Source organism: Dendropsophus ebraccatus, chromosome 3, assembly GCF_027789765.1.
Source record: "Dendropsophus ebraccatus isolate aDenEbr1 chromosome 3, aDenEbr1.pat, whole genome shotgun sequence".
NCBI classification, from domain to species: domain Eukaryota; kingdom Metazoa; phylum Chordata; class Amphibia; order Anura; family Hylidae; genus Dendropsophus; species Dendropsophus ebraccatus.
The window spans coordinates 196,106,778-196,178,866 of NC_091456.1; the positions used below are offsets into that span (position 1 = coordinate 196,106,778).

At 45.5% G+C, this 72,089-nt stretch overlaps 3 protein-coding genes across 4 annotated transcripts; 1 reads left to right on the forward strand and 2 right to left on the reverse strand.

The window, feature by feature from the left end:
* Positions 1-5,017: 5,017 nt before the first annotated feature.
* LOC138786662 (zinc finger protein 84-like) lies at positions 5,018-29,246 on the reverse strand. Its single transcript, XM_069963639.1, has 13 exons — positions 28,787-29,246; positions 28,581-28,715; positions 27,846-28,004; positions 27,477-27,754; positions 27,300-27,375; positions 26,399-26,519; positions 25,314-26,007; positions 23,034-23,178; positions 7,542-7,772; positions 7,325-7,448; positions 7,171-7,238; positions 6,798-7,074; positions 5,018-6,387 (listed from the first exon to the last, which is right to left on the reverse strand). Exons 2-13 carry the CDS (start codon positions 28,656-28,658, stop codon positions 5,045-5,047), a joined length of 3,594 nt encoding a protein of 1,197 aa, XP_069819740.1. The 5' UTR covers positions 28,659-28,715; positions 28,787-29,246; the 3' UTR covers positions 5,018-5,044.
* An 8,623-nt stretch (positions 29,247-37,869) lies between these two features.
* LOC138786807 (zinc finger protein 572-like) lies at positions 37,870-44,435 on the reverse strand. 2 transcript variants are annotated; one of them, XM_069963870.1, is made up of 6 exons: positions 44,392-44,435; positions 43,354-43,484; positions 41,167-41,491; positions 40,505-40,680; positions 39,639-39,747; positions 37,870-38,907 (listed from the first exon to the last, which is right to left on the reverse strand). In XM_069963870.1, exons 3-6 carry the CDS (start codon positions 41,249-41,251, stop codon positions 38,393-38,395), a joined length of 885 nt encoding a protein of 294 aa, XP_069819971.1. In that variant the 5' UTR covers positions 41,252-41,491; positions 43,354-43,484; positions 44,392-44,435; the 3' UTR covers positions 37,870-38,392. The 2 variants fall into 2 exon arrangements, with proteins under 2 accessions (XP_069819971.1, XP_069819970.1); XM_069963869.1 differs by having other exon boundaries at positions 39,627-39,747.
* A 12,803-nt stretch (positions 44,436-57,238) lies between these two features.
* Positions 57,239-59,858, forward strand: LOC138786792 (oocyte zinc finger protein XlCOF6-like). Its single transcript, XM_069963847.1, has one exon. The coding sequence runs from the start codon at positions 57,525-57,527 to the stop codon at positions 58,593-58,595; it is 1,071 nt and encodes a 356-aa protein (XP_069819948.1). The 5' UTR covers positions 57,239-57,524; the 3' UTR covers positions 58,596-59,858.
* Positions 59,859-72,089: the final 12,231 nt, after the last annotated feature.

Consider the following 72,089-nt stretch of genomic DNA (forward strand, 5'->3'; position numbering starts at 1 on the left):
GAAGTCCTAGCTATTAACTTATCGGAGTCTTTATTAGATCACTTAAAGTCTAATTATAAATATAACTGGAAATATCATTCCCTTAAATGTCTGGGGATACAGATCACTAATTCCTGTTCTTCATTATACACCCATAATTTCCCTAAGCTCTTCTCTCATATAGGGACCCTAATGGACAAGTGGCATGCGCTTCCCCTGTCCCTTCTGGAGAGAATAGCGGAGGTCAAGATGACTTACCGATTCAGGCCCCTCTCAGTGCGCTTAAATCCATACAAGCTGCTATCCTCCGCTTTATTTGGGCTCGTAGGCGGCATAGAGTGGCTAAAACTATCCTACAGGCTCCCAAATGTTGGGGGGGGGTCTTGTCCTTCCTGACGTGCCTTGTTATTACTGGGCTGCGCATCTACTCCATATCCCGGCCTGGTCAGCACTGTGAGCCTATTCGAAGTGGATGATAATTGAGAAGCTTTGGATTGCTCATACTCACCCTAATCTCTTATTGTGGTCCACCTCTGACACTGCCCTTCAGGGCCCTTTCCTGGGTCCTATCGCCAACACTAGACAGATCTGGAACACTTGTATGCGTAAATTTCCCCTAAACTTGGATTGCTCCCCAATGAAATTGTATCTATTCCATCCTAAATTGCCAGACAGTCTCACAAGTGGAATGACGAAACATTGGTATGCTAATCAGGGGCGTAGCTAGCCCCCTATAGCAAAAAATTTTAAGGGGCCTCCCTCCCCAAACACAACACAAGGCGCTGCGTATAAGTGTGTATATATATATATATATATATATATATATATGCTTTACTGCTGGTGTACTGATAACCCCTGACCTCTGCACGCTTTTCTTTCCTTCTTTATTGCTCAGCTGGAGAAAAGAGGTCAGGGGTTATCAGAGCAGTGAAACAGAGATCTCTGTCTTCTGCTTGTTAATCCTTTTTTGTGTTGCAGCATGTAAGTAAATATTGGGTCACCTACACACTGCAATACATAAGTGGTTAAGCAGAAGGAGACACGCTCTTACCTTCTCCCCCGGGCCCCCCTCCTGCAAGGGCCCCATAGCCACTGCCTACCCTGCCTCTATGGTAGCTACGCCCATGATGCTAATGAGCTGTTCCACTTTGCGGATATTGTGAATCTGTCTGACCGAAAACTGCGGTAATTTTCGAGTTTAGCCTCTGATTTTCGTCTCCCTCCAACAACACAGTATCAACACCTTCAGATTAAACACTTTATGATATCACTGTTCTCCTCTTCTCTGGTATCACTTCCAATGGAGTTTGAGAGACTCTGTAAAGCCAGGGTGTCCACTAAAGGCCTTATCTCAGATATATATATATATATAATATATATATATAGAGAGAGAGAGAGAATTATCAAACAGCCTTTACCGGACTCCGAAGTAAGGTACCCTTACATGGATAAATGGGAAGGTCTCTTTGGGAGACGGTTACCTCAAAGTATCTAGAAGATAATTTAGGTCAGAGCCGCTAAGACTTCCATTTGTGTAATGTATAAGGAGAACCAATATAAAATAATGCTGTTCTGGTATTATACTCTGGAGATTCTGCATGCTATGTATCCAACAATCCCAAATCTATGTTGGAGGTGCCAGCGGACCTAAGGTTCCCTCCCGCATATTTATTGGACTTACCGGCTTATTGTTCCATATTGGCACTTAGTTAAGGGCTTACTCAAAGAGATCTCAGGCTTAGACATCCCACTAGACCCAGTCTTTTATCTTTTTAATGTGGCTCCACTTAAGATAGGACGCATTGCCTTAAAGTTAATGCGTCACCTTCTCACGGCTGCTAGATGCTTAATAGCTAAATATTGGAAACGAACAACAATAGAAGATTTATACGCTCCTTGATGTGAGAAACATGGAGCAATTAAAAGCCATGCTCGATAACAAAATGGAACACTTTAAAGAGGTCTGGCGCCTGTGTGATGTCTATTGGGAAGAGAGGAATGCTGACCGTCCTTCACCTCTTTCACAACGTCAGTCCTGAACACTACATTGTTTCCCCTTTCTCCGTGCCTGTCCCCCGTGTGTCTTGTCTGGTCTTGGTTCATCACCCCCTTCTATATCTACTTGTTTTTTGAGGCATGATACTTTGTTCTTGAATGCTGGAACTATGTTATCTACTGGTCTCTTTGCTTCTTTGCCTATAAATCTATGGTGTTGTTAGGGTCAGTATGGCAAAGGCAGTCTGACAAGACACGGACAGTGAGCCCTGAGCTGACCCCACCCACTGACCCTGCCTTCTTGCCTCGGACGGCCCTAAACGGCCGGACAACCACGGAGTCGGTCCCTACACTGAGTAGGTGCGACACACAAATACAAGACAGACAAACACAATGAAGAATAGTCCACAATCCGGGTCACAACAGTCGGGCAGCAAAAGTACAAAATCAAGATCCAAAAGCGTAGTCAGAAAACAGGCAATATGGTCAGGGGCAGGCAGCAAGCCAGGGAGGTCAGAGATACAAAGCAAAGTCAATAACCAGCAATGATATCCCAGACTGAGGTTAGTTATATAGGAGGCCAGGGTTCTGATCCAGAACGTAATTGGACCATCCCCCTGATCTCTACAGACACCTGAGAACAAAAAGATCCACTGGCAGGAAGACCTGTCAGTCACAGCAGAACCAAAACACCAATTAACCATAACATGGCCAGACAGAACTCAGCAGGTGCAGTCGGGTGTGTCTCCAAAAGTGAGCAAATAAACCAGTGTTCACACACTGCAAAACAAAACACAGAAACAGAATGCAAAAAAATCAGCGCCTTCTCGGCCGCACAGCATGAGCAGAGGGGCGCATAACGCTCCGCAAAGATACCATCCTGACAGGTGTATTACAATCTTCCCTCATTCGCGGCTGTGTTCTGCTACTGTTTTACAATTATTCTGCGTTTTTTATGGTCTGTTTTCCTTTATTGAAAATTCTTTAATAAAAATACAATTGTTAAAAAAAAAAAAAAGCAGCGGCTGAGAAGCCAATTACAGAGCTAACGAAACGATTCGCTTTGTTATAACTCTATGTTCAGTCATCTCTAAATGGCGCCTTTTAATCTACATTAAAATGTATGATGGAACCCCAAAAATATTAATTATGGAGTGAAAATGGAAAAAAATGTGATTTTGTAACTTATGGGGGTTCCCGTGTCTCCGTAATGCCCTATACAGTAAAGCTGACATATCTTTATTCTATATGTCAGTCCAAAGACAACAATATGCATGTTTACATAGTAATAGTAAAACATTAGAGAAACTATCTACTTTTTGTAAAGGACGGACCATGATGGTAGTGAAGGAGTACAGGAGCCTGGAACTAGATACTCTTCTTCTGCAGGACGGGAGCTGCTCCTCCCATGTGCTGGTGTGAGCAGAGGGACCTTGTGTGCCCTGCAGGATTATAATCCATGACGGTGTAGTGTGTTACTAACACTAATCTATGAGACAGTGGTCCCAACTTTCTTCTGGTCAGTGACCAGGCCCTCCTGTGTAGGGCTGATTCCTGACCTTTATCATAATCTTCCTTGCCCCTCAAGGTGAGATCTTGCATGGACCTACACACAGAGGAAGACTGAGTCCTATTGTGTTTCTTCCATTCCCTAATAATTGCACCAACAGTTGTTGCTTTCTCACCAAGCTGCTTGCCTATTGTCCTGCAGCCCATCCCAGCCTTGTGCAGGTCTACAGTTTTGTTCCCTGGTGTCCTTAGGCAGCTCTTTGGTCTTTAAATATGCAAAAGAACACTGCAGAGACACCATCACATGTCTCGACGTCAGTGAACTAGCCAGACCTTCCTTCCGGGAAGGAACAACCAAGCCAAAGGCGTTCTCCAGTCAAGGAAACCACCTCAGCAAGGTATCCATCCACAGACAGCTGTTTGTGGATGGATACCTTGCTGAGGTGGTTTCCTTGACTGGAGAAAGCCTTTGGCTTGGTTGTTCCTTCCCGGAGGGAAGGTCTGGCTAGTTCGCTGACGTTAAGACATGTGATGGTGTCTCTGCAGTGTTCTTTTGCATATTTGATTTCCCAGGAGGCAATGTTCTAGAATACACTGACGTTGAGAATAATGTCTCTTGAATAAAGATGTAATACAGATAGTTTGGAGACACTGACTGAGATTCCTTGTAGTAAGCGGGGTACTTCACTGCCACATGCAGGTATACTGTTTATAAGACTTGGAACTTAATAAATCACTGTGGTTAGTAATAGTGGATTGCCTGCAGGGAAGCGAGAGAAATGGGTCCTATCCAGACAGTCAGATCCTCAGCTGTAGGGGCTTAGTAGAAGAAGTACCTGCAACTACGGGTATGAACTTCTGCCTATTGCTCTCCATGGGCACAGAGTGATACAGATCCAGGAACGCAGGCCCCACCTAGTGATTAAAGCTAGCCATGGGATAGCACTTGCAGCAGAATTTTTGGCTTTAGTTACTCTTAAATAACTGCTGTCAGGAGGAAAAGAAGCCACCCACTGTGGATAGGGTTCAAGTTTTCCTTGGCTAACAGCAGCGTTACTAACTGGACATGGCTAGGATAAAAGACAATTGAGGAAAAGGAATAATCTCTGACATAAAGTCTCAATACGTGGGTTGTGGCCCCTAGGAGAGGCCCTGGAAGTTACTGCAGCAGAAACACACTTCACTAATCGGCGACTCTGACAACTCTCTGGAACTAATCTTCCCCAACTAGCAACACCGCACCATAAATTACTGTCAGGCTCTATCCAATTGGGCATGGCACCTAAGGATATACAAAACTCTAGGCTAGGGACAAATGTGAGGTACTCAGATCTGGGATTGGCAATAACGACCTACACATGCCATAAACAACAGTGGAACACCTGCTCCAGGGCACTGTGTGTGTGTGTGTGTGTGTGTGTGTGTATATATATATATATATATATATATATATATATATATATATATATGCAAACATAATATATTACTTTATATAGGATTATGCTCTATGTGAACATTTTGACATACAAATGGCTTCTCCCATGTGTGAGGTTTTTGATGTTTAATAAGATCTGCTTTCCGAGTAAAAACATTTTCCTTCATCTAAACATAAAAATGGCTTTTCCGCTGTGTGAGTCTTTTGATGTTTAACAAGATGCGATTTCTGAGTAAAACATTTCCCACATTCTGTACATGAAAATGGCTTTTCCGCTGTGTGAGTCTTTTGATGTTTAGTAAGATGTGATTTCTGAGTAAAACATTTCCCACATTCTGTACATGAAAATGGCCTTTCCCCTGTGTGTATTATCTGATGTTGAACAAGATTTGATTTCATACTAAAACATTTCCCACACTCTGAACACAGAAATGGCTTCTCTCCTGTGTGAGATCTTTGATGTTTAACAAGATTGGATTTCTTAGTAAAACTTCTTTCACATTCTTTACATGAAAATGGCTTCTCTCCTGAGTGTGTTCTTTGATGATTAACAAGATATGATTTATGAGTAAAAGATTTCTTACATTCTGAACATGAAAATGGCTTTTCTCCTGTGTGAGTTCTCTGATGTAGAGAAAGATTCAATTTCCGAGTAAAACATTTACTACATTCTTGGCATGAAAATGTATTTTCTGTAGGAATTCTCAGGTGCTTAGCAAGAACTGATTTCACAGGAAAACATTTTACAAAGTCTGAACTTGACTTCTGTCCAGTGAGAGTTCTTTCATGTTCAACAAGATATGTTTTCCAAGTAAGACCTTTCCCATATTCTGGACATGAAAATAACTTCTCACCCATGTGAATTTTTTTATGTTCACCCAGACTTGATTTCTGAGTAAAACATTTTCCGTCATCTGGACATAAAGTTGGTTTTTCCGCTATGTGAGTCTTTTGATGTTTAACAAGATGTGACTTCTGAGTAAAACATTTTCCACATTCTGTACATGAAAATGGCTTTTCCCCTGTGTGTATTATCTGATGTTGAACGAGATTTGATTTCATACTAAAACATTTCCCACACTCTGAACACAGAAATGGCTTCTCTCCTGTGTGAGTTCTTTGATGTTTAACAAGATTGGATTTCTTAGTAAAACTTCTTTCACATTCTGTACATGAAAATGGCTTCTCCCCTGTGTGAGTTCTTTGATGATCAACAAGATGTTTTTTCCAAGTAAAACCTTTTCCATATTGTGGACATAAAAATGACTTCTCACTATTTTTTTGCTTGGCAGTGTGCAGTGAATGAGGCAGGACTTGTATAACAGGATATGATGCCAGATGTTTGCTGTGAGGGGCTGGGGGTATATCTGGGGTAATAGAATGTTCCTCATATGTATCTTGTGTGATCTGACCATCTGCTGTAATATCTGGAGATATCTGATGTCCCTCTGATCTCCGGGGACACTCACCTGCCAAGAAGAATCAGATTTTGTTAATACTCTTAAAAATATGTCATATATTATAGTAAGTTTATTTTTGGTAAGATACTGAAGTTTAACACTATAAGTGAATAAGATATCATGGAACATTCCCACCTTCCTACCGCAGTGTCCCACTGTGTATATCTGCAGTACAGCACATCGGTTGTCGGACATTGCTTCCCTGCGATCTCAGGACTAAGATGATTTACTGTTTTATACCCTTATTGTAGGATGAGAGTAAGGAGCCCATACACCTGCATGTCACATATTCTAGAAGGTGGAAGACTGACAGGACACAGAGCTGATAATATTCCCCACAGAATAGTTACAGCCGGTGACTGAGGAGAATGTGTGACTGTTCTCTGCATTTACTGGTCACTACTCATCTGGGCGGTTACCTGTAGTGATGTCCTCCTTATACTGCTCATCACTGCTCACATCTGGCTCTTCTTTTTCTTGTCCCTTCATGTCTGTTGCATTAATATAATCCAGATATTTGCCCATAGGAATGTTCTCCTTATACTGCTCATCACTGCTCACATCTGTTTCTTCCTTTACTATTATGTCTATAACATTAATAGAGTTTAGATTCTTCCCTGTAGTGATGTCCTCCTTATACTGCTCATCACTGCCATCATCTGTCTCTGGAGCATTAATACTGTTCCCATCTTCCCCCTGATTTATAAAATGTGAGAGAAATATTGTAAAAGTCATCAGACAGGAGGAGAAGTCAGGTGGGATGTACAGATCATAGGGAACATCTCCATCTACCTGATCCTGATCCTGTGGGAGAAGAGGACGGGGACATCTCTCTGGTGCTGTTCTCTTACTGGATCTGACTGGAGGGAACACATACAGAGACTGAATTCATTCTTTCCATCCAGATAATACAGAGAGGAGGTGTGTATATAGTCCTGTCTATTACCTGCTGATGGGAGGGGCTGCTGATCCTCCAGCATCACATCCTTGTACTGATCCTTGTGTCCTTCTACATACTCCCACTCCTCCATGGAGAAATAGACCGCCACGTCCTGACACCTTATAGGAACCTGACACACACAATGATCACACAGTCATCCCCCCCACCCCTCCAGTGGTGTTACTGTATAATGTCCCAGCATTCCCAGCAGCCACAGTCTCACCTCTCCACTCAGCAGCTCCACCATCTTGTTGGTGACTTCTAGGATCTTCTCTTCCTCCATTTCCTCATGTATCAGGGGCCCCGGGATTGGGCTCAGGGTTCTTCCCCATCCTTCACACCCAGGGGCCCCACAGCGCCCACTAGAGGACTTCTTCACTACTGTGTAATCCTGTGTATGGAGAGACACATTACTATCACTCCATCCATTCCCAGAATCCCTCACCTCTCCAGTCCTATCCATCTGTTATTCCATAGATAAGAATGATGTCATGATGACATCACTCCCAGAATCCCTCACCTCTCCAGTCCTATCCATCTGTTATTCCATAGATAAGAATGAGGTCATGATGACATCACTCCCAGAATCCCTCACCTCCCCAGTCCTATCCATCTGTTATTCCATAGATAAGAATGATGTCATGATGACATCACTCCCAGAATCCCTCACCTCCCCAGTCCTATCCATCTGTTATTCCATAGATAAGAATGATGTCATGATGACATCACTCCCAGAATCCCTCACCTCTCCAGTCCTATCCATCTGTTATTCCATAGATAAGAATGATGTCATGATGACATCACTCCCAGAATCCCTCACCTCTCCAGTCCTATCCATCTGTTATTCCATAGATAAGAATGATGTCATGATGACATCACTCCCAGAATCCCTCACCTCCCCAGTCCTATCCATCTGTTATTCCATAGATAAGAATGATGTCATGATGACATCACTCCCAGAATCCCTCACCTCTCCAGTCCTATCCATCTGTTATTCCATAGATAAGAATGATGTCATGATGACATCACTCCCAGAATCCCTCACCTCTCCAGTCCTATCCATCTGTTATTCCATAGATAAGAATGATGTCATGATGACATCACTCCCAGAATCCCTCACCTCCCCAGTAAGCAGGAAGAGTATGTGTAGGGTGAGGGTTATTATCCTCTCGGCCATCTTGTCTCTGTCTCTCTCCATGGTTGATGGGTCGGTCAGGAAGGATAAAACATGATGCAACATTGTAGGACGCTGAACGGAAGGAATAAGAGACAATATAAAAATGCCACAAAATTCCATGTAAAAACAAAAACAATACAGAGTTACAGGAGATTATATGGAGAAACTAATCATATATCTCAGAGATTACATTATATCAGGGTCCTGAATATCTGAAAGCTGAATTTGTACTGACAGCACATTGTTTTTTCTTTGCCGCATATGCCGGTCAGGACGGACCCTTCTTGGCTGATCCCTACTACTCCCCACCCTGTACTCACCTGTATAATGTATACCGTACCAATCATGAGAACAAGGGGGAGGACCGCAGCCCCCTCCCCGCTGTGTGGCAGAAAAGAAGGTTCGGGCTACATAGACCATACCTCCCAACTGTCCCGGATTCCGCGGGACAGTCCCGTTTTCGGGGTGCTGTCCCGCGGTCCCGGCACGGCACCCAGTGTCCTGCATTATATGTGGCCCCACCAAAAAAAACAATAAACCAGTAACTCACCTGTCCTCCGGTCCCAGCAGCTCCTCTCCCGGCAGGCCGCGCACTCACGTCATCCTCCGGGGCGGGCAGCGGGGTATACAGACACTGACTGTGCCGGAAGTGACCTGCAGCCTCTGTCATGAATTACTTCCGGCACAGTCAGTGACTGTATACCCCGCTGCCCGCCCCGGAGGATGACGGGAATGCGTGCTCTGCCGGGAGAGGAGCTGCTGGGACCGGCGGACAGGTGAGTTACTGGTTTATTGTTTTTTTTGGTGGGGCCACACAAATGGGAGGATTGGCTACTATGTGGGCACTATATGGGGGGATTGGCTACTATGTAGGGCGCTATATGGGGGATTGGCTACTTTGTGGGGCACTATATGGGGGATTGGCTACTATGTGGGGCACTATATGGGGGATTGGCTACTTTGTGGGGCACTATATGGGGGATTGGCTACTATGTGGGGCATATATGGAGGGATTGGCTACTATGTGAGGCATATATGGAGGGATTGGCTACTATGTGGGGCATATATGGAGGGATTGGCTACTATGTAGGGGATTGGCTACTATGTGGGGGATTGGCTACTATGTGGGGCACTATATGGAGGGATTGGCTACTATGTGGGGCGCTATATGGGGGCATTGGATACTATGTGGGGCACTATATGGGGGCATTGGATACTATGTGGGGCACTATATGGGGGGATTGGCTACTATGTGGGGCACTATATGGAGAATGGCTACTATGTGGGACACTATATGGGGATTGGCTACTATGTGGGACACTATATGGGGATTGGCTACTATGTGGGGCGCTATATGGGGGCATTGGCTACTATGTGGGGCACTATATGGGGCATTGGCTACTATGTGGGGCACTATATGGGGGCATTGGCTACTATGTGGCGCACTATATGGGGGCATTGGCTACTATGTGGGGCACTATATGGAGGGATAGGCTACTATGTGGGGCACTATATGGGGATTGGCTACCAGGGCCGCCATCAGGAATTTCGGGGCCCCATACAACCAAAGTGTCTGGGCCCCCCACATTAATAAAAAAAAAATTGTGTGTTCGCCCCACGCCTTGCTGGGAGGTATAATTTGGTTCCGATCAATTCTAGAGAACTGGCTCATATTCCCCATTTTCCCCAGTGGCTTAAAATGTAACCTCTGTTATACAGTTATAATATTGTAGAAACTAAATGTGAACAAGGTGCAATTTAAATGTCACCATACAGACACTTACTTGTATAGCTGCCTCTTGTGCTCTGTATGCAGTGCATTATACTCACCCTTGCAACGTACAATATATAGCGTGTCTACAAGCCCAGCGGGCTCATTATGATGGAGACTAAAACTTATACAAGAGTGGGGTAGGGGTTCCCCTGTATTCAGAATGCTGTTGAGTACTAGGCAATGCCCCGTTTGGGGTTATTGAATTTCGAGGGGCTGGGGGGCTGTTTGATTTGTATATGTTCACCAATATCCCCCCCCCCCCCCCCCCCCCCGGTATGCTCACTAACATAGAATATGTTGATAAGGCTAATATAATGAGGCTGTTCCATGTTAGTGAGCATATACAAATCCCCCCCCCCCCCCAGGCAGACTAGTTTAGCTCACCCAAGCCAGTGATAGCGAATACATGGCGGTGAGAACGCTTTCTAGGAGATCCTGTTTGTGCAGCAGAGGTGTCTTTATCCTGCTCTGCATAGACCCTCGAAATTCAATAATCCCAGACGGGGCATTGCCGAGCACTCAACAGCATTCTGAATACAGGGGAACCCCTACCCCACTCTTGTATAAGTTGTAGTCTCCATCATAATGAGCCCCGCTGGGCTTGTAGACACGCTATAAATTGTACGTTGCAGGGGTGAATATAATGCACTGCATACAGAGCACAAGAGACAGCTATACAAGCAAGTGTCTATCTGAATTGCACCTTGTTCACATTTAGGTTCTACAATTTTATAACTGTATAACAGAGGTTACATTTTAAGCCACTGGGGAAAATGGGATATATGAGCCAGTTCTCTAGAATTGATCTCACACACAGACACCAGCACACATGTATACAGACACCAGCACACATGTATACACACATACAGACACCAGCACACATGTATACAGACACCAGCACACCAGGGCACAATAAAGTTTGAACTTCTGCAACCTGGAGAAATCACCTGATATCACCTGCAGTCCTATGTAACACCACATAACACAGTGGTATCTCTGAGTACAGATAATGTAGTAGATTTCACCTGCAGTCCTATGTAACAGCACAGATAACACAGTGATATCTCTGAGTATAGATCATGTAGTAAATGTCACCTGCAGTCCTATGTAACAGTACAGATAATGTAGTAGTCACCTGCAGTCCTATGTAACAGCACAGGTAACACAGTGATATCCCTCTGAGTACAGATAATGTAGATGTCACCTGCAGTCCTATGTAACAGCACAGATAACACAGTGATATCCCTCTGAGTACAGATAATGTAGTAGTCACCTGCAGTCCTATGTAACAGCACAGGTAACACAGTGATATCCCTCTGAGTACAGATAATGTAGATGTCACCTGCAGTCCTATGTAACAGCACAGATAACACAGTGATATCCCTCTGAGTACAGATAATGTAGTAGTCACCTGCAGTCCTATGTAATAGCACAGATAACACAGTGATATGTCTGAGTACAGATAATGTAGTAGCTGTCACCTGCAGTCCTATGTAACAGTACAGATAACACAGTGATATCTCTGAGTACAGATAATGTAGTAGTCACCTGCAGTCCCATGTAACACCACAGATAACACAGTGATATCTCTGAGTACAGATAATGTAGTAGCTGTCACCTGCAGTCCTATGTAACACCACAGATAACACAGTGATATCTCTGAGTACAGATAATGTAGTAGTCACCTGCAGTCCCATGTAACACCACAGATAACACAGTGATATCTCTGAGTACAGATAATGTAGTAGCTGTCACCTGCAGTCCTATGTAACACCACAGATAACACAGTGATATCTCTGAGTACAGATAATGTAGTAGCTGTCACCTCGGGGCGCCCCTACTAAATGATGTTCTACAAAATAAGAAAAGTGTCATACAGGGACTCACAGGTGACGTCTTCTTTGATCTGAGGCGTCACTTTCCCTTTTCCTCTCCATCCGGCCCAGACCTCCAGGATGATTCCTTCCAGATACGTTTCATCCCCTTAGAACCTGCGAGACAAACAATTTAGGCTCCGCACATTTCTAGCAACTTCCTTCCCTTTTTCCCTCCTGTAGGCTCCCAAAGTAACTGCGCTGTGTGGGGTGCCCCCTGTATGTAGGATCCCCTGCTGTGCCCCCTGTATGTAGGATTCCCTGCTGTGTCCCCTGTATGTAGGATCCCCTGCTGTGCCCCCTGTATGTAGGATCCCCTGCTGTGCCCCCTGTATGTAGGATCCCCTGCTGTGCCCCCTGTATGTAGGATCCCCTGCTGTGTCCCCTGTATGTAGGATTCCCTGCTTTGCCCCCTGTATGTAGGATCCCCTGCTGTGCCCCCTGTATGTAGGATTCCCTGCTGTGCCCCCTGTATGTAGGATTCCCTGCTGTGCCCCCATGAGCTAATAATGCCCCTAGAGGTACCCCCATGAGCTAATAATGCCCCCAGAGGTGCCCCCATGAACTAATAATGCCCCAGAGGTGCCCCCATATACTAATAATGCCCCCAGAGGTGCCCCCATATACTAATAATGCCCCCAGTGGTGCCCCCATACACTAATAATGCCCCCAGAGGTGCCCCCATGAGCTAATAATGCCCCCAGAGGTGCCCCCATATACTAATAATGCCCCCAGAGGTGCCCCCATATACTAATAATGCCCCCAGAGGTGCCCCCATGAGATAATAATGCCCCCAGAGGTGCCCCCATATACTAATAATGCCCCCAGAGGTGCCCCCATACACTAATAATGCCCCCAGAGGTGCCCCCATACACTAATAATGCCCCCAGAGATGCCCCCATACACTAATAATGCCCCCATATACTAATAATGCCCCCAGAGGTGCCCCTAAAAAAACAAACATCCTACTCACCTAATCCGCGTGGTGTGGCTGCAGGCAGCAGCTCTTCCTCCTCTTCGGGCTCCATCTTGCGAGCCGCAGGTACGGGACTTCCGGCAGGCGTGATGACGTCACATGATCACGCCTGCCGGAGAGGTCACGGCCCGGCCTCCCATAGGCTGCTGGTATGAAGTGCCGGCAGCCTATGGGAGAGAATACAGGAGGAGGACGCTGACAGGTCCTGCTCCTGTATTCTCATTGCTTTAATGTTCCGCCCGCTCACTGTGCGGGCGGAACATCAAAGCGATCAGTGCATCCCGAGAAGCTGCGCGGCCGCAGCTTCTCGGGATGCTCAAAAACAGGTGGCAAGGGGGGCCGTGCGGGCCCCCCTAGCGTAGCGGACGGCGGGCCCCCCCCCATGTCTCTTAGGGTCCGGGCCCCATACGGCAGTACTGGTTGTACTGCCCTATCGGCGGCCCTGTTGGCTACTATGTGGGGCACTATGTGGGGGATTGGCTACTATGTGGGGCACTATATGGGGGATTGGATACTATGTGGGGCACTATATGGGGATTGGATACTATGTGGGGCACTATATGGGGGGATTGGATACTATGTGGGGCACTATAATGGGGCATTTTTTGGGGGATTGGATACTGTATAGGGCACTATTCAGTCAGTAGCATGTGGTGATTGTAGGGGCATGGCTATGGAGGGTCGCTATGGGGGCGTGGCTATGGAGGGTCTCTATGGGGGCGTGGCTATGGAGGGTCACTATGGGGGCGTGGCTATGGAGGGTCGCTATGGGGGCGTGGCTATGGGGACCGCGGCGCACATGTCCCTCTTTGCAAAAGTTGGGAGGCATGACATAGACATCCATTAGAAGCCTGACTCATCATGTGACACAGAGACAGGAGAGGACCGCACTTAGTTCGTTCTCATGATCGGTCCAGGTCTGAGCACTAAGACCCCGACCAATGTAAAATTTTTTATGTTTCTATGACATGTTAAAAGTCAATAATCCCTGAAAATAAATCACATCCCACAATAATAGAGAGACATCAACTGAGAGATACAGAAAGCGGAAACTCCATATATATATATATATATATATATATATATGTATATATATATAGCCCGGCATACCATTATATATATATATATATATATATATATATATATATATATATATATACTGTACCTCCAGCTGCAGAGCTGTACAGGAGCCGTGTGCTTCCCCTGTGCTTCCAGGACCTGCCATGATGTCACAGTCATGTGATCAGTCACATGGAGGAGGAGTCACATGATCAGGGGCTGCTGCTCAGTGTATGCAGGACTCTACTGTGCTGGATGAGCTGAAGTGATGTGTGTGCAGCAGAGCTGTGTGTGTGTGATGTGTGTGGAGCAGAGCTGTGTATGTGTGTGTTATATATGCCTGCAGCAGAGCCCTGTGTGTAATGTACATGTAGCTGAGCTGTATATGTGTAATGTACATGTAGCTGAGCTGTATGTGTGTAATGTACATGTAGCTGAGCTGTATATGTGTAATGTACATGTAGCTGTGCTGTATGTGTGTAATGTACATGTAGCTGAGCTGTATGTGTGTAATGTACATGTAGCTGAGCTGTATATATGTGTAATGTACATGTAGCTGAGCTGTATATATGTGTAATGTACATGTAGCTGTGCTGTATGTGTGTAATGTACATGTAGCTGAGCTGTATGTGTGTAATGTACATGTAGCTGAGCTGTATATATGTGTAATGTACATGTAGCTGAGCTGTATATATGTGTAATGTACATGTAGCTGAGCTGTATGTGTGTAATGTACATGTAGCTGAGCTGTATATGTGTGTAATGTACATGTAGCTGAGCTGTATATGTGTAATGTACATGTAGCTGAGCTGTATATGTGTAATGTACATGTAGCTGAGCTGTATATGTGTGTAATGTACATGTAGCTGAGCTGTATGTGTGTAATGTACATGTAGCTGAGCTGTATGTGTACATAGTAGAGCTGTATGTGTGTAATGTACATGTAGCTGAGCTGTATGTGTGTAATGGTACAAGGAGCTGGGCTGAATGTTTACTATAGAGCTGTATATGTGTAATTTACATGCCGTAATAATAATAATAATAATAATAATAATAATAATGCTTTTATTTGTATAGCGCACACAGATTCTGCAGCACTTTACCTATCTGTATGTTTTTTGGGTGTGGGAGGAAACCGGAGTACCCGCAGGTGGGATGTTGCCCTTGGTGGGATTTGACCCCAGGGCTGCAAGGCTACAGTGCTAACCACAGAATGGAAATGATGGAATCCAGGGATTTGATCAAATCCCGGGAAATGACGCAATGACCACACCGTTCCATCATTTCCCTGAAGAAAGTCGGATTTGATCAAATCCCTGACCCCTTTCAGGTAAATGATGAAATAAATGAGTTGTAGGAGCATTGATTACCCTATTGGTCCAATCGTCTGTAGCGTTACTTGCCTCCGAAGGGTAAGCGGCTGGCAATGACAGTAAAGTATGTTGCGTTGTTTGCGGAACGGAATCTGCTGGAGCCCATTCGTGTGACGTTTGTAAAAAAAATCTGGCCCATGCGATATATATGTGGCAATACCGTATGACACGGGTTGAAAATTCAGTGCTATTTATGCCGAAACAGCAACAGGATCCTCCATTCCACGACTGGGTCCAAAGGGCGCAGGTACAGGTAAAAAAGAAAGGCAAAATAAAGTACTAAAAATGTATTAAAAAATGACACAACGTGTTTCAGGATTGCACCGATCCCTTTCTCAAGTGTCAAGTGCCTTTCTTTTTTACCTGGACCTGTGCCCATTGGACCCAGTTGTGGAGTGGAGGATTCTGTTGCTGTTACTTTCGCGTTGTGGTTGCCTGGGAGCGGCTGCGGTTCATATACCGGCTGAGGTCGAGTTTTGTGCCTTGTATTTGCACAACACCTTCAGGTGAGAATCTCCATTTTCTCTTTTTCCCGATGCCCTTCTGCCTGATTTCTACACTATGGAGCGCTGTTCATTTTTATATTATTTATACCGAAAGGCGGAGAGCGTTAAAGATGGAAGGAAAATGCTGCAAAATACCTGAAAAGATGAAAAATAAGGAAAGGAGTTTCTTTGAAGAAATTTAAAGACATGTGGGTGGATTCCACAGTTTTATTGAATGTACCTAAGGTTGATAGAGGCCCATTAGATGGAAATACCATTGTGGGGAGCGTATAAAATGGAAGTACCATTGTGGGGAGCCTATAAGATGTCAAAGAAAAAAATATATACTAAATCGGTACCTCGGTCGGAATTATAAAGATTGGCTACCTAGAAACCCTCTTAAAGCAGCTACTACAACATTTATTGAAACATTTCCCCAGACCGACCTAAGTCTGCCTGAGATTGCAGGAACATTTTCTTTATTTGGAGGTCAAAGATTTAAAGAAGTATCCTGGTGAACAGTCCAAAATGTAATGTAACACAGAAAAAAATGTGCCTGTAAAAAAAAAAAAAAGTAAGGTACTCTGCCACTCGAGATGCCGAGATGAAAATTTAAAAAAAAAATGAATGTGATAATTTATTTATCGCATTCAGTTAAAATATCAGCTTATCTACCTATTTCCTTTTTTTACCCCATAGCACCCCATGACGTACTTCGTAAGTCATGGCGACGCTAGGGGAGTTCAGAGAGAGGTCCCTCCGGGACCGCGCTGTGAGCGCCGGTGCTCCTGGCTGTTATCTGCAGTCGGGGAGCACCTCTATTAGCTGCCGCAGGTCCTGTCGCTGTGCTGGGTAATTAAGCATTTAACTGCAGCTGTCAAACCTGATAGCTGCATTTAAGTGCTCTGCTCCCAGTGTCCCTGGTGTCTAGTGGTCGTATCGTGAAGGCGGGGGGGGGGGGGAGAGATCCGTTCTTTTGGCCGGGCCCCAGCATCGCACTGACACTTATCCCGGCTCGGCAATACATTTTCAATACTCAGCCTGACACAGCATGGCAGTGAGAACACAGGGAACCATTAAAACACAGGTAGCATATGTTCCACCCAAAAACTTAGCCTGACACAGCATGGCGGTGAGGACACAGGGAACCATTAAAAGAGAGGTAGCATATGAACAACCTCAAAATTTAGCCTTACACAGCATAGCGGTGAGGACACAGGGAACCATTAAAAGTGAGGTATCAAGTGAGCCTCCCAAAAATTAGGCCTGACACAGCATGTCGGTGAGGACACAGAGTTCCATTAAAGCAGAGGTGGCATTTGAACCAACCCAAAATTTAGCCTGACAGCATGCCGGTGAGAACACTCGGAACCATTCAAACACCAGAAGCATATGGACCACCCAAAAACAGCCTGACACCACAGACCCAGACCAAGATGGACAATACAATCATCCAATAAAAATATGGCATTATGGCTAGATTTAGCCTCACACCCTTATGCAGTTGTGTGTGACAGGCATATCTTTGGAGGTAGGGACAAAGAATAACAATACAGTCTTCTTAACCCTTTCTGGACCGGGCTAATTTTCATTTTTGCGTTTTTGTTTTTTCCTCCTTGTGCTTAAAAGGCCATAGCAGTTGCATTTTACACCTACAGACCCACATGAGCCCTAATTTTTTGCGTCACTAATTGTACTTTGCAATGACAGGCTGAATTTTTGCATAAAATATGCTGCAAAACTAGAAAAAAATTATATGCGAGGTGAAGTTGGAAAAAAACACCGCACTTTTTGTTTGGGGGGGGGATTCATTTTTACGCAATGTGTCCTATGGAAAAACTGACATGTTATGTATGTTCCTCAAGTTGGTACGATTAAAACGATATGTAACATGTATAACTTTTCTTTTATCTGATGGCCTGTAAAAAATTCAAACCATTGTTAACAAATATATGTTCCTTAAAATTGCTCCATTCCGAGGCTTATAGCACTTTTATCCTTTGGTCTATGGGGCCATGTGAGGTGTCATTTTTTGTGCCATGATCTGTTCTTTCTATCAATACCTTGCGCATATGCGACTTTTTGATCGCTTTTTATTACAATTTTTCTGGATTTGATGCGACCAAAAATGCGCAATTTTGCAGCTTGGGATGCGAGATCAGGAATGTGATAAATTAATAGTTCAGGCGATTACGCACGCGGCGATACCAAACATGTTTGTTTATTTATTTATTTTTATTTATAACAAGGGAAAAGGGGGGTGATTCTGACTTTTATTAGGGGAGGGGGCTTTTTATTAATAATAACACTTTTTTTTTTTTCATACATATACTAGAAGCCCCCCTGGGGGACTTCTAGTATATGCACACTGAGCTCTCATAGAGATCTACGCTGTATAGGATATATACAGGGGCTGGCTGGCAAATTTTAGCCCGGGGGGCAAGCACACAGCACTGGCCCATAAGTAGCAGGCTGGCGGCCCATCCTTTAAGGACCACTCTGGCCCTTACCTTTAACATCTTCGTCATTTGTGACCAAATATCCTACTGTGCCCTGTGAAGGGATCAGAAGTCACTTTTCTGTATAAGTCTATGGGGCGCTTCAGCGATGACAAGGAACGTACTCATAGACAGATGATAGGAATGCTGGGTGACCTCTATCATACTGAGTATAAGATGCTGGAAAGGTGGGTGATCTCCATCATACTGAGTATAAGATGCTGGGAAAGCTGGGTGACCTCCATCATACTGAGTATAAGATGCTGGCAAAGCTGGGTGACCTCCATCATACTGAGTATAAGATGCTGGGAAAGCTGGGTGACCTCCATCATACTGAGTATAAGATGGTGGGAAAGCTGGGTGACCTCCATCCTACTGACTATAAGATTCTGGGAAAGCTGGGTGACCTCCATCATACTGAGTATAAGATGCTGGAAAGCTGGGTGACCTCCCTCATACTGAGTATAAGATGCTGTGAAAGCTGGATGACCTCCATATACTGAGTATAGGATGGTGAGAAAGCTGGGTGACCTCCATTATACTGAGTATAAGGTGCTGGGAAAGCTGGGTGACCTCCTTCATACTGAGTATAAGATGCTGGGAAAGCTGGGTGACCTCCATCCTACTGAGTATAAGATGGTGGAAAGCTGGGTGACCTCCATCATACTGAGTATAATATGCTGGAAAGCTGGGTGACCTCTATCATACTGAGTATAAGATGGTGGAAAGCTGGGTGACCACATCATACTGAGTATAAGATGGTGGAAAGCTGGGTGACCTCCATCCTACTGACTATAAGATTCTGGGAAAGCTGGGTGACCTCCATCATACTGAGTATAAGATGCTGGAAAGCTGGGTGACCTCCCTCATACTGAGTATAAGATGCTGTGAAAGCTGGATGACCTCCATATACTGAGTATAGGATGGTGAGAAAGCTGGGTGACCTCCATCATACTGAGTATAAGATGGTGGGAAAGCTGGGTGACCTCCATCATACTGAGTATAAGATGGTAGGAAAGCTGGGTGACCGCCATTATACTGAGTATAAGATGGTGGGAAAGCTGGGTGACCGCCATTATACTGAGTATAAGATGGTGGGAAAGCTGGGTGACCTCCATCATACTGAGTATAAGATGGTGGAAAAGCTGAGTGACCTCTTTTACAATAGTTTATATCACTGCTGTGGTCCTGTGGGTATAGGCATTCCTCTTTTTAGAACACCCCCCCTCGTGTGTGCACCCCCCATTAGTAAAAATAATAATAAAACAACAAACACACATACTTATATGTATCCACTATGTACTCCTGTATATGTCTCCTCCTGTATATATGTCCCCTCTATGTACTGCTGTGTATGTCTACTCCTGTATATATGTATCCTCTATGTACTGCCGTGTTTGTCTATTTCTGTATATATGTATCCTCTATGTACTGCTGTGTATGTCTCCTCCTGTATATATGTATTCTCTATGTACTTCTGTGTATGTCTCCTCCTGTATATATGTATCCTCTATGTACTGCTGTGTAGGTCTCCTCGTGTGTGTGTGTGTGTGTGTATATATATATATATATATATATATATATATATATATATATATATATATATTCACGAGGAAATATGCAATGCAGGAAAATTTGGATCAGTGTAACTATATATATCATGCTGTGTAGGAGTAGACCTACACAGCAGTACATAGAGGATACATATATACAGCAGTACATAGGGGATACATATATACAGGAGGAGACATAAACAGCAGCACATAGAGGATACATATATACAGCAGTACATAGAGGATACATATATACAGCAGTACATAGAGGATACATATATACAGGAGGAGACATACACAGCAGTACATAGAGGATACATATATACAGGAGTAGACATACACGGCAGTAAATAGAGGATACATATGTACAGGAGTAGACATACACAGCAGTACATAGAGGGGACATATATACAGGAGGAGACATATACAGGAGTAGATGCATATATACAGGAGTACATAGAGGAGACATATATACAGCAGTACATAGAGGATGCATATATACAGGAGTACATAGAGGCTATATATATATATATATATATATATATATATATATATGATGTATCCTCTATTTACACCTGTATATATGTATCAGCTATATACTTTTGTATATATATATCTTCTCTATGTACTCCTGTATATATGCATACCTCCCAACTTTTGCTGGGAGGAAAAAGGGACATCAGATGAGAGTAGGTCACTTTCCTTTTATTTTCTTCTCCATCTGGCCCGAACATTATGTATGAAGACTTCTCCTGGCAATGCTTCTCTCCACAGAATCTGACAGACACATATTTTAGTAGTACAGATGAGGGGGATTAGTAGTACAGGCACAGATGTGGGCTGTAGTAGTACAGGTAAAGATGAGGGGTGTAGTAGTAATACAGGTATAGCTGAGGGGTCACTGGGGCAGACTGGGGGAAACGGGCAGCTGGGGTGACTGGGAGAGCTGGGGGTGTATGGGGCAAACTGGGGTTGACTGAAGGGGGACTGGGACAGTTGGAGTTGACTGAAGGGGGAGGGGAAATGGGGAAGACTGAGGGGGACTGGGGTAGACTGGGGGTGACTGAGAGACTGGGGATGACGGAGGGGAAATGGGGAAGACTGGGGGTGACTGAGAGGAACTGGGGCAGACTGGGGGTGACTGAGGGGGACTGGGGTAGACTGGGTGTGACTGAGGGGCACTGAGGCAGACTGGGGGTGACTCTAGGGGGACTGGGGCAGCTGGGGGTGATTGGGGCAGGAGTTCACACAGCCCTCCTCCTCTTCCTCTCACCCTGGCACACAAGTTCCCCTAATTTGATTACTCACCCAGCCCTAACTCCTCTGTATGTCTCCTCTTGTATATATGTCTCCTCTATGTACCCCTGTATATATGTCTCCTCTATGTACCCCTGTATATATGTATCCTCTATATACTCCTCTGTATGTCTCCTCCTGTATATATGTGTCCTTTATATACTTCTCTGTATGTCTCCTCCTGTATATATGTATCCTCTATGTACCCCTGTATATATGTATCCTCCTGTATATATGTATCCTCAATGTACCCCTGTATATATGTATCCTCCTGTATATACTTCTCTGTATGTCTCCTCCTGTATATATGTATCCTCAATGTACCCCTGTATATATGTATCCTCCTGTATATATGTGTCCTTTATATACTTCTCTGTATGTCTCCTCCTGTATATATGTATCCTCTATGTACCCCTGTATATATGTATCCTCCTGTATATATGTATCCTTTATATACTCCTCTGTATGTCTCCTCCTGTATATATGTATCCTCTATATACTCCTCTGTATGTCTCCTCCTGTATATATGTATCCTCCTGTGTAGGTCTCCTGTATATATGTATCCTCCTGTGTAGGTCTCCTGTATATATGTATCCCATATGTCAGGGATGGGGAACCTTGGCTCTTCAGCTGTTGCAAAACTACAACTCCCATCATGCATGGACAGCATATGGCTGCCCAGGTATGATGGGAGTAGTAGTTTTGCAACAGCTGGAGGGCCTTGGTTCCCTACCCCTGCCCTATGGCCTGCTGTGTAGATGTCCTGCTGTGTAGGTACCTGGCTTCCTGCAGACACCATCTTCTCGGTCTTCAGGCTCTTCTAGCCCAGTTGCAGGAGAACCAGCTGGGAGGAGAGAGCGACCTCTGGTGGCCGGAGGAAGATACTGCGTACAGCAGTTTGCTTTTCACCATAAGCCTCATAGGCTTAGTTAAAAGCATAGTGGTCATACAGGGGGCACGGCTTACCGGCATGGGGGCGGGGCTTTAGGGGCCGCTTCCAGCACAGACCGGATCCACAGCACAGCCACAGGTAAATATGACTGAAGAGGGCCGGGGCTGTAATCAGGGGAGGCAATGAGGACTCCAACCAGCTGTCAGCAGCCATGCGGCCCTGACAACTGGGGGAAGACCGGCCCGGGGGGCATATGCCCCCCTTTCCCCTGGCCCAGCCCGCCCCTGGATATATAACATACATCGATGAGATCAGTGTTCTATTGCTTTTGGCTGCTGCAGCCAAAAGCAATAGAATGCCGAGCCGGGATCAGCGCCATTACGGTGCAGACCTCGTCTGGCATCAGACACGGAGAACGCTACTCCGTGGCAACGTCACGGGGGGGGGGGGGGGGGGCGATCTCCCCACTAGACCACCAGGGAACAGCTGCAGTAAGTCTTCAGATGCAGCCATGGCCCCTGGCTACATGCGGCACCCGGGACCGCGGTGGTTCGGAGGGGGGTCACTTTCAATCCTTTAAAGAGTCTCTAAGAGAGGGCAAGTGCGGTAGCCTGTCTATTAATCCTGCCTTCAAAAAGGCTACAACATCCAAGGAAGGTAGACGGTACTGGTGTAAGGCCTGGTCAATCTTCCCTTCAAAAAGGCTACAACATCCAAGAAAGGTATAAGGTACTGTTGAAAGGCCTGGTCAATCTTGCCTTAAAAAAAGCTACAACAACATCCAAGGAAGGATAGAAGCTACTGGTGAAAGGCCTGGTCAATCCTGCCTTCAAAACAGCATAAACTGTCAAGGAAGGTAGAAGGTACGGTTGAAAGGCCTGGTCAATCCTGCCTTCAAAAAGGCTACAACAACATCCGAGGAAGGATAGAAGCTACTGGTGAAAGGCCTGGTCAATCCTGCCTTCAAAACAGCTAAAACATCAAAGGAAGGTAGAAGGTGCTGTTCAGCAGTTTGAGCACCTGTTGGCGCTTACCCACGGCAGTGCTGCTGCGCCTAAAACTAAAATAGCTGGATTATGTCTAGATTTAGCCTTACACCCTTATGCAGTTGTGAGTAAGAGGCATATTTTTGGAGGTAGGGACGAAGATTAACAATACAGTCTTCTTAAGAGGCCCTGGAATTTTATTTAAAAGATTTGGTCAATCCTGCCTTCAAAACTACTATAACATCTAAAAAAGGTAGAAGGTGGAGGACACCAGTAAGATGACATCCACAGATAATATGGTTTGAAATGGACAAGGATGCTAAATTAAATTTGACTTTGAATTTGACTGTAGCAGTTAGGGTAACATTCCCTGCATCATGTGACTCCCCCCTTCTCCCCCCACCGCTGTTTCGACTTTGAATATGACTAACAACATAGGAAGGGTTGAAATCAGCTCACCTTGTTATTGTCTTGAATCTCAGTGCATTGGGGAGGGTGCACAGTTCCTGCAGTAGCTAACCGCCCGTGGACACAATAGACTGCAAAAGGTGTGGTTCCGGCACACTGTAGCAGTTGGGGTAACATGCCCTGCATAATGTGACTCCCCACTTCTCCCCCCACCGTTTCGACTTTGAATTTGACTGTAGCAGTTGGGGTAACATTCCCTGTATCATGTGACTCCCCACTTTTCCCCCACCGCTGTTTCGACTTTGAATTTGACTGTAGCAGTTGGGGTAACATTCCCTGCATCATGTGACTCACCACTTTTCCCCCAACCTCTGTTTTGAGTTTGAATTTGACTGTAGCAGTTGGGCTAACTTTACCTGGTTGACATGCGGAAATGCGCACAGATGCGGTGCACCTTGGTGAGCAAGTCAGCCAAATTGAGGTAGGTTTTAAGGAACCGCACCAACACTAGGTTGAAGACGTGGGCCAGGCATGGTACATGTGTGAGGCTGCCGAGTTGCAGAGCCTCCACCAGGTTCCACCCGTTGTCACACACAACTAAGCTCACTGGTAATTACACAGGGTAATAAAATACAGTCTTCTTAAGAGGCCCCGGATTTTATTAAAAAGACCTGGTCATGGTCAATCCTGCCTTCAAATCCTGGCTACAACATCCAAGGAAGGTAGAAGGTACTGGTGAAAGGATGGCAGAGGACACACGTAACATGGCATGGTACATGTGTGAGGCTGCCGAGTTGCAGAGCCGCCACCAAGGTTCCACCTGTTGTCACACCCAACCAAGCTCACTGCTAATTACACAGGGTAATTAGCAGTGAGCTTGGATATGGCTGCAATAAGAAATAAAGAAATAATAAAATTAATAAATAAAAGGAGTGCAGGTCTTTGAATCACGCCCCTCTGGGCGTGATTACAGCGCTCAAAACCGCCCAGGACCCTGCCTAGCTACGCCCAGGACCCAGTAGTTCAGCCCACTGTGACTACTTAGAGCTAATTACCATACAGCGCAGGACTTCGGAAAAGTATGATTATGGTGTAATCAAGGAGGGCACAGAGAGGGTACAGGGGGATGTTTGGGAAGCGTGCTGAGTGATGTACCAGCACGTTTCCTTATCATTAGGGGCATATTCGGCGTGATTGGTTCCCTTTAATGATGTCATCAGTGACCCCTCCGACCACTGACATCACACCAATCAGTGAGCACTCAGTGACCGTTTTTTCTGTTTTTATTACATAACCCCACATGTTCCAACTTCAGGCACAGCAGAGGTGACTGTGTCTCCCTTAATCCCCCCAGATGTAGTAGAGCTGAATGTGTCACATCGTAAAAAAAAAAAGGTTCTGTGACACACCAGGCGGGGTTGTGGTTGGGCCATGCCTTGCCGGAGGCCGATCACGGACCGGATCATATGAATACATGCATAAGATTTAATGTCCCCTGAAATCATCTTTGATCGCAGATCCGTGATAATTATATTAGAAAGTTATATATCTTGGGGTGATTTACATACAAATTTCTTGTACTGGAGTTCCCCTTTATTAATAAATGTTTATTAACAATAAATCTCCAATGCACATGGTTAATACATAGGCGCCTTATACAAGGTTTTTATATATATTCGTGGTTCATTGCAAACATTTATTGGTCTGTAATTGTTTCTCTTCTTTATGTGAACTTTTAGATGTTTAGTTAGGTTTGTTTTAGAAGCAAAATATCTCCCACATTCTGGACATAAAAATGGCTTCTCCCCTGTGTGAGTTCTTCGATGTTCAACAAGATGTGACCTTTGAGCAAAACATTTCTCGCATTCTGAACATAAAAATGGCTTCTCGCCTGTGTGAGTTCTTTGATGGATAACTAAATAACATTTCTGTTTAAAACATTTACCACATTCTAGACATGAAAATGGCCTCTCTCCTGTGTGAGTTTTTTGATGTTCAACAAGATGTGTTTTCTGAGTAAAACATTTCCCACATTCTGAACATGAAAATGGCTTTTCCCCTGTATGAGTTTTTTGGTGGATAACTAAATGTGATTTCTGGACAAAACATTTCCCACATTCCGAACATGAAAATGGCTTCTCGTAACTCTGATTAACAGACTGACGTAAATCAGAATATAGGACTGGTATAGAAGGAACAGATGAGAGATCTGTGCTGTGAGGGGCTGGGGGTATATCTGGGGTAATAGAATGTTCTTCATATGTATCTTCTGTGATCTGACCATCTTCTGTAACATCTGGAGATATGTGATGTTCCTCTGATCTCCAGGTACAGTCATCTGACAGGAATAAAGCAGTGTTTGTTATTAATAATAACCGTATAAAGGTGTCGTATATTATAGCTAGTCTTCTTTGTGTAAGATCCTGAAGTGAATAAGATGATATGGAACATTCCCACCTTCCTACCTCAGTGTCCCACTGTGTATATCTACAGTACAGCATATCGGTTGTCGGACATTGCTTCCCTGTGATCTCAGGACTAAAATGCTTTACTGTTTTATACCCTTATTGTAGGATGAGAGTAAGGAGCCCATACACCTGCATGTCACATATTCTAGAAGGTGGAAGACTGACAGGACACAGAGCTGATAATATTCCACACAGAATAGTTACAGCCGGTGACTGAGGAGAATGTGTGAGTGTTCTCTGCATTTACTGGTCACTACTCACCTGGGCGGTTACCTGTAGTGATGTCCTCCTTATACTGCTCATCACTGCTCACATCTGTCTCTTCTTTTACTATTACATTTATGGCATTTAAATCGTTGAGATTATCATGCCAAGTAATAAGCTATAAAAGTCACAGAAAAGATAATAAATAAGTATAAGGATAAAAAATAAGATGACAGGAGGAGTTATCAGAGCTCCATATAACTCATATAGTCACTACTATAGTGAATAGGTTGTTGTGTGGCTGCAGATTGGTCACAGTCTGTATAATCCAGTATTGGTGGCTGAGAGACATTTCTATCCTGTATCACATTGCTCTATATCTCTGCAGGCACTGGAGGAAATAGATGTGCAAAGGTTCATATTCGATGTGCCTGCCTGGGAGGACTTACACAGAGCTACAGGACCCTGTCCGTGAGGTGGGAAGAAACAACCCTGCCTGCACAGGATTACATAGGGAGAGGACCTACATAGCAACAGAGGACCCTGCCCATGAGACCTTACATAGGGAGAGGACCCTGCCTGCGAGGGCTTACATAGAGAGAGGACCCTGCCTACGAGGACCTACATAGCGACAGAGGACCCTGCCCGCGAGAGCTTACATAGGGAGAGAGGACTCTGCCCGTGAGGGATTACATAGGGAGAGAGGACCCTGCCCGCGAGGGATTACATAGGGAGAGAGGACCCTGCTTGTGAGGTAAAAGTCTTGATGGTGGGTGAGAGCAAGATGTATCTGGGTAGTGAGTTCAGTATCCTCAGATTAACCCTACAAAGCGGTAGAGATGGGAATAGAGATGAGAAAATCGCTCATCTAAACTAAGCGAAGCACTTCATTTGATCAGCATTCCGCTCATAAAGTCGGCTGCCTGTCAGTGCTGCTCCGCTCCACCCCGGGTATCACGGAAAAGCTGGATCCAATCCTGAGAAACTGGGAGAAGTTTCTCAGTATTGGATTCAGCTTTATTCGCCATCTCCACCTTCTTCATTCCACAAGTATCATCATATAAAAGTGTGGGATAAATCGAGACTGAGAGCAAGAGCCGCACATCTACACATCATAGGGAACATCTCCATCTACCTGATCCTGATCCTGTGGGAGAAGAGGACGGGGACATCTCTCTGGTGCTGTTCTCTTACTGGATCTGACTGGAGGGAACACATACAGAGACTGAATTCATTCTTTCCATCCAGATAATACAGAGAGGAGGTGTGTATATAGTCCTGTCTATTACCTGCTGATGGGAGGGGCTGCTGATCCTCCAGCATCACATCCTTGTACTGATCCTTGTGTCCTTCTACATACTCCCACTCCTCCATGGAGAAATAGACCGCCACGTCCTGACACCTTATAGGAACCTGACACACAATGGTCACACAGTCATCCCCCCCACCCCTCCAGTGGTGTTACTGTATAATGTCCCAGCATTCCCAGCAGCCACAGTCTCACCTCTCCACTCAGCAGCTCCACCATCTTGTTGGTGACTTCTAGGATCTTCTCTTCGTAGTGAGGTGGAGACCCCGGGATTGGGCTCAGGGTTCTTCCCCATCCTTCACACACAGGGGCCCCACAGCGCCCACTAGAGGACTTCTTCACTACTGTGTAATCCTGTGTATGGAGAGACACATTACTATCACTCCATCCATTCCCAGAATCCCTCACCTCTCCAGTCCTATCCATCTGTTATTCCATAGATAAGAATGATGTCATGATGACATCACTCCCAGAATCCCTCACCTCTCCAGTCCTATCCATCTGTTATTCCATAGATAAGAATGATGTCATGATGACATCACTCCCAGAATCCCTCACCTCTCCAGTCCTATCCATCTGTTATTCCATAGATAAGAATGATGTCATGATGACATCACTCCCAGAATCCCTCACCTCTCCAGTCCTATCCATCTGTTATTCCATAGATAAGAATGATGTCATGATGACATCACTCCCAGAATCCCTCACCTCTCCAGTCCTATCCATCTGTTATTCCATAGATAAGAATGATGTCATGATGACATCACTCCCAGAATCCCTCACCTCCCCAGTCCTATCCTTCTGTTATTCCATAGATAATGATGTCATGATGACATCACTCCCAGAATCCCTCACCTCTCCAGTCCTATCCATCTGTTATTCCATAGATAAGAATGATGTCATGATGACATCACTCCCAGAATCCCTCACCTCTCCAGTAAGCAGGAAGAGTATCTCTAGGGTGAGTGATATTATAGTCTCCACCATCGTGTTTCTGTCTCGCTCCATCCTGGTCAGTCAGGATATTATTTTTCTATATCAGCAGAGAATCCTGTGTGTAAAAACCTAATTGGAAAGAAGATGAGATAATACAATAAGTGCAGACAGTGAAGGACAATATGTGAGTAGATAATAACCTGGTGCTGGATTATTGTGGTGCAGTAACCCGGCTCCACCACTTTTATCTGCTCTATGTGTAGGTGCCGGAGCCACATCCCTGCCGATCAGATGCTGATGACTGATCCTGTGTATACGCCATCATCGTTATACTGTAAGATCAGTCAGTGATTGGTTGAGCCGGCTGTCACTGCCGAGATGATTCAGTCTTGGAAGTAGCATCTGGAGCGTTGAGGGGGAGACCCGAAGACCCCGCAGGAGAACCCCGGGGGGCGTTGTGAGGCGAGAACAAGATGTTTCTTGTTTTCTATGTAAGAGCAGCGTTATATAAGAGATAATGGGCAGCGTATGGTCACCCTCATAGAGACATATCAGTGTGAGTGGTCAGGAGATGAGTCGGGAGAAGCGCGGGCTTTGTGTCACATGACCAGGATGGGCACATAATGTAAGTCTATGGGGCCGCTTCACTCACAGACACAGAGCAGGGAGAGGAGCGCGGCCGCACACTTCTCTCTCCTTCTCCCCTCAGGAGCGGCCGTCAGTAATCTCATCCCCAGGTCCTTATACATAGATCTGCCCCAGGAATCCAGACAGAGCCGCAGATATAGCAAACTGTCTCCCATAGCAACCAATCACTGCGCAGCTTTCTGATCTGAAGCAAAATATAGAAATGAAAGCTGCACTCTGATTGGTCGCTATGGGCAACATAGATAATTTCTGATTTACATAGCTTTATAAATATCTATCAATTAACATCCCCCTCCCCCATACCTCAGCAGTGGCTGTCTTGTTGTACAGGACCTGTGATGATGTCACAGTCATGTGATCAGTCACATGGAGGAGTAGTCACATGATCAGGGGCTGCTGCTCAGTGTATGCAGGACTCTGCTGTGCTGGATGAGCTGAAGTGATGTGTATGCAGCAGAGCTGTGTGTGTGATGTGTGTGTGTTATATATGCCTGCAGCAGAGCCCTGTGTGTAATGTACATGTAGCTGAGCTGTATGTGTGTAATGTACATGTAGCTGAGCTGTATATGTGTGTGATGTACATGTAGCTGAGCTGTATGTGTGTAATGTACATGTAGCTGAGCTGTATATGTGTGTAATGTACATGTAGCTGAGCTGTATATGTGTAATGTACATGTAGCTGAGCTGTATATGTGTGTAATGTACATGTAGCTGAGCTGTATGTGTGTAATGTACATGTAGCTGAGCTGTATATGTGTAATGTACATGTAGCTGAGCTGTATATATGTGTAATGTACATATAGCTGAGCTGTATATGTGTAATGTACATGTAGCTGAGCTGTATGTGTGTAATGTACATGTAGCTGAGCTGTATATATGTGTAATGTACATATAGCTGAGCTGTATATGTGTAATGTACATGTAGCTGAGCTGTATGTGTGTAATGTACATGTAGCTGAGCTGTATATGTGTGTAATGTACATGTAGCTGAGCTGTATGTGTGTGTAATGTACATGTAGCTGTGCTGTATGTGTGTAATGTACATGTAGCTGAGCTGTATATGTGTGTAATATACATGTAGCTGAGCTGTATATGTGTAATGTACATGTAGCTGAGCTGTATATGTGTGTAATGTACATGTAGCTGAGCTGTATGTGTGTGTAATGTACATGTAGCTGTGCTGTATGTGTGTAATGTACATGTAGCTGAGCTGTATGTGTGTAATGTACATGTAGCTGAGCTGTATATGTGTAATGTACATGTAGCTGAGCTGTATATGTGTAATGTACATGTAGCTGAGCTGTATATGTGTGTAATGTACATGTAGCTGAGCTGTATATGTGTGTAATGTACATGTAGCTGAGCTGTATATGTGTAATGTACATGTAGCTGAGCTGTATATATGTGTGTAATGTACATGTAGCTGAGCTGTATGTGTGTAATGTACATGTAGCTGAGCTGTATATATGTGTAATGAACATGTAGCTGAGCTGTATATGTGTGTAATGTACATGTAGCTGAGCTGTATATGTGTAATCTACATGTAGCTGAGCTGTATGTCAGGACTGGAAGGTATGGACAGGACAAGACAGTGGGCCCTAGGTCTGAACCCACCCACTGTCCCTACCTACTTGCCTCAAGCGGCCCTAGGCAGCCGCGGACAACCACAAGACGTTCCCTATAGTGAGTATGTGAAACACAGAACGAGACAGACAAACACAATATCAGATAGTGAACAAGCCAAGCCAAACAGGCAATGCAGTACCAAGTCAGCAATCAGATAGTCAAAGGTCAGGCGGGAGGTCGGATAACAAGTCGAGCAAGTAGAGGGAGTTAGGACAGGGATTGCAGGAATAGACAAGAGGAAGCTGGGACCAGGGTATTATTCTAATAGCCAGCGATCAAGAAATGACCGCTGGCTCTTTAAATACAGAACAAGGAGCCCGGACCAGAACATGATTGGTCTGGACTCCTGAGTCCTGCTCACAACCACATGTTAAGGCTGCAAGCTGGGTGGCAGGAACATCTGCCACTCAACCTGAGCTAAACTCTGCTCTACTTTGCTCAGCTGAGCGTCCGCATGTCACTGGAGCCCGCGGTGCCGCTGGTAACCAGGGACACCGTAGGGTCTCTGTGACGTCACGCGGCCCCGGCCAGAAAGACGGCCCGGAGGCTGAAAGCGTCACCGGATCCCAGTCAGGTAAGTTCCTGACATTAACCCCCCCCCCCCCCCCTCAGGTGGGGCCTTAGGACCCTTAACCAATGGACCAGGTTTGGAGGGATTGCGTGCATGGTATTGCCGGACCAGACGTAGGGCATGCATGTCTTTACCAGAAACCCACGTACGTTCTTCTGGGCCAAAACCTTTCCAGTAGACCAAGTATTGTATGGAACCCTGTACCCAGCGAGAATTTAAAATATTTTCCACCTCGTACTCCAGCTCACCCTGGATGACCAGAGAAGAAGGGGGAGGCGACAGAGACACCGGGGGAACATTTTTTTTTAGGAGAGGTTTATGAAATACACGATGAATCCTGAGTGATGCAGGCAGTTTTAATCTAAAAGTAACAGGATTAATAACTTCCACAATGGTATATGGACCAATATATTTGTGTGCCAGTTTACTGGAATGCACCCTCAATCTTAGGTTCCTAGTAGAGAGCCAGACCTTTTCACCTAATATGTACTGATTGCCAGGTATGCGTTTTTTTAGCATGTTTTTGGTATAGGTCTTGGGCTTTAATCAAGCTCTGATGAGCTTGGGCCAAAACTGCACAGTTTTGAAAATATGGCTTTGGCTGAGGCGTTCACAGATTCGGCGGAATGAATGGAGGAATACCTGGGGTTAAAACCATAATTACAAAAGAACGATGACATTTTAATTGAACGTTGCTCATGATTGTTTAGGGCAAACTCTGCTAGCGAAATAAAGTCCCTCCATTTGTCTTGGGCATCAGCCACGAAACACCTCAGAAACTGCTCTAGAGACTGGTTGATACTGAGGATGGAAGGCAGACGAGAAGGACAAAGAGATAAAGAATGCAACAGGATGGAGGTTGGTAAGAGTGGCTGATCCTTGAGACAAGACCGCTCCTACCGCCACCTCGGATGCGTCCACCTCCACAATCAAAGGATGCTCAAAGTCCGGCTGTCCAGCGCTGGAGCCTCTGAGAAACATCGCCTAAGTTTGTCGAATGTCATGATAGCTTCAGGGGTCCATACCAAACCAGTTTTGGGTTATTCTATACCCTAGAAATGAGACCTCCTGGATACCAAACTAGCATTTCAACAACTTGGCACAGAGATTATTTTGTCTCAGAAGCTCCATGACTGTATGGACATGCAGAATGTGAGAAGCCCAATCGGGAGAGAAAATCAAAATGTAAAGATATACATACAACAAGAAAGCGACGTAGGTGATCACGAAAAATATAATAAACAAAATGTTGGAAGACCGCCGGGGCATTACATAACCCAAAGGGCATAACAACGTATTCAAAATGGTCCTCTGGGGTATTGAAGGCGGTCTTCCATTCATCACCTTCCCTAATTCTAATTAGATTATATGCTCCCTGTAAATCACTCTTTGAGAACCATCTAGCTCCCACAATCTGGTTAAACAAGTACGGGATAAGAGGTAGCGGGTGCTGGTTCTTAACCGTGATCTTGTTTAATTCTCTATAGTCGATACAGGGCCAAAGCCCACTGTCTTTTTTGCCCACAAAAAAGAATCCCGCCCCAAAGGAGAGAAGGAGGGGTGAATATGGCGCTTACGTAGACTATCATTTATATACTCCTGCATGGCTTCCCTCTCAGGACAGGACAAGTTGAATATACATCCCGTGGGATATTTGGCACTGGGAATTAAATCAATCGAACAGCCATATGGTCTGTGGGGAGGCAATCCGTCCACCGCACAGGTATTTCAAACGGTCCAGCTAGGAACTTAAATCGGAGGGCAGAGTTGTTCCAAGTGGAAGGGCTGCTCTACTGCCTAAATTCTGAGCAGTAGTCCTCCACCAGACGTTTGCCCTGTCTTAAAGGGGTTGTCCGGCGATAAAAAATTATTCACAGAATAACACACATTACAAAGTTATACAACTTTGTAATGTATGTTATGTCTGTGAATGGCCCCCTTCCCCGTGTCCCACCACCCCCACCCGTGTACCCGGAAGTGTGGTGCGCTATACATTACCTCTCGCGTGCCGACCACGGTCTCCGATCGTCAGCAGTGACGTCTTCTTCGGGAGCTTGGCGGATCTTCCCGAGTGCCGGCCGCCCTCTGCAGCGTCATCCGAAGCTCAGCCGCGATTGGCTGAGCATAACTGTGCTCAGCCAATCGCGGCTGAGCAGCTGATGACGTGGCCGCGTCATCAGCCGCTCAGCCGCGATTGGCTGAGCACAGTTATGCTCAGCCAATCGCGGCTGAGCTTCGGATGACGCTGCAGAGGGTGGCCGGCACTCGGGAAGATCCGCCAAGCTCCCGAAGAAGACGTCACTGCTGACGATCGGAGACCGTGGACGACACGATATGCGGTGAGTATAATGCACCACACTTCCGGGTCTAGCGTGGGTGGGGGGAAACACGGGGAAGGGGGCCATTCACAGACATAACATACATTACAAAGTTGTATAACTTTGTAATGTGTGTTATTCTGTGAATAATTTTTTATCGCCGGACAACCCCTTTAACATAGTCAGCTGACGCTCGGCATTGGCTGCACTGTCAGGGTCGTCATAAAGTAAGCCTAATGCCGATAAGAACTGGTCAACTGTCAGTAAGTCGGGAGAGTCAGGTGGCAGGGAAAAGGCCTATTCCTGAGACGGCCCCTGGAGAAGGGACTTAACTATGCCCACCTTCTGAGCCTTATCTGCAGAGGAGCGAGGACGTAACCTAAAAAACAACTTACATCCCTCCCGGAAGGTGCGGAAGCTTCTCCTGTCCCCCTTAAATTTTTCTGGGAGCTGGACGGGCGGCTCAGGAGGTGCCGGGGAGGTCATAGTAAGCTGTCGGAGGGCTGTCTCCTGCTCTTGGACTCTTTCAGCCAGCTCCTGTACCATAGTGTTGAGCCGCTGCATCTGGTCCACTATGTTGGTCATGGCGTTCATGTTGTCCGTGAGGCAAACAGTTTAGCTGGCTATTCTGTCTGGACTGGAAGGTACGGACAGGACAAGACAGTGCCCCCTAGGTCTGAACCCACCCACTGTCCCTACTTGCCTCAATCGGCCCTAGGCAGATGCGGACAACCACAAAGACGTTCCCTATATTGAGTATGTGAAACACAGAATGAGACAGACAATTATTGAGACACAATATTGGATAGTGAACAAGCCAAGTCAGAACCAGTCGGGCAACACAGTACAAAGTCAGCAAAGAATCAGATAGTCAAAGATCAGGCGGGAGGTTGGATAACAAGTTGAGCAAGCAGAGGGAGTTAGGACGGGATCGCAGGAATAGACAGGGGGAAGCTGGGACCAGGGTATTAACCTAATAGCCAGCGATCAAGAAATGGCCGCTGGCTCTTTAAATACAGGACCAAGAGCCCGGACCAGAACATGATTGGTCTGGACTCCTGAGTCCTGATAACAACCACATGTAAAGGCTGCAAGCTCGGTGGCAGGAACGTCTGCCACTCAGCCTGAGCTAAACTCTGCTCAGCTGAGCAATCTCTCTGTATGTCCCTATCTCTCTGTATTTCTCTCTCTTCTCTATGTCCCTATCTCTCTGTATGTCTCTCCTCTCATCTCTGTCCCCATCTCTCTGTATTTCTCTCCTCTCCGTCCCTATCTCTCTGTATCTCTATCTCTTCTCTATGTCCCTATCTTTTTGTATTTCTCTCCTCTCATCTCTGTCCCCATCTCTCTGTATTTCTCTCCTCTCTGTCCCTATCTCTGTATTTCTCTCCTCTCCGTCCCTATCTCTGTATTTCTCTCCTCTCTGTCCCTATCTCTCTCTCTCTATGTCTCTCCTCTCTGTCCCTATCTCTGTATTTCTCTCCTCTCCGTCCCTATCTCTGTATTTCTCTCCTCTCTGTCCCTATCTCTCTCTCTCTATGTCTCTCCTCTCTGTCCCTATCTCTGTATTTCTCTCCTCTCCGTCCCTATCTCTGTATTTCTCTCCTCTCTGTCCCTATCTCTCTCTCTCTATGTCTCTCCTCTCTGTCCCTATCTCTGGATTTCCCTCCTCTCTGTATTTCTCTCCTCTCTGTCCCTATCTCTCTGTATTTCCCTCCTCTCCTCTCTGTATTTCTCTCCTCTCTGTCCCTATCTCTGTATTTCTCTCCTCTCTGTCCCTATCTCTCTCCTCTCTGTCCCTATCTCTTTGTATTTCTCTCCTCTCTGTCCCCATCTCTCTGTATTTCTCTCCTCTCTGTCCCTATCTCTCTGTATTTCTCTCCTCTCTGTCCCTATCTCTCTGTATTTCTCTCCTCTCTGTCCCTATCTCTCTGTATTTCTCTCCTCTCTGTCCCTATCTCTCTCCTCTCCTCTCTGTCCCCATCTCTCTGTATTTCTCTCCTCTCTGTCCCTATCTCTGTATTTCTCTCCTCTCTGTCCCTATCTCTCTGTATTTCCCTCCTCTCCTCTCTGTATTCCTCTCCTCTCTGTCCCTATCTCTCTGTATTTCTCTCCTCTCCTCTCTGTCCCTATCCCTCTAGTGTACATCCAGGAGCAGCCGTTCTGCCAAACAGCCGATCAGCAGGGGTGTCAGGGTTGACGTCCCACAGACCAGATATTGATGGCCTGTCCGGAGAAGAGGCCATGAGTCACAAAGACTCAAAGAGAGACTTTCTCTCTCTCTCTCTCTCTCTATATGTATATTTCTATATCGGCACAGCTTACGGTGGAGGCTAGAATGTAGTTGCCAGAGGTAGGTGTAAAGGACCTTTGATGACATCATGCCCATGTGACCAGTCTCTTGTGTGGGTGGAGCTATCTTCCATCTGCTGGTTTCTCAGGGTTTCTATGAGGCAGCAGTTAGAGTTGATCGAACCTCACGATTTTGCAGGTTCTATAGAACTCGAACATTCTCAAACCTTCCGCATTTGATTCCCGATGTCTTCCCGTTCCGTGGGAAAGGAGGAGACAGCCCGGGTACCGCCTGGAATTCCGGGATACAGCCTATTACTTAGGCTATTACCTAGGCTGAATCCCGGAATTCCAGGCGGTACCCGGGCTGTCTCCTTCTTCCCCACGGACCAGAAAGGCATCGGGAATCAAATGCGGAAGGTTCGACAAGGTTTGAGTTCTATAGAACCTAAGATTTTCTGCTGTTCGTTCATCTCTAATCAGGGGGTCTCTATGTGCATGTGGGGGAAGGAAGATTATCAAGGGGTCCGAGTGTGTCAGGGAGGGACTATGAGGGGGTCTGAGTGTGCATGTGGGGGGGGGGGGGATTATCAGGAGTCAGAGTGTGCATGTGGGGTGGGAAATTATCAGGGGGACCGAGTGTGTGTGTGTGTGGGAGATTATCAGGGGATTCGAGTGTGCATGTGGGGTGGGAAGGGGATTCTCAGGGAATGTGAGTGTGCATGTGGGGGGGGGGGGAGGAATTACCAGGGGGTCTGAGTGTGCATGTGGGGGGGAGGAATTACCCGGGGGTCTGAGTGTGCATGTTGGAGGGAGGGAGATTATCAAGGAGTCCAAATGTTTGTGGGGGAGGGACTATGAGGGGGTACGAGTGTTTATGTGCGGTGGGGGATTATCAGAAGATCCGAGGGTGCATGAAGGGTGGGAGGGAGATTATCAGGGGGACCGAGTGTGCATGTGGGGGGGGGGGGAGATTACCATGGAGTCTGAGTGTGCATGTGGGGAGATTATCCAGGGGTCCAAAGGTGTGTGGGGGAGGGAGTGTGGATACAATACCGGGGCTCCGTCTTCACCTCCTGCAGGGAGGCTCTGATGTCCTTGTATCCATTCAGGCAGAGACCTCTGTTCCATCCGGGAAGCCGGTAGCCAGCGCGATCTAGTCAGGATGTCATCTGGCATGAAAGGTTGAAGGAGCCGCTTTGAGCTTCTTTCTCCCAGCATTCTCTTACATAGGCTGACTATAGGCAAACAATGAGCGCTGATCTCACTGACCGACGCCATTTGTTGACTACGTAAAGGGATCACTCATATGGCCTATTAAGGTCACATGGCTGTATCCATAGTTTCCCGCACTCCCTGGGACTGCATCCAGCTTCGTCAGCCACCGGTATTTAAATGCCGAGCAATCAGTCAGGCTCATCTCTACTCACTACACAATGAATGGGCCAAGGCTTCTGGCCCATTGACATCAGTCAATCAAACAACCAATCCCACAGACCAGATATTGATGGACTGTCCTCAGAAGAGGCGGTCAGTTACAAAGTCCCAGATACTCTCTTCTGGAGGAGGGGTAGATTTACAGTTGCAGGAGGAGACCCCACCTGTCCGTGCCCCCTTTAAGAGAACAGGGTTGTGCCAGGCAAATACTCAAAAATAGTCACAGATTTTTGCGTAGGACAGGAGCTTTGCAATTGTTTTGAAGCATTCCCCTGGCGCAGAGTCGATAAGTCTGGGCGCAAGTGTTTTACAATGACTTCTAGAATTGTGCAAATAAATAAGTTTATTCACAATCAATAAGTAAAAAAGAAAAAGAGATGAATCCTTTAAATTATCGGGATTTTTTTATATTTACTCAATGAATAAAAAAAACTTATTACAAAGGAAGACACAAGAAGAAACGAAAGCTATAAACATACACATTATAAAAATAAAAAAAAAGGTTCTTGGCATTTACGATTTCGGAGCAGGCCGCCAGAGTACCCCTTTAAGACTGCTTGCCTATACACATAGCAAGTGACCAATTCCACAGAGCCTTGACTACCCAATCAGAAGCTATTGGGTCACCTGTCACAAGGAGGAGTTACCCAAGAAACAGCTGCTTCTGCCCCTTCAACAACTATAGATCTCCCTGTATGTAGTGCCATGCTTATTGTTAAATGGAGAAAGACCTGGTGAGTGCCGCATCTTTCTTCCAGCTATTCTTCATGTGCTTGCATCATAACTGTACATCACTACATTTTTCCCTGACATAAAACTAGCAATGGGTTTAGGGACTAAGTTTAAAGTATGAACATTTATTAACAATAAATCTCCAGTGCATGTGGTTACTACATAGCTGCCGTATACAGAGACTACTTTCTTTTTCGATATCGTCGTGGGGCATCGCAGAAATTTATCGCTAAATATGGGTTTCTCTCCTTTATGTGAATTTTTTGATGCCTCATAAGTTTTGGTCTGTAAGCAAAACTTTTCCCACATTCTGGACATACGAACGGCTTCTCCCCTGTGTGAGTTCTTAGATGTTCAACAAGATGGGATTTCTGTTTAAAACATTTCCCACATTCTTGACACGAAAATGGCCTCTCCCCCGTATGAGTTCTTTGATGGATAATTAAATACGATCTCTGTTTGAAACATTTCCCACATTCGAGACATGAAAACGGCTTCTCGTGAGTCGAATTAAACGACTGCCATAAATCAGGAGACAGGAATGGTATAAAAGGATCGGAATACAGATCATTGCTGTGAGAGGTCGTGGGTATATCTGGGGTAATAGAATGTTCTTCATATGTATCTTGTGTGATCTGACCATCTGCTGTAATATCTGGAGATATCTGATGTCCCTCTGATCTCCAGGTACGCTCATCTGCCAAGGATAAAAGAGTACAGCATATTGGTTGTCGGACATTACTTCCCTATGATCTCAGGACTAAGAGGCTTTATAGTTTTATACCTTTATTTAGGGCTGGGCAATGTGGTACATACCTAGTATACCCCTCCTCCTCTTCTCACCGCGGGCACACACGTTATCCTCCCAGCTGCAAACAGAGGTCCCTGGGACAGCTGAGTTCGGGTGACTGGGGCAGAGGTGATAGCATCGCTGCAGTTACTGCAGCTGTACCGTGAGATCAGAGGACGCAGTGCATACCCCTGATCCTGCTGAACAGCTCCAGTATTAGCAGTGATGCTATCACCTCTGCCCCAGTCACCCAAACTCAGCTGTCCCTGCGGCCTCCTCCTCTTTAGAGACCGGGGGCCTCCATGTGCGGCCAGGAGGGGAGCTCATCCCACACCTCACAGCACCACACTGCCAGTCCTACTCCTAACCGCATCACACTGACCACCCCGTACCTCTCCGCCTGCAATTTTTCACAAAAAAATCGAATCGATTCCGAAATTCTGGGCAAATTAATCAAACTAATGTGATTAATTGCCCAGCCCTGTAGGATGTAAGGGAGCCCATACACCTGCATGTCAAATATTCTAGAGCTTATAATATCCCATACAGAATAATTACAGCTGGTGACTGAGGGACTGTGAGTGTGACTGTGGGACTTTTCTCTGCATTTAGTGGTCACTACTCACCTGGGCAGTTACCTGTAGTGATGTCCTCCTTATACTGCTCATCACTGCTGTCATCTGGCTCTTCTTTTATTATTACATTTATAGAATTGATATCATTGAGATTGTCACCATGGTTAATAAGCTGTAAAAGTCATCAGAAAAGATAATAAATAAGTATGAGAGCCAAAAATGAGATGACAGGAGGAGTTATCAGAGACGCATAGCTGCAGGTCTTTTATATACTGAATAGAAATATTTAAAGAGAACCTGTCACCCGGCATTACGGCACAGAGCCCGACCGACCCCCCAGTGGAGCCCCAGGATACGTACCCTTTCCTGCAAGTCCTGCTCCTGGACCCATACCCGGGACGGAGTTCTCGCCCTCGGAAGCCGTGCGTGCGCACTGCAGAGATGAGTCCAACGCCCATAGAGAATGACGGCTCCAGCCATTCTCTATGGGCATTGGACTCATCTCTGGTAATTTGCATACAGCGTGTGCTCACCTTCCGGCGCCGATATCTTCGCCCGGGTCCAGGAGCGGGACTTGCAGGAAAGGGTAAGTATCCAGGGCTGCACCAGAGGGTCGGGCGGGCTCTGCGCCGTAATGTCGGGTGACAGGTTCCCTTTAATGACAGATATATGCAGTATCCTGGTACCCGATGTAGTCACTACTATAGTAAATAGGTTGTTGTGTGGCTGCAGATTGGTCACAGTCTGTATAATCCAGTATTGGTGGCTAAGAGACATTTATATCATGTATCACATTGCTCTATATTACTATATCTATATTATCTCTGCAGCCTCATTATACAAGTATCATCCATATAATAGTGTAGGAAAAACCGGGACCGAGAGCCAGAGCCTCACATCTACACATCATAGGGAACATCTCCATCTACCTGATCCTGATCCTGTGGAAGAAGACGACGGGGACATCTCTCTGGTGCTGTTCTCTTACTGGATCTGACTGGAGGGATGTACACATCATAGGGAACATCTCCATCTACCTGATCCTGATCCTGTGGGAGAAGAGGACGGGGACATCTCTCTGGTGCTGTTCTCTTACTGGATCTGACTGGAGGGAACACATATAGAGACTGAATTCATTCTTTCCATCCAGATAATACAGAGAGGAGGTGTGTATATAGTCCTATTACCTGCTGATGGGAGGGGCTGCTGATCCTCCAGCATCACATCCTTGTACTGATCCTGTGAAAGAAGAGGACGGGGACATCTCTCTGGTGCTGTTCTCTTACTGGATCTGACCGGAGGGATGTATACATCATAGGGAACATCTCCATCTACCTGATCCTGATCCTGTGGGAGAAGACGACGGGGACATCTCTCTGGTGCTGTTCTCTTACTGGATCTGACCAGAGGGATGTACACATCATAGGGAACATCTCCATCTACCAGATCCTGTGGGAGAAGAGGACGGGGACATCTCTCTGGTGCTGTTCTCTTACTGGATCTGACTGGAGGGAACACATACAGAGACTGAATTCATTCTTTCCATCCAGATAATACAGAGAGGAGGTGTGTATATAGTCCTGTCTATTACCTGCTGATGGGAGAGGCTGCTGATCCTCCAGCATCACATCCTTGTACTGATCCTTGTGTCCTTCTACATACTCCCACTCCTCCATGGAGAAATAGACCGCCACATCCTGACACCTTATAGGAACCTGACACACACAATGATCACACAGTCATCCCCCCCACCCCTCCAGTGGTGTTACTGTATAATGTCCCAGCATTCCCAGCAGCCACAGTCTCACCTCTCCACTCAGCAGCTCCACCATCTTGTTGGTGAGTTCCAGAACCTTCTCTTCACACACAGGGGCCCTGCAGCGCCCACTAGAAGATTTCTTTACTACTGTGTAATCCTGTGTATGGAGAGACACATTACTATTAGATGAGCGAATACGATTCGATGGAGATGGTATTCGATGGAATATTGCGGTATTCAAAAGATTCGAATTCAATCCAGTAGTGAGGCGAATACACAGGAAACATTTGAAAGCCCTCCCATTGCAGTTGGCGCTTTTTTAAAATCCAATCGCCATGCAGGGAGGCCGTGAGGGACCCTGGGAGTACGCACGCATCGCGAAAACGGCGTCTACCCTCATTGGATGCCTGAACCACATGACCTCAAATCTTAAATACTTGGCTCCCGCCTCTCGACCGCAGATGCGCTTTCAACCTAGCCAGGGAGAGATCTTGGAGCAGGGAGAGATAGGTATTAGTAGTGTTTTGGTTAGGCAGGATTACTACAGAACCCAGAAGTCCTTTTCAGGGCTAAGATCCAGCGAAAAAGTCATCTCTCAATCCAAAGCACTTCTCAGTGCTAAGAAATAAATGATATAACAGCATCAGCAGGTGTATTCATTCCAGTACCCTGTGTGTACAAGTGACTTATAGTGTCCCTGGTTTAGCCCACTAAGGGCACGTTATACATACTGTTCCAGTAGCCCAGAAAAAAGGCACGTCATACATACTGTTCCAGTAACGTTCGTAGAGCATGATGCGTGATACGTGCGAATAACATGACGCTTTACAGACGCACATTGGAATCATGTATGTAATGCTGCGCAAGAAATACGAACGAAATATGTGAACATTGCCATAAACGTTCGTAAAGCGTTCACAATTTTTTTTTGTTCGCAACTGTGGCAGTATAATGCCAAAAGTGGCATTATACTGCGATTTTGGGGAGTTGGGTGCACCCAGGCATGCTCCCCCTGATGTCACAGTGTCATTCCAGAGGTGTTGGCATCGTTTAGGGAGGTTTCATGGGGGACTTGGTGACCTCCAAGTAGTCGAATTTTGATTTCCAAGTGCCGAGCATTTTTCCCATAGACTATAATGGGATCAGATATTCGTTCGAATAGTCGAATCTCAGTGCCTATTCGATTTCTCGAAAGTCGAATATTTCAGTATATTCGATATTTCGCTAATTGTATCTCTAATTACTATCACTCCATCCATTCCCAGAATCCCGCACCTCTCCAGTCCTATCCATCTGTTATTCCATAGATAAGAATGATGTCATGATGACATCACTCCCCAAATCCCTCACCTCCCCAGTCCTATCCATCTGTTATTCCATAGATAATGATGTCATGATGACATCACTCCCAGAATCCCTCACCTCTCCAGTCCTCTCCATCTGTTATTCCATGGATAAGAATGATGTCATGATGACATCACTCCCAGAATCCCTCACCTCCCCAGTCCTATCCATCTGTTATTCCATAGATAAGAATGATGCCATGATGACATCACTCCCAGAATCCCTCACCTCTCCAGTCCTATCCATCTGTTATGCTATAGATAAGAATGATGTCATGATGACATCACTCCCAGGATCCCTCACCTCTCCAGTCCTATCCATCTGTTATTCCATAGATAATGATGTCATGATGACATAACTCCCAGAATCCCTCACCTCTCCAGTCCTATCCATCTGTTATTCCATAGATAAGAATGATGTCATGATGACGTCACTCCCAGAATCCCTCACCTCCCCAGTCCTATCCATCTGTTATTCCATAAATAAAAATGATGTCATGATGACATCACTCCCAGAATCCCTCACCTCTCCAGTCCTATCCATCTGTTATTCCATAGATAAGAATGATGTCATGATGACATCACTCCCAGAATCCCTCACCTCCCCAGTCCTATCCATCTGTTATTCCATAGATAAGAATGATGTCATGATGACATCACTCCCAGAATCCCTCACCTCTCCAGTAAGCCGGAATAGTAGCTCTAGGGTGAGTGATATTATAGTCTCCGCCATCTCGCTTTTGTCTCGCTCCATCCTGGTCAGTCAGGATAATATTCTTCTATATCAGATATCAGCAGAGGAGAAACCTAATTAAAAAGAAGATGATATAAAACAATAAGTGCAGATAGTGAAGCAGAGTATCTGAATAAATAATAACCTGGTGCTGGATTACTGTGGTGCAGTAACCCGGCTCCACCACTACATGATGGATGCTTTCAGCTGTTCATGCCGGAGCCACATCTCTGCCGATCAGATGTAGATGACTGATCCTGTGTATACGCCCCCAGGAGTTGCCATTAGTAATCTCATCATCCAGGGCAGTCTTAACAGCATTATGGGCCCCCAAGCAGAGCTGTGAACTCCCACCCCCCACCATAGTGCCCCATATAGTAATATAGTAGCCAATCCCCCCATAGTGCCCCATATAGTACCAAACCCCCCCCCCCCCCCCACACACACACACAAGTAACTCACCTGCCACCCACTCCCCAGCGCGAGCTGCTGGGGAGCAGGTGACGGGCGAGTTGCTGTCTCTCGTTAACCCCCCACCACCCCCACAAGGGGGCCACATTGGTAATTGGAAGCTGAGGGCCACTGCTGGACTGTGGGAGCTGCCAGACACTGAGAGTAATGACCAAGTGTCTGGCAGTGTCCAGCAGCACGTCCGCAAGGCTGCCAGTAGCTCACCAGATTGGCAGTCCAGGCCTAGGGCCCCCTATTAGCCATGGGCCCCAGAGCAGCCGCCTACCCTGTCCAAGGGAGAAGAAGGCATTGATATTATTCCGAAGGTCCTTATACATAGATCTGCCCCAGGAAGCAGACAAAGCCAGCAGATATAGCAAACAGTCTCCCATAGCAACCAATCACAGCGCAGCTTTCAAATCTGAATATAGAAATGAAAGGCGCACTCTGGTCGCTATGGGCAACTTCTCATTTATACAGCTTTATAAATATCTAACAATAAACACACAAACACACACACATCCCCCATACCTCAGCAGTGGCTGTCTTATTGTTACAGGACCTGCGATGATGTCACAGTCATGTGATCAGTCACATGGAGGAGGAGTCACAGGGGCTGCTGCTCAGTGTATGCAGGACTCTGCTGTGCTGGATGAGCTGAAGTGATGTGTATGCAGCAGAGCTGTGTGTGTGTGATGTGTGTGGAGCAGAGCTGTGTGTGTGTGATGTGTGTGTTATATATGTCTGCAGCAGAGCCCTGTGTGTAATGTACATGTAGCTGAGCTGTATATGTGTGTAATGTACATGTAGCTGAGCTGTATGTGTGTAATGTACATGTAGCTGAGCTGTATATGTGTGTAATGTACATGTAGCTGAGCTGTATATGTGTGTAATGTACATGTAGCTGAGCTGTATATGTGTAATGTACATGTAGCTGAGCTGTATGTGTGTAATGTACATGTAGTTGAGCTGTATGTGTGTAATGTACATGTAGCTGAGCTGTATATGTGTGTAATGTACATGTAGCTGAGCTGTATGTGTGTAATGTACATGTAGCTGATCTGTATATATGTGTAATCTACATGTAGCAGAGCTGTATGTGTAGGTAATGTACATGTAGCTGAGCTGTATGTGTGTAATGTACATGTAGCTGAGCTGTATATGTGTGTAATGTACATGTAGCTGAGCTGTATATGTGTAATGTACATGTAGCTGAGCTGTATATGTGTAATGTACATGTAGCTGAGCTGTATGTGTGTAATGTACATGTAGCTGAGCTGTATGTGTGTAATGTACATGTAGCTGAGCTGTATGTGTGTAATGTACATGTAGCTGAGCTGTATGTGTGTGTAATGTACATGTAGCTGAGCTGTATGTGTGTGTAATGTACATGTAGCTGAGCTGTATGTGTGTGTAATGTACATGTAGCTGAGCTGTATGTGTGTGTAATGTACATGTAGCTGAGCTGTATGTGTGTGTAATGTACATGTAGCTGAGCTGTATGTGTGTGTAATGTACATGTAGCTGAGCTGTATGTGTGTAATGTACATGTAGCTGAGCTGTATATATGTGTAATGTACATGTAGCTGAGCTGTATATGTGTAATGTACATGTAGCTGAGCTGTATATGTGTGTAATGTACATGTAGCTGAGCTGTATATGTGTAATGTACATGTAGCTGAGCTGTATGTGTGTGTGTAATGTACATGTAGCTGAGCTGTATGTGTGTGTGTAATGTACATGTAGCTGAGCTGTATGTGTGTGTGTAATGTACATGTAGCTGAGCTGTATGTGTGTGTAATGTACATGTAGCTGAGCTGTATATGTGTGTAATGTACATATAGCTGAGCTGTATATGTGTAATGTACATGTAGCTGAGCTGTATATGTGTGTGTAATGTACATGTAGCTGAGCTGTATATGTGTGTAATGTACATGTAGCTGAGCTGTATATGTGTAATGTACATGTAGCTGAGCTGTATGTGTGTTATGTACTGTTTGTGCACTGCAGACAGTGGAGCTGTGTAAATATCTTTATCTATAACTTATATTCTTATATACCCCGGCTGTTTATATCATAGTGAACCTGATAAATACCTAATAGCCGGTAGGATATGGTTATTTGATAGAATACTACACTATTCGAAATACTCATTTTAGATCAAGCATCTGACCAAAAACCCAGTAAAAGTTTGTTGCTCCTTCCACCTTGCCTGGCACTTTTTTCTAGCTAATAACTATGCAGGGAGGTGACAGGCCCTAGGAGCACGCTGGCATTGCAAGAACAGAGTCTACAATTATTGGCTGGCTTACTCATGTGACCTCCAAAGTACTTTGCTTTTCCTGCTCGTTGTCAGATGCCATATTTAAGGTAGTCAAGGAGAGATCGTGGAGTAGGGACAATGAGGATTTAGCTGATTGTAGACAGGAAAGCCCTTTATAAGGCTACAACTATTCTCAGCACAGCATAGAACTCAGGAAATATAGAGAATAGGCCTGCTACCAGAACTTTAGCTGCTTATTCTCCCAGACAGGTAGACAGCTGCTCTTTGTGAAGAATATGCTTCAGTTCATCTATTTGCTCCTACAATTTAAGTATTGCATGTAGTTGAGGGATAGGTATTGGAGTAGGGACAGTGAGGATTTTGGCAGATTGTAGGCAGGCAAGACCATATAAGCCCTTCTTACAGGGTTGTGGAGTCGGAGTCAGAACTAGTTTTGGCTGGAGTCGGAGCTAGTTTTGTCTGGAGTTGGAAAAAAATGTACAGACTCCAGCTTTAATAAAAATCTTTAAAAAGTGTAGAATTGAATTTTGATATGAATTTTACAAGTTTTGCTCATGAATATATATTATGAGCAACATTCTAATAGGACACTGGCCCTATTGCATAAGGGTGGTTGGGGAATATATCAGTAATAGGACACTGGCCCTATTACATAAGGGTGGTCGGGGAAAAGTTGTCAGCCATTATTTGGCAGTTTCTGAGCTGGAAGAATCCATTATGTGGGGTGAGATCTGTACTGTTCTCTTCCTGGATGCTGGATGACTGTATATGAGCAGCAGTGTAATATGAAGATTTCCTGTGTAATATAGAGGTTGAGGAGAAGACATAAGTAGGGTAGCAGTAAGCTCTGGCTATGGCTGCAGCAGGCTGTGTGTGTGCTATGGCTGCAGCAGGCTGTGTGTGTGGTGTACGCTATGGTTGCAGCAGGCTGTGTGTGTTTGTGTGTGTGCTATGTCTGCAGCAGGCTGTGTGTGTGTGAACTATGGCCGCAGCAAGCAGACTGTGTGTGTGGTGTGCACTATGGCTGCAGCAGGCTGTGTGTGTGTGTGTGTGTGTGTGTGCTATGGCTGCAGCAGGCTGTGTGTATGTATGCTATGGCTGCAGCAGGATTTCAAGTGTGAACATTCAAACTTAAGGTTCTCTTACAAAGACTGTATTGTTATTACTTTGTCACTACCTCCAAGAATTGTTATGAGGGTCACTACCGGGCTCTCACGCACAACTACATCAGTGTGTGGGACAAAGTGTTCCCCTTTCACCAGTTTTGGATCAGAATCTTGCTGTTTGAGTATTGTCCATCATGAACCATTTTAAAAAAAGTTGCCAAAAATTAAAGATATCCCGGTTTGCCAGACTTGTCACTGCTCCTCCAAGTCGGGAGTGATAATTTTCGTGCCTTATGCCATTAGGTGGTATTTCCACCTTGCCTATGCCATCTGTAGTTGTCAAAAACAACATGATTTAAAGGGAAGCAGAAATTTTTGCTTTACTTACAATGTGGCTTTCTGTCCAAGCTAATGTAAAGGAAAGAAAGTTTCCTGGTGTTTTTTCCTCTTTAGGGTCTGTCCACACGTACAGACTCGCAGCATAAATCTCGCTGCGAGTCTGTCAGGTCCTGGTAGTTCCCTGTCCTTAAATACTCGCAGCTGTCTAAAAGACCTCTGTGTGTATGTAATTCTGCTGCCCACTTAACCCCTTCGGCTCCGCTGTGTCTGTATACATTACCTCTCCTTACTGCACGGGGTCCTGGCGTCCTGCTCTCCCGTCCAGCCAATCAGTGGCTGAGGCTGGGCAACACACTGATTGGCTGGACGGAAGAGAAGTACGCCAGGACCCCGTGCAGCAAGGAGAGGTAATGTATACATGCAGCAGAGCGGGAGCCAAAAGGGTTAAGGGGGTGGCAAAATTACATACTCGCAGCGGTCTTTCAGACAGCTGCGAGTAAGTAGTGACAGGGAACTGCGAGACTCGCAGCGAGATTTATGCTGTGAGTCTGTATGTGTGGACAGACCCTTACACAGAGGTTATATTGTGTTTGGAGTGTATTGTAGACAGGCTGTGATAGTGGCGTAATAATGGCGTGTTAGATGCAGCCAGACAGCTTCCCTGCTGTCCTAGTTGCATCCAGAGGTGTTGGCATCATTTCCTGCGGTGTCACTGTGGACCTGGTGACCCCCAAGTGGTCGAATGAAGGTTTCCAAGAAACGAGCATTTTTCTTCCATAGAGTTTAATGGGGTTTGATATTTGACTGAATAGTTGAACATGGCGATCTATTCTAATAGAATTTTGAGCTTTCGAATGTTTCACTACTCGCTCATCTCTCGCTACTAGTCATGAAGAATATAACTATTCACTGATTGGTTATTATAAGTAAACCTAATTGTGTTATAGTAAACCGGATTATAGAGATCCAATAGATTTTATTGCATTTAGCTGTTGTCATATTTTTAGTTTATGTGTTGGGCTGGGTTCACACTGCATTTTTGCAATAAGTTTTTCCCCCCGTCTGTTTTATACAAAAAAAAAAAAAAAAGAGGATTTGAAAAAACAGATCCATTTGTGTGCATCCATTTATCAGTTTTTCCTTTGACTTCCATTATAAATGTACACAGAAACATGGTCAACCACGTGTTTGTGTATGCTGAAGAAAAGAAAAAAAAACGCATTTTGATTCATTGTTTGATTTTTGATTTTTTTTTTATAATTTAAGTCAATGGAAAAACTGACTGAAATAGAGAAAAATGTATATTTTGTAAATATTTTTTTTGCATAAAACAGACAAAAAAAACCCACACAGTGTGAACCTTACCCCATTTCGCCAAGTCTCGCTCCTGGAGCTGGTCCCGGGACGGAGATATCCTTGTCGGAAGCCCGGCGCGCGCGCGGCATTGATGAGTCTGATGCCCATAGAGAATGACGGCTCCATTCATTCTCTATGGACATCGGACTCATCTATGCAGGGCGCGCCGGGCTTCTGACACGGATATCTCTATCCAGGGGCCGGTACTTGGCGAGATGGGGTAAGTATCCAGGGCTCTAGCGGGGGGTCGAGCGGAATTCACCCTGGCATGGGGGGGTGACAGGTTCCCTTTAATAGGTCTGGAACGCTTGACATCATAATGCTACATGATAACCAAACAGAAAAACGGACAAGGCTGTCACAAATTGTAGAGAGCATAGCAGAAAATGTCCATGAAAAAGAGGTGTCTTTATTTATTACAAATATGCACCAATGTAAAAAGGACTAAACCTGATTGACAACATTTAAGCTTTAAACCCGTAACAATTGTAAAGAAATCTCCTTATAATCTCCACATGTACCAAGCAATATATAGACGATCCAGCAACATGGTTGATACTAGTATATAAAGTGCTATAGTGCAGGGCAAATACCTAACAAAAATCACAGTATCACATATCAAAGAAGGGAAAGGAGCAAAGTTGTAAAAGGCCCATGCACAGTGATGCATGATGATACATGATGCCAAGGGTTCCCGTTGCCGGCCCGCAGCTTCATGCTTCGTAGCATCCATGATAAGTGTGATCACCTTTATCAAACACTATGGACTCAACATTATTGTCTTGGAGGACTTGTCCTTTGCATTTCCCATGGCGTGCTGCTGTAGGATGATCAGAAAGGTGAAACTTTTGTAGCTGTAATTTTCATTTCTTGGAGGCAACACAAAAAGTTATCGGGAGGAGAACTCTGACAGCTGCCACAGAAGGAAGATCTTATGCAACAGGCAGGGGCATAAGTAGAAATGGCTGGGCCCCATAGCTGCCCCCCACCTCCGGATGACCAGTAAGCTGTCAAGTGTAGTCATAACTGCAAGCGCTGGTCATAAAGGCCTTTGCCTTCATGAAAAGATCAAATTCCAAGAGACCATTCTTGCCCTTTTTGATCACTCTGTCCACAGAGCTAACAATCCATATTAAATGTTGTTGCCGCAAAGTCCGCAGAGTATTCCTCCTCCAGGCCAGCTACACTAGTGGGACGATTGGCGCCTGTTTGGCAGCGAAAAAAGAATAACAAAATGTGTGATCCTTTTAAGGCAACAAAGGGATTTTTGTTAAATGTCCCATTGTATTCTATGGACAAAGCGGCTGTTTCGAGGGTTTCTGTGTGAGATTTTGCGGCATTCCCCCCCTCCCCCCAAACAAAGACAATTCAAAACCAGAAAAGCCTGATAAACACCAATAGTGACTGTAACGACAGCTACCGCAATTCAAAAAGCTTTCCCAGCTGTGTCAATATCATGCCGGGGCAGAAAACTAATCCATTACTTACCCTTCCCGTCCGTAACGTCCGCAAAATGCCCCCTAAGGGTATGTTCACAAAATGTGGCGGCAAGTGTGAACATACCCTCAGGTTAGTATCCAGCATGTGACCAGATAGATTAGTAATACACCCAGGGCTGTATTAACAGCTGCTGCTTTCCTAGGCACTAAACCTGAAGACGCCCCATCTACACGCACCTATTGGTGATACCAGACCTGACCAATACCACCATCCCCCCCACCCCCCTGGAAAAGACACCAGATTTACTGGCAGGTCTGAACCGGAGGAGGGAAACTAAAAAAATAAAAACTAAAAAAAAAATAGTTTTTTCTGTTCCCCTGCTCCCTGTTGCTGCCCCCCTGCAAGGTGCTGCCCTAGGCACCGGACCACGGATGTCTAGTGGTAAATACGGCCCTGAATACACCTCGTTTATCCAGAATACTAGCAACGGCCTTAAAACTCACGGTACAAAAATGGTCATGGTCTTCGCACCAGCTCCAAAACCTGACCCGTACGTTCCATGATTAACTATTAGTTATATGTTTCTAAGAACTTTTCTATACACTACTCACAAGTTACAGATATTTGATTGTAGGTGAACTGTATGGGAAACGTAGAAGCAGCTAAACAGCCATGGTGATTTCCTCATCTCAAACAATTTATTGGAGCAAAAGCTGCCCCCAGTGGTGGGGATACCCCAGCATGTGACCGTCTATAACTTTGTAGTATACCAGAGCGCAATTCCTGCGGCTGGGTTGAGGATGGCATCTGTCCACAAGCGGTTAATTATATGTTCTGTGAGGTAACATGTCCTATGTTACACAGTTATATGTATTTCTCTGACCAGTGTAACTGGCAGGCAGAGAATGGGTTACATGCTTTACACAGTAGAAACAAAAGGGCAGGGCGCTTGCTAGTGTATTAACCAGGTAATATATGGGTGAGTTCTAAACTATGAAACTCACTCACCTGGTCGAGTTATTCTACGAGATGGGCACAACTCTATGAAGCATACAAAGGTGGTATCACCGCAGCCAGGATAGGAGCACCAATAGATTGGTGTGTTGAACAGGAGGTAGCGATTCAGAGAGGACCGTAGGACCGGCACTGGTGCCCAGGGAAGCCAGATGATAAGCATGCAAGTGTACTGGTTTTAAAGGGGTTATCCAGCGCTACAAAAACATGGCCACTTTTCCCCCTACTGTTGTCTCTAGTTCAGGTGCAGTTTGCAATTAAGCTCCATTTACTTCAATGGAACTGAGTTTCAAAACCCCACCCAAACTGGAGACAACAGTAGGGGGAAAGTGGCCATGGTTTTGTAGGGCTGGATAACCCCTTTAACCATAAGGTGGTTTATTAAATGCAACAGGTTTTGGCCTCAATGTAAGAATGGGCCGAAACGCCAGGGACAGTACATTTACAGTTAGTGGGAATCCTAAGGACAGGAACCCAAGTGAATGGACTTGACTGTATTAGGGAGCAGAATTAACTTGGGTCTCTGCACCCATCTTTGAATTCGAGGGTAAGATTTATTAGGACCCCTGGATACCTCTAGGACCGGAAAGTTGTGACTTTAGACGCGGCCTAGTGACTTAGAGCAGGAAGCTCCCTAGCTGACAGGGAGGGAAACAGATTCAAGCGCCATTGGGGAAGAGATCCACAGGATCACAGTGCCCACCAGCGTCCCACACGTACTGACAGACCAGGATCTGAGGCCGATCATCTCTCCACACACGACCAGACTCTCCACAAGTGCAGTAACCTAGTCAAGGCCACCAGTATTAGCAGCTGTATGTCACAGGACTGTAACAACACCTGCAAGTTCTGCAGTAAAGGAGTTATTGTTATCCTGCCTCCCTCCTTTCTCCCTGTTGTCCTGGTCTACCTGCACCACATCACCATCAAGGGCCATATTACCGGACAGCAGTATTTGGGGTCGGCCCCGGGGGGAACTACAGGTCCGCACCACCGACCACCTTACACACAGGTGCAGCCCCCCTACAGGAACCTCTGCAGTAGCCCACAGGAGAAAGAGAACTCAGGGAAGCACCAGAGAGTAACCTGTTCATGTGGAAGCCCTCGTGCCCACCTGAGACCGTGACAAGTCAGTACCTAAGGCTGCGGTGCACCACAAGACCCAGCCATCCTGCAAGTACAGCACCCTCAGTGCATCCACTCACTCAAGAGCTCAGCGCTACGCACAGGAGAGGCATAACCACCTACAAGCCTAAAACTTCTACCACCATCATCCTCTCCTCATCCGCTCACTCTCTTCTCCAGCCCCGGCTCAACTTGTCATCTGGTGGGAGAAACTGGGAGAAGTTTACCAGGACTGGATCCAGCTTTTCCCAGCACCCAGGGAGGAGCAGCATGGAGCATCGCTTTGTTCCTACTGTACATTCGCTCATGTCCAACCACCACCACTAGACACACCTGTACACTGTAACACCACCGCCATATTACTAGTGAAAAAAATTACTGAAGCAATGAAGAGCTGGACATGTGCATTCTGCAATGATCCATGACATCTACTCTGCAGCCTTCTATACAATAGCTGGGTGACACACATACAGCTCAGCTACATGTACATTACACACATACAGCTCAGCTACATGTACATTACACATATATACAGCTCAGCTACATGTACATTACACATATACAGCTCAGCTACATGTACATTACACACATATACAGCTCAGCTACATGTACATTACACATATACAGCTCAGCTACATGTACATTACACATATACAGCTCAGCTACATGTACATTACACATATATACAGCTCAGCTACATGTACATGACACATATATACAGCTCAGCTACATGTACAATACACACATACAGCTCAGCTACATGTACATTACACACATACAGCTCAGCTACATGTAAATTACACACATACAGCTCAGCTACATGTACATTACACATATACAGCTCAGCTACATGTACATTACACATATATATATACAGCTCAGCTACATGTACATTACACACATATACAGCTCAGCTACATGTACATTACACATATACAGCTCAGCTACATGTACATTACACACATATACAGCTCAGCTACATGTACATTACACACATATACAGCTCAGCTACATGTACATTACACATATACAGCTTAGCTACATGTACATTACACACATATACAGCTCAGCTACATGTACATTACACATATACAGCTCAGCTACATGTACATTACACATATACAGCTCAGCTACATGTACATTACACATATATACAGCTCAGCTACATGTACATTACACATATACAGCTCAGCTACATGTACATTACACACATATACAGCTCAGCTACATATACATTACACATATACAGCTCAGCTACATATACATTACACACATACAGCTCAGCTACATGTACATTACACATATACAGCTCAGCTACATGTACATTACACACATATACAGCTCAGCTACATGTACATTACACACATATACAGCTCAGCTACATGTACATTACACATATACAGCTCAGCTACATGTACATTACACACATATACAGCTCAGCTACATATACATTACACATATACAGCTCAGCTACATGTACATTACACACATACAGCTCAGCTACATGTACATTACACACATATACAGCTCAGCTACATGTACATTACACACATATACAGCTCAGCTACATGTACATTACACACAGGGCTCTGCTCCACACACATCACACACACACAGCTCTGCTGCATACACATCACTTCAGCTCATCCAGCACAGCAGAGTCCTGCATACACTGAGCAGCAGCCCCTGATCATGTGACTGATCACATGACTGTGACATCATGGCAGGTGGTTGATCCTACAGTGCACCCTTTTCTCTGAGCTTCTCACTGCAGGTTGGTATATAGACGAGTCCCCACACACCAGTCCTCTCCCCCTGTATACAGACCCCACACACACCAGTCCTCTCCCCCTGTATACAGACCCCACACACCAGTCCTCTCCCCCTGTATACAGACCACACACACCAGTCCTCTCCCCTGTATACAGACCCCACACACACCAGTCCTCTCCCCCTGTATACAGACCCCGCACACACCAGTCCTCTCCCCCTGTATACAGACCCCCCACACACCAGTCCTCTCCCCTGTATACAGACCCCGCACACACCAGTCCTCTCCCCCTGTATACAGACCCCACACACCAGTCTTCTCCCCTGTATACAGACTCCACACACCAGTCCTCTCCCCCTGTATACAGACCCCACACACCAGTCCTCTCCCCTATATACAGACCCCACACACCGGTCCTCTCCCCCTGTATACAGACCCCACACACCAGTCCTCTCCCCCTGTATACAGACCCCACACACCAGTCCTCTCCCCCTGTATACAGACCACACACACCAGTCCTCTCCCCCTGTATACAGACACCACACACCAGTCCTCTCCCCCGTTATCCCGCTATCTTACTGTGGTTATCGCAGTTTCCTTTCCTCTTTCTGAGTGTACACAGGGAATAGTGCAGCAGCTTCTTGTTTGTAGCCTCAACACAACTCCGCCCCTTCCGATAAAGGTCCCGCCTCTCTTTCTTGATGTCACATTCAGAGGAGACAATACGCATCGACCAGTAAGCACCCGGATTATATTATCATCAGTTCTATGTAGTTTCTATGGTTTTCATTGGTCGCTCAGTAATAGAACTTCTTGTAGATTATAGGGGTAGTTTGATGTCGTCTGATGCCGGAGATGTGATCCGTTTGAGGTGTCTGTAGGAGACATAGAAGCAATTCTGTAGATATTTTTTTTGCTTTGTTTTTGTTACTAGTGATAAGTAATCCCTTTAATAACGGGCAGAAGCAATCATGCTGCCTCCCGCCATTAACCCCCTAAGTGCTGTAATCATTAAACGTTTTCGGCGTTTAGGAGTAATACCTGTCTGAGGGATATGGACCAATCCCAATCAACTTCCCTGACTGCACGAGATATAATACTTACCTCCACTTAGTCCAGTCAGCGACGTTCTCTTGTAGACTTTACATGCAGAGCATCGATGATCAGTGCTATTCAATGGAACACTATCAGCAATCTAATGATTGCCTCACTCGCTGACTGCCTTATGGTACTTTTACACGGAGCGATAATTCGCCCAAACGCATGATTAACGATTTTTTTTTATAACCATGAGCGTTTAGATAGAAAGATATATTGTACGGAAAAATCGTTTTGCGATCGTTTTGCAATCGCTTAAGCCTATCTCGCACATAGGTTAAATCGGTGAAAGACTGTTTACACGGAACGATCTGCGAATATTTTGCGAACGACCAACGATGATTTGAGACCATGTTGAAAGATCAAAATGAACGATTTCTCGCTCGTTGTTTGTTCGCTGCGTTTACACGTACGATTATCGTTCGAATTCGATCGTTATCGTGTAAATTCGAATGATAACATGTAAAAGGACTATTACTTACTGATGTAAGGCAGCACGGGGAGAGGTAAGTAGCCCTTGTTTATTATGTTCCTCCCTGCCATTTAATGATAAATAATGGGCATTGTTTTAAATTAACAGCAATTATTTGCCGTTAAATGACGGCCATCCACTAAGTTTCAACAGTGTGTGAACAGAGCCTTTCTATGTTGTAACATTCACGTATCTTCCTTCCATTAAGGCTCCTCCCCTCAGGATCCTCTGCTGATATCTTCTATATAAGAGACCGACCCATCAACCATGGAGAGAGACAGAGACAAGATGGCCGAGAGGATAATAACCCTCACCCTACACATACTCTTCCTGCTTACTGGGGAGGTGAGGGATTCTGGGAGTGATGTCATCATGACATCATTCTTATCTATGGAATAACAGATGGATAGGACTGGAGAGGTGAGGGATTCTGGGAGTGATGTCATCATGACATCATTCTTATCTATGGAATAACAGATGGATAGGACTGGAGAGGTGAGGGATTCTGGGAATGGATGGAGTGATAGTAATGTGTCTCTCCATACACAGGATTACACAGTAGTGAAGAAGTCCTCTAGTGGGCGCTGTGGGGCCCCTGGGTGTAAAGGATGGGGAAGAACCCTGAGCCCAATCCCGGGGCCCCTGATACATGAGGAAATGGAGGAAGAGAAGATCCTAGAAGTCACCAACAAGATGGTGGAGCTGCTGAGTGGAGAGGTGAGACTGTGGCTGCTGGGAATGCTGGGACATTATACAGTAACACCACTGGAGGGGTGGGGGGGATGACTGTGTGATCATTGTGTGTGTCAGGTTCCTATAAGGTGTCAGGACGTGGCGGTCTATTTCTCCATGGAGGAGTGGGAGTATGTAGAAGGACACAAGGATCAGTACAAGGATGTGATGCTGGAGGATCAGCAGCCCCTCCCATCAGCAGGTAATAGACAGGACTATATACACACCTCCTCTCTGTATTATCTGGATGGAAAGAATGAATTCAGTCTCTGTATGTGTTCCCTCCAGTCAGATCCAGTAAGAGAACAGCACCAGAGAGATGTCCCCGTCCTCTTCTCCCACAGGATCAGGATCAGGTAGATGGAGATGTTCCCTATGATCTGTACATCCCACCTGACTTCTCCTCCTGTCTGATGACTTTTACAATATTTCTCTCACATCTTATGAATCAGGGGGAAGATGGGAACAATATTAATGCTCCAGAGACAGATGACAGCAGTGATGAGCAGTATAAGGAGAACATCACTACAGGTAACCGCCCAGGGGAGTAGTGTGGAATATTATAAGCTCTGTGTCCTGTCATTCTTCTCTGCTGTATGATCCTCCAAGATGACATCAGATGGGAGGGAGGTCAGGTTGCTGGGAAGGTTCCATGATGTCATATCCTGCTCTCATTCTCAGCCTATAGTTGCTCTTCAGGATGTTGTGCATCAGACTTACTATACAGAATACAAGGTTATCAAGTATAATAACACTAAGATGTGATTCTTCTTGGCAGCTGAGTGTCCCCGGAGATCAGAGGGACATCAGATATCTCCAGATATTACAGCAGATGGTCAGATCACACAAGATACATATGAAGAACATTCTATTACCCCAGATATACCCCCAGCCCCTCACAGCAAAGATCTCTCATCTGATCCTATTATGCAAGTCCCATCTACTGATTTACTTCAGTCTGTTACGAAAAATAAGAAGCCATTTTCATGTTCAGAATGTGGGAAATGTTTTACTTGGAAGTCGAGACTTGTGGACCATCAGCAAATTCACACAGGGAAGAAGCCATTTTCATGTTCAGAATGTGGAAAATGCTTTACTCAGAAATGGCATCTTGTTCAACATCAGAAAGTTCACACAGGGGAGAAACCGTTCTCATGTTCAGAATGTGGTAAATGTTTTATTGGAAAATCAACACTTGTTGAACATCAGAGAATTCACACAGGGGAGAAGCTTTTTTCATGCGAAGTATGTAGGAAATGTTTCACACGACAATCAAAACTAGATGATCACAGGAGAACTCATACAGGAGAGAAGTTATTTTCATGCCCAGAATGTGGTAAATGTTTTAGTCAAAAATCAAAACTAGGTGAACATCAGAGAACTCACACTGGGGAGAAGCCGTTTCCATGTCAGGAATGCGGAAAACGTTTTACTAGGAAAACAGATCTTTCTCAGCATGAGAGAACACACACAGGGGAGAAGCCATTTTCATGCACAGAATGTAAAAAATGTTTTACTCAAAAATCAGGCCTACTTATACATCTTAGAATTCACACTGGTGAGAAACCTTTTTCATGTCTTGAATGTAAGAAATGTTTTATTCAGAAATCAAGTTTTGTTGAACATCAAAAAACTCACACAGGGGAGAAGCCATTTTCATGCCAAGAATGTGGGAAAACATTTGCTCAGAAATCAAAACTTCTCGACCATCAGAGAACTCACACAGGGGAGAAGCCTTTTCCATGTACGGAATGTGGGAGAAGTTTTACTCATAAACCAAGTCTTGTTTTGCATCAGAAAATTCACACAGGAGAGAAGCCATTTAAATGTCTGGAATGTGGGAAATGTTTTATTCAAAAAACACCATTTCTTAAGCATCAGAGAAGTCACTCAGAAGGGAAGATTTCTTCATGTACTGAGTGTGGGAAATGTTTTACTCAAAAATCTAAATTTTTGGCACATCAAAAAACTCACACGGGGGAGAAACCATTTTCATGAAACTTTGATATAAAACTGAAACATCACCTCTAACTGTACATCAAAGAAATGAAAATATGGTCATGTGTGGAATACGGGAAAATCACCTTAAAGGGAATCTGTCAGCTGCAATTCACATTCTAAGCTGTTATCACTGTTCTATAGCTGTTAGGGCCTGGAGACACATGGTACCTCTCATATATCTGTCTGTGCTTCTATAATGTAGAGAAGTACCTTAATTGTGCTGTAAAACCTCGTTCCTCCCATCCCTTACCCTGCTGTAACACCTCTCTCCCCCTCCCATCCCTGACCCTGCTGGGGGATAGAGGAGACATTACTGCTTGTAGCAGATCAGGACCTCGGGAACGTCTCTGTGACTCCTTGTACCAGAGAATAAAAGCATTATGATGTAACATCCTGGAAGCACAGACAGATATATGAAAGGCACCTTGTATTTTCGTACCCTAAAAGCCTACTAACAGTGTCAGCAGAATTACAGCTAACAGATTCCCTTTAAATAGTAAAGTGTACCTGTCATTAGAACAAACTTCAGACACGTTATAGCCACATGTCAGAGGTTTGTATCGGTGGGGTCCGGGCACTGAGACCCCCGCCGATCGCTAGTACAAAGGGGAAGAAGTGTTTAACAGTGCGCGTTCTGTCCCTTCATCTCTGCTCTCACTGATAAAGTAGCAATTGACGGAATTATAATGGAGCCTATGAAAATTCTAGTAGACGTGATTGCAGTCAGCCAGATGTAAGTGTGTGTGAGCCGGAAGAAGCGTGCAGGCGTGAAACAATCGTCTCTCCTACCTGTGAAATGCACCTGCTGTGTTATTTTATTGTACTCTGAAGTAAAGCATTCAAGGTCAGTAGGAACATCAGTGCTGCTTCCGGTCCCCACTTTATTAGTGGATATTCTTCATCTGTATTGCTGGGAGAGCGATGAAACATCCACCACCAGAGATTTATTGGGAAGTCAGACTGTCTGCAGCAGGGTGAGCATGCAGTAGTGCCAGCTTCTAAGTGTGTATAGTGACCTGGCGTGAGGAGTATATAGTATGGTCCAAGATTGGAGGGTGCTCACAGCTTGCTGGGTCAGCTGAAGAAGCAGAGACTGCGATCCATACATATCTATACAGAACATTATCACTGTTGGATGTTGGAAGTTTTCTGCTTTTTTTTTCTGTATTTGTATCGTGTGTTGCAGTTATCTGTAGGTCATACTTTGCTGTATCTTTTATGCTGTAACGCTGAGTTTTTCATATTAAACATAATTAATAAGCTTAGTCTTTCTACGGGCTAAACCAATCCCCATACCCTGACAGGATAAGAAACTGCAGATAGCGGTGATAAGTGTTACATGGGACTGCTGGAGTTATCTCTATAAGTTCTGTAAATTATCTGTTCTTCCTGACGATTTATGTGACTATTAAGTTAGTAATAAAGGAAGGTGGTGGCAGGGAAAGCTACATACGTAGAGACAAGGTATACTCTCTAGTAGAGAAGAGCGAACCAAACCTGACGAACCCAGATTTGTTTTGATGGCCGGTCATGTATAAAACATATTTTCACCTGTCTGCGGTCCTCCGGTGTTTCCTGGTTGCTCTCTGGTCCCGTCCTGGCGTCTTCTGTGGTGAAGGCCTTCTCAGCCAATCACTGGCTGATTAGGACGGGGCAGCACTGTGGCCTGTGATTGGCTGAGCGGGCCTTTACCGTAGAGAACGTGACGGCTGCGAGAGCAGGAGAATGGAGCAGGAACGGGTGAAGTGCCCATATGGGCCGAAGAGATGGCAGTTGTGGGCCCCTGCGTCAAGCACAGACACCGGCTGCAAAGGAAAGGTGTACGTGACAGATAGTGTTGAGCGAGCACTACAATGCTGGAGTGCTCAACTTGAGTAACGAATCGCAAGTCCAGAATAAGCTGAAGAAATAGTTTTTTAGGGTTTGTGGAAATAAGAAGTGTCTAGCTTGGTGGATCTTCGTCCATTCTGAAGAGTACAGTGCAAATAATTCACATGCCTTGTAGTGGACACGCAGGCCCTAAAACATCAGAAATATAATGAGAAACATTAATATGATACAATATTACAAACACGCCCGGCACGTCCATTTACTAAGCGATAATAAGTTATAGTCACCTGCCTAGAGCCATGTCCCACCCCTGGACCCCACCGGCTGTCTTCTGAGCATCCCTCTGTCTTTGTCACGATCCGGCTGACAGATGTCCCGCTCAGCCCGTCAGTGACTAGGGCAGGACACCACTGCAGTCATTGATAGGCTGAGTGGGATAAATCCCACCAGTCTGTGATGTCGAGCTTGGGTCGTGACATACCCAGAACCCGGGAGAAGATGACAGCTGGTGAGGTCCGGGAGCTCTGTGATGCGGCGCGCATCACTGGGAGCAGTAAGCATTTTGGTCTTTTAACTTTCCCCCCCACACCCCCTGCCCATAATGAATTTTTGCCCCCCGGCCGGACTTCTCCTTTAAGACAATACGAAACAGGTGCCGAAATTTAGAAGGTATCAATTCTAGACCCATCAATAGTAAGGCCATCTGAAGAGTTAGTTCCAAGCATGAGCTATTCCAAAGCTTCCTTAATAATTCCTGTACGTCTATCCTGAATCTCCTAATTTAAGGGCAGTTCCATAACACATGTGAAGTCAGCGCGCATGGTCACAACATGATGACAATGCGGAGCAGGAGGTAGGCCAATGGGTAAATATGCAGGAAAACGGGGAAGAGGAGGTAGTGGTGAGGCGAGCCGAGGTGCGGCACAAAGGCCATGCCACTACTTCTCTGTGACACTTGGTTAGAGTGCGTGTATAAAAAATGTAAAAAAATCTACTGCACGGAGGCTTTGGAGACAGGGACCGTGCACACAAGGGGACAGACACCTATTCTACACTGTCAGCCCCTCGGCTCCAGTACGGGTGGTGACAGATTCCCTTTAAGACTATAGTAAGCAATGGAACCCGAACCCGAACGCTCGGCATCAGATTCCCGCTGTCTGCCCGCTCCATACAGCGGGAGGACCGCCTGGAAAACTGGGATACAGCCTATGGCTATGGCTGTATACCAGTTTTCCAGGCGGTCCGCCCGCTGCACGGAGCCGCCAGGCAGTGGGAAACATTATGGAGTGTTCGGGTTCGTATGAACCCGACCCGAACCAGGTTCGGACCATCCCTACATGGAACTAAATAAGGAAATCAACTGCATGACTTTCTGGAGCGACATCTCAGGACTTCTCAGTGTCAATATAACATGAGACCTGTCACTAACCTGTACCCCAACTACCTCATAACACCCTCTAATAGCTTGGGCCAGTAGCTCTATAAATATAAACAAAATCACGGGTGGAAGGGGACATCCCTGGCGGGTGCTGTTATCTTAAACGTGCCAGATAACGTACCATCTACAAAGACCTGAGCTGATGGGGATGAATACAGTGGGGGAGATTTATCAAACATGGTGTAAAGTGAGACTGGCTCAGTCACCCCCGGCAACCAATCAGATTCCACCTTTCATTCCCCACAGACTCTTTGGAAAATGAAAGGTGGAATCTGATTGGTTGCTAGAGGCTAATGGTGCGTTTACACAGACAGATTTATCTGACAGGTCTTTGAAGCCAAAACCAGGAACAGACTATAAACAGGGAACAGGTCATAAAGGAAAGACTGGGATCCATCCTCTTTTCAAATCCATTCCTGGCTTTGGCTTCCAAAATCTGTCAGATAAATCTTTCTGTGTAAACGCACCCTAAGCCAGTCTTACTTTACACCATGTTTAATAAATCTCCCCTAGTGTCCTTATCGCTGATACGCTGATTTTTTCCCAATGCCGAGAAGGCAAACGACCAACCAATACAATTGAATGTCTTCTCGTCATCCAGAACCGAGAATAATAAAGAATGATAATTAGAACTCTCCGAGTGTTGTCCGATAAGAGATGCCCCTTCACAGAGCTAGACTGATAGTTCCCTATTAATGTGGGGAGAATAATTTTGCATAAATCTTAATATCTCCATTCAATAAAGAGAGAAAATTCTGCGCTTCATCAGATGGCTTACCAGGCTTTTGGTGTTCGGGTGGGAGGGAGCCGGTCTCCATAGCATGCTGAATAAAAGAGGTCAAGCTAGCCGGCTGTAGATACCCCGATTAGGCACAAATATATGGGAGGCGGCTATGGGAGTGCTGGAGCATTATCTGGGACGGGGCAGCGACCTCCTCCATTTGTACTATAAAGTTATGATGCTCTGGTATCACACCCCTGAACTTCTTAATAAATTAAATTATTCTATTTCCCCCTTGTGTTGGCGGTGTAGGGTGTTCCATAAGATCTTTGTATCGCATATTCGGGGAATGTCCACTGATTACAGTCTTCTGCTCTGCCGCCTCTCTACTAGATTTTCTGTGGATCCTGTATTATGCCTACTTAATGTGATGCCTAAAAGAAAGAGTCCAAATTGCACCTGGTTATATTGGCCAGAGTTAAGGAGTTGAGTGAGGTCCTTGGAACGTCTTACGGCCTTGTTGAACAACCAGTTGGACTCCTTCAACCAAATATGTTCTCCCTAGGATGAGCATTTCCCCCTTCCACTGCGTGAGCTGATGGTTCCCTCTTCCCCCTTCCCCATCCCCCCTTCCCTTTGCGTCTCCCTGTCTCTTTGTCTGCCTTTTGTCAGTGTTTGGTGTGTTTTTTTCTTTTTCAAACAATAGTTCCTTTCTGTATTCTGAAAAGATTACACGCCTGTCTTCATGTGAGAGGGTAATAGTTTAAACGTTTATAGTGATTGCAATGATGCGTTCTATTTTCCGATCTTGATATCTGCTGTTTGGTAATCTTGTATGTTTATTATGAAAACTTTAATAAAAAAAATACATAAAAAAAAAAAAGAAAAAAAAGAGGCTTCCCTGTTTTATTTCTGTTGTATAGATAAGGGATCTTTTGTTTTGTACGTTGGGCTTTTAGCTTGGCACTTTGCCTGATTTATTGCTATAGGAATAGCAGTCAGCTTTTGTTTTCCACAGTTGCTTCTCGTGGTTTGCAAACAGACTTTCTATAAGGGCCCTTGTCAGACCTTCAGCTGTTTTTTTTGTCATGTAAAATGGATGTAAACTGTTGTATAATGTTTTACCTTTACTGCTCCTTGTATTCATGATGTAATGAGTACGTATTCAAGTGGTAAATGCTCCCTCTAGTGGCCATTCACATACACTATATTCTGTATGTAAAAGTTAGTTTGGTCCATCTCAGCTCCCTTATCTGTAGCCTATGACCCTGATGACATCATCATCATCTCCATCATTCCAGCCATTACACTTAGCCAGCTGTATCCTGAGCCATCCTCTTCCTCCAGTCTTACAGTAGCATCGCTGGTACATTTATACAGTCATCCAGCATTATATACCTGCAACTTATTGTATATTAATGTGTTTTATACGTCTACTGATGTTATTTTACAGTTTGTAGTTACCACATACAGACCATGCTTGTCACATGACTAATATAGTATGCCATCACATGTTTATGTCAGTATTGCCTTTACAGTAATGTTATAATGTACTGCCATGTGTCTTTCTATCTTAGTAAGTGCATTATCTTTATCATTGAGACAGTGAACCTGTATAAATATCTGGGTGTGGTCCTCAATAATAGGCTGGACTGGGCTGATCACATGGACACAGTGTACAGAAAGGGCCACAGCGGGCTCTACCTGCTCAGGAGGCTGAGGGTCTTTGGAGTCCAGGGGCCACTTCTTAGGACCTTCTATAACTGTAGTGGCATCAGCCATCTTCTTCGGAGTGTCCTGCTGGGGGAGCGGCATATCAACCAGCGATAGGAACAAACTGGACAAGCTGATCAGAAGGGCGAGCTCTGTCCTTGGGAGCCCCCTGGAATCGGTGCAGGTGGTGGGGAGCGAAGGATTTTGTCTCCATACTGGACAATGACTCCCATCCTATGCACCAGACCATGATGGCACTGGGCAGTACTATCAGTGACCAATTAATTCACCCAAAGTGCGAGAAGGAGCGATATTGGACGTCCTAACTCCACACTGTGTCGGTCATCGACTGCCAACCCCACAAAGCATGCACATGCAGGGATGGGAGGCCATGTAATGGCCCTGCAACCCCAATGTCACAGGACCAAACCCAAAATGGCCCACCAATTCCCAGCCAGCACCACCAGTGGAGAAGGATTCCCCCAAACAACACAAGTATGATTATGGTATTACACTCACCACCACTGCTGCAGACAAAATGCGACATGGAGAGAAGGGAGGCACTGCACATCACACCTATGGCTGATACTAATACCGCTCGGCTAATTTTAAAAACCAACGCCAGGATGTTGGTATATAATTTGATCAAACCATACTGCCCCGTGTACCACGTGCAGGTCTCCTGGTTCACACGGGTCCCTACGCTAATGGCCCTGCAACCCCAATGTCACAGGACCAAAACCAAAATGCCCCACCAATTCCCAGCCAGCACCACCGGCGGAGAAGGCTGCCCCCAAACAACACACGTATGAATATGGTATTACTCTCACCACCACTGCTGCAGACAGAATGGGTAAAACATGGAGGTACTGACATGTGAGCACAGGTATATCCTGCTAATTTGGGTCACATGGGTCTTATGAATGGGAGTGCCAGCCGCTTAGAAAAGGGAGAAAAACATAAAATGTGACATGGAGAGAAGGGAGCTACTGCACATCACACCTATGGCTGATACTAATGCCGCTTGGCTAATTTTAAAAACCTACGCCAGGATGTTGGTATATAATTTGATCAAACCATACTGCCCCGTGTACTACGAGCAGGTCTCCTGGTTGGGGTTTGGTCCTGTGACATTGGGGTTGCAGGGCTACTCCGTGGCCCCCTCTTCTCTGCTTGCGCACGCTTTGCGGGGATTGTGTTTGCTGACAAGCACAGTGGTGTTTTTTTGGTTAGGGACTCGTGTATCAGAAGACCTGCACGTTGGTACGTGAGGCAATATGGTTTGATCAAATTATATACTAACTTCTGATGTTGGTTTTTAAATGTAGCTAAACAAGCTTTAGTATCAGCCATGGGTGCGATGTGCAGCCATTTCTGTCTTTTTGGCTTGTGCATATTTTATGTATTCTGTCCCTTTTTTCATTGTGGCTAGCACTCGTGCTTTGTAAGACCCATGTGATCCAAATTAGCAGGAAGCACCTGTAGACATAAGGGGAGGATTTCCTAGTGTTCTCCCATTCTACCTGCAGAAGAATGGTGAGAGGTAAGAGATTGTTCACACTTGTGTTGCTTGGCGTCCACGTTTTCCGCCTGCGGGGTTCGGGGGGCCCGTTGGGGTTTGGTCATGTGACATTGGGGTTGCAGGGCTACTCCGTGGCCCTTCTTTGCTTGCGCACGCTTTGCGGGGATTGTGTTTGCTGACCAGCACAGTGGTGTTTTTTTGGTTAGGGACTCGTGTATCAGGTTTGATCAAATTATATACTAACTTCTGATGTTGGTTTTTAAATGTAGCTAAACAAGTTTTAGTATCAGCCATGGGTGCGATGTGCAGCCATTTCTGTCTTTTTGGCTTGTGCAAAAGATAAAGTGACTTCACCAATTTTAGTCTCAGAGTGGGGCATCTTTCCTTTTTGAATTGCTGTGGGGATGATGGTGCTGAGCGGGGTAAGTCCGCAGCATGTGGCAGCCTGGACTTCTGCGGGCATCCGCAGTCTGTGAGTGGGGGGAAGGACTGATAGCTGCCGTCTCTACTGTACACAAAAGGGCTTCGGGCACCATCTTGAGATTTCTATGCCTCTGGCTGATTTTAGCCAGTGGGTCGTTGGAGTTCCGGATCTAAGCTGCCATCTCTGGCAAAAGCCAAACAGCCCCCCCCCCCTTGTGTTTTAAAGGGTTGGAAGTAGACGTCTCCTATCTGGGTACCATACAGTGGTACCTTGGTTTAAGAGTAACTTGGATTAACAGCGTTTTGCAAGAAGAGCTCACAGTTTTTCAAAATTGTGACTTGGTGTAAGAACATTGCTTTGGTGTAAGAGCTCCCTGTACTGGGTGGGAGGAGGAGTGGAGGAGGGGCATGGTTTGCATAGCGGGGTCTACAGCACTGTACTCTGACCCAGGAAGTCTCCCTCAACTTCCAAATCATGGCAGATCCACTTCAGGCTGGGGCTTACATCACGGGACTGTCTTCATAGCTATAATCCCTTTCTTCCCGGACAGAGAGTGCTGCAATTATGTGCCCACATATGTCCTGCTCATTCCTTCACACTGCTGTATAGAGAAGTTTCTGTCACTGTCCTCCTGCACAGCTGTGATTCTCACTTCCTGATTGGTCCAGGCTGAACACACCCCTTCCCCATTGCGGTCATGTAACCACACAGACGTCTGACAGCAGCCCTGCTTCTCTATTCTAGCCTGTTGTACTACGCTACTGCATTATGGGGATCTGCAGCTCCATCCTGTATCTACAAAATGCTGCTGTTTATTCAGGGTTATACAGTTACTATACATTATACACCACATGCTGCTATACTGTACAGTAACTTATATATCACATATCCAGCTGCTGCTGTGTTATCAGGGTTATACAGTTACTATACATTATACACCACATGCTGCTATACTGTACAGTAACTTGTATATCACATATCCAGCTGCTGCTGTGTTATCAGGGTTATACAGTTACTATACATTATACACCACATGCTGCTATATTGTACAGTAACTTATATATCACATATCCAGCTGCTGCTGTGTTATCAGGGTTATACAGTTACTATACATTATACACCACATGCTGCTATACTGTACAGTAGCTTATATATCACACATCCAGCTGCTGTGTTATCAGGGTTATACAGTTACTACACATTATATACCACATGCTGCTATACTGTACAGTAACTTATATATCACATATCCAGCTGCTATGTTATCAGGGTTATACAGTTACTATACATTATATACCACATGCTGCTATACTGTACAGTAACCTATATATCACATATCCAGCTGCTCTGTTATCAGGGTTATACAGTTACTATACATTATACACCACATGCTGATTGCTATACTGTACAGTAACTTATATATCACATATCCAGCTGCTGTGTTATCAGGGTTATACAGTTACTATACATTATACACCACATGCTGCTATACTGTACAGTAACTTATATATCACATATCCAGCTGCTGTGTTACCAGGGTTATACAGTTACTATACATTATATACCACATGCTGATTGCTATACTGTACAGTAACTTATATATCACATATCCAGCTGCAGTGTTATCAGGGTTATACAGTTACTATGCATTATACATCACATGCTGCTATACTGTACAGTAACTTATATATCACATATCCAGCTGCTGTGTTATAAGGGTTATACAGTTACTATACATTATACACCACATGCTGATTGCTATACTGTACAGTAACTTATATATCACATATCCAGCTGCAGTGTTATCAGGGTTATACAGTTACTATACATTATACACCACATGCTGCTATACTGTACAGTAACTTATATATCACTTATCCAGCTGCTGTGTTATCAGGGTTATACAGTTACTATACATTATACACCACATGCTGCTATACTGTACAGTAACTTATATATCACATATCCAGCTGCTATGTTATCAGGGTTATACAGTTACTATACATTATATACCACATGCTGCTATACTGTACAGTAACTTATATATCACATATCCAGTTGCTGTGTTATCAGGGTTATACAGTTACTATACATTATAAACCACATGCTGATTGCTATGCTCTACATTAAAGGGGTACTCTGGGCTAGGGGTAATTTTACTGTATGGTCGGGGAGGGGGTGAATATAGACGCCGCCGTCCACTTACTTTCCCGATTCGAGCGCCAGGTCCACAGATCGAGTCGCCCCGTTCTCCTGTCCCGCTGCCGCTTCCTGGTCTGAGCTGCGGCTTGGGGCATGACTTCTCAAGGCCGCTCGGCCATTCAGCAGTCGTAGCGGGGTCCCACCTTGGCCGCTGAATGGCTTTAAGACGTCACGTCCTAAGCTGCAGCTCTGACCAGGAAGCGGCAGCAAGACAGGAGAACGGGGCGACTCGATCTGGGACCCGGCCATACAGTAAAAATACCCCTAACCCAGAGTACCCCTTTAACTTATAATATCACATATTCAGCTGTTTCTCATTGTTTGTTTCATCTGTTCCACATGTTATTCAGAATTTTAAAAAATCATTATATTTGGGGTGTGGAACCAATTGTCTGCATATCAGTGATTTCTTATGGGAAACTTTGCTTTGCTTTAAAGGTACGTTCACACGTACCGACTTGGTGCGGAAGTCTCGCTATGAGTTTTGCAGCGAGATCCGCTACAAGTTAATTTCCTGGGAATGGGGATCCTAACCTTGTGGGAGGTATTGTTTACATCACTAGTAGTGCCCAAAGGCTAATAGCTTTCTTGCCCCAAGGTAAAACTTAACTTTTATTACTTAAAAATTGTATTTGTGATCTGTGTATATACAGTGTAATTAAAATAGTTGTGCTGCCAGGTTAGGATTGTGTGTAGACTTGGAAACAGTAGCTACGGCGATACAGCAGTGTATTCTGTGATAGCGGCTGTTCACATGCAATTGCCAAGGTTAGGGGTTATTTGACCTGCAGGTCCTAGGTTTGCCTTAATAGTACTGCGGCTGTGTCCCGTTTCTGCTACATCTTAATCATAACACATCCCATTTTTCTATTAGCAACAACTAGATTAAAAATCCATTGCCTTTTTCCTAACTAGTTTCGTCGGTATACTCCGACTTTCTCAAAGATATTGGCGATGGCGGCGGGACTTATGGAACTTGTTGCGCATGCATTAGAAGTTCTAAGTGTGTTACCTGAGAGAGCGCAAATGCGCATGACCAAGACTTAGGGCCCTATTCCACAGTAACGATAATCGGCCGGATCGGCCCCATTTGGCCCGATTCGGCCGATAATCGTTCGGTGAAATAAAGAGAACGATCAGCCGATGATCGTGTCATCGGCTGATCGTTCATTTAGGGCCAGACCTAAAATCATCGTTCCCCCACCGCGCATCGCTACTGTTGAATAGCGGTGCGCGGCAGGCGACCGACGATTTGACAGCAGCAGCAGTAATACATTACCTGTCCAGGCTTCTCGGCGCTGTCTTTATCCCAGGGTCCCGCGTGCTCTATCTTCTGAATAGCCGGTCAGCTGACGGAGCACTCAGCCAATCACAGGCCAGGACCGCCGCGGCCTGTGATTGGCTGAGTGTGGCCTGTCAGCTGACCGGCTATTCAGAAGATAGAGCACGCGGGACCCTGGGATGAAGACAGCGCCGAGAAGCCTGGACAGGTAATGTATTACTGCTGCTGCAAGGGCTGCAAGGACATCGGCAGACCTCGCTCATCGATCATTGGGCCGTGGAATAGGCCCAGTAAACGAGCGGCGATCTAGCAGATCGCCGCTCGTTTACATCGTTGATCGGGCCCTCCTCGGCCCGTGGAATAGGACCCTTAGACTGAGGATCAGCCTTGACTATTGTGCATGTCTATGTACTTGGTGGTGAGACAGCGGGGACTTCAGACTGCGTCTGCGCAAGAACCTAGACTGCAGAGGAGGATTTCTTGTGTCTCAGGTTTATTGAGGTTAGCTGTACACTTTATTGTTCAAATATTATGTAATATGTAATACATTTTTAGGATGTTGCCCCTTATTATCAGAATAATTTGTTCCTAGGTTGGTGTGGGTGTAGGTGCGCTGGTATTGCGCTAGGATGGATACCCACAGGCTCTAGGATTATGTAGGTTAAGATGGGTTAGCGGACTAATATAGGGGGTGACGAGATTATGAATTGGTGGATAATCGTAGTTAGGCATAGGTCTGTGGGGCTGTTAGTAGTTGATTATGAGATGTCGACTCTGACCCTTAAACACTGTATCATGGATCACTGTATGGTTTGTATTTTACAGAAACGGAGTGAATGTGAACCCTTCATTAAGGCCGTTGGGGCATAGTGTCTGTAATCGATAAATCCATTTGGCTTCAGCTTGGAGTAGTTTGCTATCTAGGTCTCCTTTTCTGGGTCCAAGACGCATCATTTGGATCCCTTAAAAGGTAAGTCCCTTTGGGTCACCATTGTGGCATTCATTAATGTGTCTAGCTATGCTAGTGTCAGGCTTCGTTCTGATATTACTTAGGTGCGATCCAATGCGGTTCTTGAACTGCTGTATCGTCTTGCCGATATACATGAGGCCGCAAGGCTCCGTAGATCAGGCCTCTCGACTGACAGTTAATGAATTCTCTAATGTTGTAGGTCTTGTTTCTGTTAGAATTGGTAAAGTTTTTAGTTTTGGGTAGGAACTTGCAGTAGGTGCATGTGCCACATGGGTATGATCCTTTTATGCTGGACTTCAGCCACATATTTGTAGATGGTTCTGTGTCTGGTGCAGAGAAATGACTGTGAACCAGATGGTCACGGAGGTTCTTTCCTCTCCTGTAGGTGATGCTGGGTGTGTTAGACAGTACGTTTCTAAGGTCAGGGTCTGTTTGAAGGATAGGCCAGTATTGTTTTAGGTTACAAACCCACTTGGCGGGTCTCGCTGCAGATCCCGGCCCTATGCTTTTAATGGCAGACAAACACGCAGCAGGGATGTACATCCCTGCTGCGAGTTTGTCTGCAGCCCTCCCCATTAACCTCCCGGCCGCCGGAGCTGATACTACACCTGATCCCGGCTCCGGCGGTTCCCGATGTCTTCAGCAAGCCGGAGCGGGGACCAGGTGAAGTATATGCTCCAGCCAGCCTCCCGCAGCCTTGGCCGCCCGATCGCCCCCCCGCAGCCCCGGCCGCCCGATCGACCCCCCGCAGCCCCGATCGCCCCCCCCCCCCCCGCAGCCCCGGCCGCCCCCCCCCGCAGCCCCGGCTACATCCCTGTACATCCTGTACATCCCTGCTGCGTGTTTGTCTGCCATTAAAAGCATAGGGCCGGGATCTGCAGCGAGTCTCGCTGCAAAAACGCAGCATGGAGACTCGCTGCAGACCCGCCAAGTGTGTTTGTAACCTTATAGTGGGCTGCATCGAATGTACTGATGCAACAAATAATCTGGGGGGTGATCTGCTGAGGAACGATATTTTTAAATAATAAGGTGTTCCTATCTGTGTGTCGGGCTCTGTAAAACGCGCAATGTAATACTTTCTTGGGGTAGCCTTTGTTGATGAATCTCTGGTACAAAACGTTACACTCCTCGAGGAAGGAGGCTTCGGTGGAACAATTTCTCCTTGCTCTCAAGTACTGTCCGACCGGGATACCTCGCTTAAGGGGAGCGGGTGGAAGCTCCCCCATTGTAAAAAGCTATTTGTGGCTGTTGGTTTTCTAAATACTTTGGTGGTCAGGACATGGACCTTTTGGGGGATCCAAATGATGTGTCTTGGACCCAGAAAAGGAGACCTAGATAGCAAACTACTCCAAGCTGAAGCCAAATGGATTTATCGATTACAGACACTAT

What these genes read in the sequence shown, in the direction of transcription:
- LOC138786807 (XM_069963869.1), bottom strand. Translation starts at nt 41,251, where the DNA reads ATGGAGGAGTGGGAGTATGTAGAAGGACACAAGGATCAGTACAAGGAT. An exon ending in GCAGCCTCTCCCATCAGCAG is followed by an intron (nt 40,681 to 41,166) that starts GTAATAGACAGG and finishes TGTTCCCTCCAG; the next exon opens with TCAGATCCAGTAAGAGAACA. An exon ending in TTCCACAGGATCAGGATCAG is followed by an intron (nt 39,748 to 40,504) that starts GTAGATGGAGAT and finishes TGACTTTTACAG; the next exon opens with CTTATTAACCATGGTGACAA.
- LOC138786792 (XM_069963847.1), top strand. Translation starts at nt 57,525, where the DNA reads ATGCAAGTCCCATCTACTGATTTACTTCAGTCTGTTACGAAAAATAAG.
- LOC138786662 (XM_069963639.1), bottom strand. Translation starts at nt 28,658, where the DNA reads ATGGAGCGAGACAGAAACACGATGGTGGAGACTATAATATCACTCACC. An exon ending in TCCCACAGGATCAGGATCAG is followed by an intron (nt 27,376 to 27,476) that starts GTAGATGGAGAT and finishes GGAATGAAGAAG; the next exon opens with GTGGAGATGGCGAATAAAGC. An exon ending in TAAGGAGGACATCACTACAG is followed by an intron (nt 6,388 to 6,797) that starts GTAACCGCCCAG and finishes TCTTCTTGGCAG; the next exon opens with GTGAGTGTCCCCGGAGATCA.